The following is a 72,089-nucleotide window of genomic DNA, read 5'->3' as shown; positions in this document are numbered from 1 at the left end:
TAAAATAAAAAAAAGAATGTCAAGGATCAAAATCAATTCTTTTCAAATAAACTCCCCCTATTTAAATATAATTTTGCACTGATTTCATCCTTGAAATGTGTTTTCAAGTGATTAAAGCTTGACTTGATTCTTCTTATATACTTTCTTTTACTTTGTCATTTATTTTTACTTTCTTATGCTCTATACTCTATTTGCTCCCTATCCGGTGGAGTTGGAAGGGGCACGAGGTACTGCCACTAGCCTCCCTCTTGTGCCGTCTTTAATATGCCCTACACCGAATAGTTGGGTCAAATAGTGCCGAGTACTACCACTAGCCTCTCCATTGGCACCATCCCTATGATGAGCAATATAGAAAGGTTAAAATATTTACTTTAAACTCTCCCTCTATTTAAGTGTAATTCATTACGGATTTTATCCTTCCAAAAGAATGCTCATACAAGTCTTACAAATGTGCTGAATATATTGCGCTTGTTTTACTTTTTCTTAAGATTGGAGTATTTACCTTTATTTAGATTTTATTTCTCTTGAATAATATCCATTATCTTTTCTTTATCTCTCTTTCTTTTTGTTATTCTCAAGTAATTTACTTGAAAGAGCAGAATAAAGAAATAATCAAATGTATCATATAGAGGTATATCATGCAAACACATTTTCATTATGCTCAAGAATTCATAGCTACTCACAAGTCATTTTAAATCAAAATTTTAAGCATAAACTTGTGTAGTTCATGGTTATGACATAGGTAAAGATATATTTTAGTTTGGGCAAACCATGAAATAATTTCTAAAAGCACAAGTCAATCAATACAAATATAGACATGATATCAAGAAATTAATAATTAAAGACTTTAATCATGCCATAGTAAGATTTAAGTTAATGACTTTGCTCAGCTAATTTATGAGAGAGGTATCTAAAATTATCGAATCATTCTGCATTCTTCAAGTCAAATACCTACTAGATTTCTTATGTGTAATCTTTTGGCTGAAGAAAGTCCTCTCTCTTGTTTGCATGTGAATGTTTATTGTACCTTTTATGGAGGTGTCCTTCAAGTTGAAATCTCTCATTTTCTTGCTTAAGGATCCTGCAAACTCCTTTTCTTTCTTGAAAGAAAGTCATTAGTTTCTTCAAGATACAAAATATTCATCTACCCTATCTTTAACTAGATAACTCAATACACGATATGACACTAGTTGAATATTGAGTCACTTTACTCAAGAGATTGCCTAAGTATAAGCAAGCACATATCACTTGAACTAAAGAGATAGTTTCATTAACCAAGATGGTTCAAGGACAAGCATGTGAGGCAATAGGAAGATTTATCAAGGTCAAATCAATTTCTTATTTTCAAAATCAATTTAGTTTAGATTTTATTTGCTTAAGATAATTATCAATAAGACACGCTAGCTAAGTTTTAATCAACTTATCTTAAACAGTTGTTTCTATCAAAGTTCAGATTATGATTTATTTGTTATCAATAAATTATGATTCATTAGAGTTAGATTGAAATCTTGCACATAATGAGCATACAATCTGGTCTACTAGCTGTATGATAAAATAAGTATTCTATCATGCTTCAATACAGCTTTAAAAACAATAGATCTACCTTGCTCATCCTTTTCAAATTCTACAAGATGAGGTCATAGAATACCTTCTTCATGCCAATCTTCTATAAGAGTTTTCTTGTGGACTAACTTTGGTCAATGAAGATCCTCTTTCTTGTTTCTCTTAATTTGGAGTTTGAGAGAAGATGTTAATTCATTCATCATACATTTTTCAAACTCACCTTGCATGAGCTTAGTAAAATCTTCATATAAATCCTCGTTTGTAGAACCAAAAGTGATATCATCAATGTATACTTTGAGCAAATAAGATATCACAAATTCTTCTTTTTGATGCATAGATTTATCACTATTACTTTCTATCAAAAAGTTACTCAAGCTTTTATATTATGTATATTGGTGCTTGTTCCAAATCACATATTGCTCTGTCATATTTGTAATGAGTGTTTTCTACACATTCATTTGACAGAATATAAGGCTCATGAAGCAAGCAAATGATAATGGTGATCTTTACTTCTAATCATGCAAGAATTTCATCAAGATCTAATTCATCTTTTCTTGATTGAATCTTTTAGTAGTCACCAATTTTTCTTCATTAAGTGCATTTCTGAAAGCTCAATTTGGTTCTAATTATTAACAAGTTTTCAGATTTTATCGACAAGATTTCGAATTCTCTTTCTTTTAAAAATGATTTAGTTTAACTTGACCAATTCTAATCTTGTTCATTCTTCTTAAGGTATTTTAGTTTTAGATTGTTATATGTAAGAAAAAAAAGATTAACATATACATATATAATCTGATTTTAGTGACTTGATGAAAGATCATTAGTCTCATAAAATGAATTGATATTTCTACAACTAGGATCTTTTCATTGAATATTCTATATGCATTGCTTGATGAATGATTCCCAAAGATAGAAGTATCTTTATCAGATTTGGCATTATTTTCATAAGAACATATCAAGCATAACATGTACGACTGAAAAATATGAAAGATATGCAATAGTTCATTTTCTATTTTTTAGAAGATCAAATGGAGTTTTCATCAAAAATAGACCTAATAGAAACTATATATATGACAAGCAATGATGATAGCTTTTAATAAAAAAAAATTAAGTAGATGACTATCATACAGCATTGCCTTTTTCATTTCTTCAAGGATTCTATTAATCCTATTTTACTTATGGTGTTCTTGGTGCAGAAACAATTGTATTCAATATTATTTTCTATGCACAACTTAATACAAAATTGGTTTTCAAAAACTATGCCATGATACTTCGTTATTTTCATAGTTTGCAAACCTTTTTCATGTGAACCCTTTTTGTAAGTTTGTGCCAATGTAGAAAATATTTTAATTTGAGTGCCAAGAACAAAGCCAATGTAAGCTTTTGAAAACTTAGTGTTGGAAACAACATCTTTAGATTTAGAGATTGGTTTTTGTTTGTTTCCTTAGTTAATATGCATAGCAAACTTTGACCTTGCAGAAGATAATCTAAGTAAACCAATGACAAGATCTTTTGAGATTAAGTATATACTAGCATGAGTTGATTTTATATCCCAAGGATGGTTTCTTTAATCTTGGTATTCATAGTGCATATATTCAAAGGCATACCAAGTGCACATTTTCATATCTATGATCGATAAACAATAATGCCATGGATAAAAACTCTCAATCAAGCATATAGAGAATTCATAGAGTTATTCTTAGCAACTTATCCAATAGTGAGTAAATCATACTATAAAATGAAGTGATTTGATTATATTTCCAAAAGTATTTTTCATATCACAAAATTGATCAATACTTGCAATTCATATTTTAATCAAATACTAAAGCAAAAATAATGATGAGATGCAAGGGTTACTGATTTCATTATTATTATTTTTAATCACTTTTCATAAGTATATTTTAAGTTTCAATTTTTTTGACGTGTGTCTAGAACACCCATTTGTATGAAAGTTCTATTTGTTCCATGGGTATCTTGGCACACCTACATCTATATCCTCATATTTTCATTTTGGGTACCCAAGCTTGCTTGGGTCCTTGAGAGTTAGGACACATGGTTCCTTTTGGAACCCAAATTTGTTTAATTGTAATAACTTTACCACTTGATTTAATTATGTTAGAACGATAGGTAAAGTTGTTATGTCCATTCTTTTCATGTTTGAAATAAGTTATCTTATTTAATAGTTTGCTTGATGCATTGATAACCTTTTTCTCTAGAGATTTATTGTTAAGTAAAGGAGTCAAGCCAAGTTTTGGTTTATCATAAGCAACATATTGGCTTTCAAACATCATTTTTAATCGTTCTGAACTTACAGTAAATTTGTTAATAAAAGATTTTAATTGATTAATTTCTTTACTTAAGTTTTGATTTGTTTTGATTAAGCTATGATTTTTTTGAATCAATTCTTCTGAAATTAACCCTAAGCTTTTATATTCAGAATTTAGTTTGTCATGTATTTCAGCAATAGAATTTCTTTCTTTTGAAATTTCCAAATTAAGCTTTTTAAGATTTTTATTTTTCATAGCTAATTCTTTACATTCACCATACATATCATGAAAAGCATTTAAAAGTTCATCATAAGAAAATTCTTCTTGAAAATCATTTGATGTAAAAGTAGATTCAGATTTTACCTTATCTTCTTGTGCCATAAAGCAAAAGTTAGTCACCTCTTGTAGTTCTTTGGAGCTAAAATTATCGTTGTTGCTCCTAGCTTTCATTTTCTTGCTTGACTCTTCCTTGGTCAAAACTTTCTTCCTTTTTATCTCTTTCTTTCTTTCTTCTTGCTTCCTCTTCTTCTTTGTCTTTAGGAAGCTTTTGAATCTTTCGGTGTTTGGGAATGGATCCTTGTTTCCATTACCGAACTCTTTGTTTTTTGAACTGATCTGCCTTTCAGACTGTTCTTCTCTAGGAGTCGACTCGTACAAATTGGGAGTCGACTCGGCTAATGTAGAAGATTCTGCAATCTCATTGTTAGTACGCAATTGAGGCACATGTGAGCTAATCTGAGATTTATCATAAATAATTGTTAAAGTATCCCAGATTTCTTTAGCAGATAAGCATACAGAAATTTTATGAAATATAGATTCATGGATAGCACAATATAGAAAGTTCATGGCGTTAGCATTCAATTGTGCTAACTCTTTTTCATTGCAATCCAATGGTGCAACCTCAACATCAGAAGGGGCAGTGGTCGACAAAGAATCGTCGAATGGGGCCCCCGTGGATTTGTTTTACTAAATATTGTCTATGCCTACATTTTGAGAGAGTGTGTGAGGTCCATCTATAATGATATTCCATATTCTATAGTTTTGTGATTGAACAAAAATTTTCATTCTAGCTTTCTATTGAATATAATATGTTCCATCAAACAGTGGAGGTCTGTTTATGGAAAGTCCCTCGGCAAATAATATGTTATGTGGGGTTGTCATAATCTTTGGCTCTAGTCGGTTAAGACTATAATTAATAGAAGAGCACCTGCTCTGATACCACTTATTGCCCAGTAGATACAACCCAAGAGGGGGGTGAATTGGGTGTTTTAAAAACTTTTTGTCTGATTAAAAGAAAACACACAAGTGTATGTGCAACAGTGAAACTAAAGTTGTAACCACAGTCAATCGCAAACACAAAAGTTTATAGTGGTTCGGAGCTTCCACTGCTCCTACAACCACTCCCCAAACATCTTTGGGAATTTCCACTATAATCAGCGATTACAGTCCGGTAGTTTTGCGAGTGCACTACCCAACTCGTTGTTTTACCCCGGGCTAACAACGAACCCTACAATCCGGTAGTTTTTCGAGTGAACTACCCAACTCGTTGCTTTATCTCGGGCTAACAACGAACCCTACAATCCGGTAGTTTTTCGAGTGAACTACCCAACTCGTTATTTTATCCCGGGCTAACAACGAACCCTACAATCCGGTAGTTTTTCGAGTGAACTACCCAACTCGTTGTTTTATCCCGGGCTAACAACGAACCCTACAATCCCCCAATTTAACCTAGGCTTGGGACGCCTATACCTTGTTCCAAGTCCCTTGACTGGAACAAGCACAATAATCAAATATTTTACAAAGATTTGAAAGCTCTTAAGAAAGCAAATATAGCAATGAGAAACAATAAAATCGGAAGAACCCTTTTTGCCGTTGGAAGCGTGGATGATGGTGGTTCTTCCGATGTGGATCACGTTGGCTTGAATGCGAGCTTTGATTGCCAAGTGGGAGTGAGTAGATGAGCACGAAATCAGATGAAGAAGGCTTGAATGCACTTGATTTCTCCTCTTTAAAGCACCAACTCCCTTGAACCTCTTTTTCTTTCTTCTCTCTTGAATGATCTTGTATTGGGTTTTTGAGAAGTTGTTGGAAAGCACTTAAGAGCTCCCTTTTATAGCCCAAAAAGCAAATATAGCCGTTAGAGATAAAGTTAAAGAGATTTGAAATTCAAACCAAACCTGCAAAAGTTGTCAGTCGCGTCCCAGGCGCTCCGGAGACGTCTCCGCTTCATCGCGAGACGTCTCGGCTGTAAGATTTTACTTTTGACGATGTTTGGGATCGACTCGGCGCTTTACGGGGGCGACTCCGATGATGAACGGTTTGAATCCTTGTTTTTCTATTTTTCTGAGAGGGTCGCCTCGGCGCTTTACGGGGACGTCTCGGCTTGTTTGCGCTTTTTGCATGGGGACGACTCCACTGCCTTGGGGACGACTCCGCCGTTATATCTCCGAAAAATATGTCTTCTGGAATTTTCTGAGAGAGTCGACTCCACTCTTTCAGGGGACATCTCCGCTGCCTTATCACTGAAAAAGACATCCTCTGGAATACCCTGAGAGAGCCGACTCCGCTACCTCGGGGACGACTCGGGAAGTCTGCTTTTTACTTGCGGGGACGACTCCGCATCCTGTGGAGACGGCTCGCGCGCATCTCTTGAAATCAGCCTTTCTGCCGCCACTGAGAGAGTCGACTCCGCTACTGAGAGAGTCGACTCCGACCCTGCGAGACGCCTCGCCAGGTGCCGGGGACGTCTCCCGACGTGCCAGTTCTTCCTGTTTGTGCCAGAGACGTCTCTGGGACAAACCGGAGATGTCTCGGCTGTCCCTGATCTGTTTTCTTCAACTCAAAAAATTCTTCAATAAATTCATAAAAATTATGGGAACTTGCCTAAACATTTCTTAACAATATTGTTAATTAATCACCTGAAATTCTCAAATAAATTGTTAAGATAAATGGAATTATACTCTAGTGTTTTGTATTCATCAAAATCCATTAGGGGGTCAACAACAATGCTATTATCTTTAGGATTTGCGATTATGCATACTAAGGCTTCAAATGTGACTTTAAGATCTTTATCACAAAATTGACTTATGCTAAGTAAGTTGTGTTTCAGACCATTAACTAATAAAATATTTTCAATAAAAGTGGATGGAGTAATATAAATTTTATCCTTTCCAATGATAAGTCCTTTTTCATTGTCTCCATAGGTTACCACTCCACCCTCCTTAGATTCCAAAGTGACAAATTGTTCTATGTCACCGGTCATGTATCTTGAACAGCCGCTATCTAGATACCATCGTCTATCTGTTAGATGTATGCCCTAGAAGCCAATTTGGCTGACACATTGTTAATTCTAGGACATAATTTTGTACTTGACTATTTATTATTGAATAAATAAAAGGCATCTTTTTTATTCATATTGTTTATGTATCTATGAATCGTCCAAGAATTAATAAGATGATGATGCATATTTTTAAGAGTTAAGAATTTGAGCCATGCATCATTGATGATTAAATTCTGATTGCTCCTGATCAATGGATCATCACGAGGACGGTGATCGATCCGATGAGATCAGTGCATACATTGCTTTCCTTATGGATGGACGAGACTTGAGTCCACGATGTGGCGACACTAAAGTAATAGTGCAGATGCTTGTTAAGAACAAGGGTACTGAGCGTGACCAAGATAAAAAGTCACTTGGATATCTATCCACTCGTCAGTGACTTGCTTGATGTTGCAGTAGTGTGACTGGTCCTTTGACCTGTGGTGCTTCGGCTACTCACAGTGAGGTTATTGTAGTTTGACTGCACGTATACATGGTCTCTAGACATACGGGTCCATGCAGTGTAGATTGGCTGCAATAGGTTCACTGTAGGAGTAGGGTATGCACCTATATGGAATCTATCGACCTTGGTAGATAAGGAGAGATCCTATGTGATTTATAAGACTGAGTTCGTAAGACCTCGGCCGGGGCAGTATGCACAGTGGAGAAAAAGTTTTCCACTCTCGAACTTAAGTCGAATAAATCTTGACATATGACAGACGATGGGGTTTGACGAGTTGTCCATGACCTCCGTCCTGTAGGGATCCACGATAATAAGACTGTATCATACGATAACTGCACCTAGAGGTTCATCATTCCATTCTGCTGGATGGCCACTACATGCTGCTAGGTGTCACTGGTGGATGGTGAGACTCACGGAAAATATCTCGATGATCGATAAACCCTAATGAGTTGAGTTGGAATCATTCCAATCCATTGAAAGAAGTTTTCAATGATATTATGATAGAGATCGCAATATATCTCACTACCAGTCAAATAGAACCTATGGGGTCACACACACTAGAGGTATTGACTGATCCAATGGTTGAAATGTGATTATGAATCACGAGTAATCAATTTGATTGATGATCAGTTGAAGAAGAAACAATGGGAATTAATTAATTGGACTTAAACACGAATCCTACTTGGAGTAGGATTTCGGAAGTCCTAATTGGATTAGGACTGAAAATCCTACTTGGAGTAGGACTGGGAATCCTACTTGGAGTAGGACTGGGAGTCCTACTTAGAATAGGATTCCTACAATCCTAATTGAATTAGGATTTTGAATTCAATTTGGATTCCTACTTAGAATAGGATTCCTAGAAGTCCTAATTGGATTAGGACTTTGGATTCAAATTAGAGTCCTAATTGGACTAGGACTAAAATTGAATAAATCCTAATTGGATTAGGATTTCTTAAGTCCTTATTAATTATTAATCTAATGAATCAACAAGACTCCTAATTGGATTAGGATTGAAGAGTTCAATTGAGTCATAATTGATTTGAGTTCTAATTGGATTAGGACTTACCTAGATTAAACCCAAATGGTTCATGATTTGGTTAAAGCCTAATGTGATTATGACTAAACCAAATAGGAGCCTCCCAATCCTCCTTAGAGGAGGACTAGGGCAACACATGAAGAGGGGCTCATGCCCCTCCTCCTCTTCCTTGCATGGTGCGGCACAACAAGAGGGGCCGACGCCCCTCTTGGAAATAAATCAAAGGGCTCCTAACTTGTAGGAGCCCTACATGCTTTAAAAGGGGAAGAAGGGGGCGGCACCTAGGGCATTGGAAGCCCTCTCCTCCTCAGCCGTACGCCCCCTCTCTTCCTCTTCTTGGTTCAGCCGCAAGCAAGGGAAGCAAAAGAAAAGGTGTTGGTGGCCTCTTCATCCTCCCTTCCTCCTTCCAACACAGGAAAAAGAAAGAAGGCTGCAGGGGCTTTGTTCCTTTACTTTTCTTCATCCTTCTTCTTCCTCCTCCCAAGCACAATCAAGGGTTGATTCAAAGGGAGGACATCAGCCATTAAAAGAAGTCTCTGCAAGGAAGCTAGCACCCCGGGGAGACAAGGAAGCTTTGATCGAATCTCTACTTCATGTGGATACCCGTAGAGGCCGGACGCATGAATGGCTTCAAGCGAACCTTCATCCTAAATCACGAACTTCAGTTTGCGGTGATCATCTACCTATACAAGGTGAAGATCTTATCTTCATAATTAGTTTAAAAGTTTTTAATTCTAATCTATCTACGAATGGTTATTGAACAACGTTCATAGGATGAACGATTGATCCCGCTTATGCCTCTTCCGCTGCATCTGAAATTTTTTTAAATTTTCTGCGGCATGGGCAGGTTCCCAACAGTGGTATCAGAGCCTAGGCTTCGTAGATTAAGGTTATAATTAATTATTAATAGGCATGATAGATCTGAAATTTAAAAGGATATGTATGCTGAAATTTTCTGCATGCAGAATTTTTCAGGGTTGCTGATTTTTGTATGCTGATTTTTATGTGATAAATTGATGATTCTAATTACCTTGTTAATGCGATTACAAAGTTTAGAATCATGTTTAGCATTATCAGCAACCCATGTTATACGATAATCAATTAGATTTCAGATCTAAAAATTATAATTGTTGCATGTGGTGATGGTCATTGGATTCAAACCCTTTTGGTATCAATTGTAAAGACTTGCGATGTGATCTGCAATATCATGTAATTTTTCAGATGCTTGCATGCATCTTATTTGATATTTTGAGAGGCCTGCGTGCCTCCTAAAAGGGGATGTAATTTATTATTAAATATCTGGTTGTATTTTTGTGATGTGATGTACGTCAACGATCAAGTCAAAGAAAGTACATGAGATGAACGACGAAAGTGAGCGGTTGATGGCGATTGGATCAAGAGTTGATCAAGGATTGAATCAAGAAGGCTCAGGACCAATTCAAGAGTTGAAGACCAACTGATCGATTGATGTGCATGTGCTTGTAATATGACCTAATTAGAATCCATGATCATCACCTATTTAAGGTTTAGTTTTATTTATTGCTGCCATTATAACTGCCTGTGATGTGCTATTTGCATGTGATGCGAATGTGAGCGGGGTAGATAGGTTTACATGTGATGCGAACTAATAGACCAATCCATATGAGACCTAAACTAAAACCTCCTTAATCAAGTCGAGAGTGAACCAACATGAGCGAGTCATATTAGATTAATTGATCTAATTGGTGTCTAGGAAAGCATGAAAGGTGGTTACTTAATTAGGACCTTACTCTCTGAGTAAGGGGAGCCTTCCACCTGTTTACCTGGCCAATTGTTCGATTACCTCTTATGAAGAGCTCAAGTTGTAAACACTAAGACCTGATTAACCGATATTAAGTCCATAGGTCTTCCACCGTAGTAGAGCTGCTAAGGTCTTTCTGATGTTGATTTATCTCGGCTGGACACAGTGGGCAAGTTGCATCGGGGGACTAGACCTCTCTATAGACATGAGATGTTGTAGAATAAAGATGGGGTTGGGCACCAATAACTGTTAGGTGAGGACCCAATGACAACTTTATTTCTACGGTTATACGGTGGGTCTGACTTAACTAAGTGTTACGGGGGAACTTAGCCACCATGCCCCACGTGACCGGCACGTGCGCCCAGGAAGACTACGGCTGCCCCTTGATCCAGCAATCCGACCTCGGGTCGGATATCTTCGGCTCCGCAGCCCGACCCCGAGTCGGCTGCCCCTTGATCCAGCAATCCGACCTCGGGTCGGATATCTTCGGCTCCGCAGTCCGACCCCGAGTCGGTTGCCCCTTGATCCAGCAATCCGACCTCGGGTCGGCAATCTCTTGACAACAACAGACTGTTCCCCTGAGGCACGCCGCGGCCCCCTGCTCCACTACTCCCTGCAACGGCCGAATCCGGCGCTGCCCCACGAACCCCTGTAACAGCCGTACAAAGCGGAGCTCCACTACGCCCTGCCATGGCCGTACCTAGCGCTGCCCCACGACGCCCTGTAACGGCCACGTCAGTGGCAACCCCATCGTGCCACACGATGACCAATCCCCAGAAAAACCCCCCAGCCTGATATATATGGGGCTGGGGGGGGAAGGGGGAGGGTAAGCAAGATTTTCCAGAGTATTATCTTACCTGCTACCTCTTCTTCTCCTTCGATCTCTCCTAACTTGATCGTCGGAGGGCCCCCACTACCCCGGTGGTGGTGCGAGGCTTGCTTGCAGGTCACCCGGCGGAAGGCGGAGCGCAACCGAAGTAATTCCAAGGGAACCCCATTCACACCGCTGTGCCAATCGTTCTCGGTTTGGACCCCCAGCAACAGTTGGCGCTAGAAGGAGGGCCGGATCTCAGAGCGATCGTAATGGCACGGCGAGGTGGTCGTGGAGCTTCCAATGCTTCCGGTCGCGGGGCCTCTCGCGCCTCTGGCCGGGAGGCCGCTGCATCTCCAACACACTCTCAGCAACACTCCACCGCCCCACCGCCCATTCAGACGGTCGAAGCCGCCTAGTTCGACCAGCTAGCCCAGCAGGTTCGCACCCTCGCAGAGGCGGTGCAGAATCTGCAGGGTGTGATATCCCGGGCGCCGCAGCGGGCTCAGGAGCCGCTGCTGCCTGAGCGTTCGCCTGTCCTCCTCAACCCGCGCTCCTTCCTCTCTCATGGGGAGGAGCGCCGGCGCGAGGAGGATTCTCGAGCATGCTCCATTCTGCCGGGACCTTCCCACCGGAGCTGCGCGGGGTACGAGAGGCGGGCCCGGGCGCGTTCCCAGACCCCCCAGTCCTCGAGGAACCCGCGCTCCAGTCGATCCCCCTCTCGCCGCTCCTTGTCTCCCACCCACCGGTCGCGCTCCCTGGACCGGCGGGTGGACGATCTCCACCGACAACTCCAGGTCCTGAAGGGCCATTCCAAAGATCCCTTCGCCGACTTAGAGATCTCCTCCCAGCCGGCGCTCGCCTCGAGGATCCTGCGGACCCCGAATCCACCGGGGTTCAAAATGCCGGCGATCGAGCCCTATGATGGGGCGGCGGACCCGCAGGATCACGTCGAGAGTTTCAGGACCCTTATGCTCCTCCACGGAGCATCAGATCCCCTTCTCTGCAAGGCTTTCCCGGCAACCCTCCGTGGCCCGGCGAGGGCGTGGTTCGCCGGGCTGGAGGCTGACTCAATCCGGTCCTTCGACCAGTTCACTCGCCTCTTCATCACTCATTTCGCCGTCAGTAGCCGGCGGCGACTGGTCTCCGACTCCCTCTTTGATGTCCGGCAAAACGAGGGAGAAAGCCTGCGGGATTATCTTACCCGCTTCAACAGGGCTACGCTGGAGGTCCGGAACCTGAGTCAGGAGGTAGCTCTTTCAGCCCTGAAGCGTGGCTTCCGGAAGGGCAGACTCACCTTCTCCCTGGACAAACGCCTGCCGCGGAGCTTCCCAGAGCTGTTGTCCCGGGCGAACCAGTATGCGGACGCCGAGGAGGCGGCCGCCCACCGGAGCAAGGAGGCCGCCGAGATCCCTCAAAAGCTTGGAAAGAAAAGGCGGAAAGAGGCACGCCAGAGGAGGAGCCCGACGCCTCAGCGTCGGCGCAGAAGCCCGTCGCCGGCGAAGAACCACGGCGCCCCACGCCCTCGTTCTCCGCCCCGACGTTTTCACCGGTACACCCCTCTCCTGACTCCCCGGGCCCAGATCCTTATGGAGATCAAGGGGCGGGAGGACCTCCCGGCCCCGAGACAGATGCGGAGGATCCCTGGGAAGAGGCCCTCCCGGGCGTACTGTGAGTACCACCGAGACCACGGCCACGACACGGAGGACTGCTTCCAGCTTCGGGACGAGATCGAGGCTCTCATCCGCCGGGGGCGTCTCGGTCGATATGTGAGCGACCGACGTCCCCCCGCAGACCCGCGTCCGGCCGACCCGGCCCCACCGGAGCCTCGGGAGCAGAATCGACCCGTTGCGGGCGTAATCCACACTATCACTGGGGGCTGCCCCCGGCCCGTGAGGAACGCAGGGGGCCCGACGGAAGCGTCAGGGGCGGCCGTCGCAAAGAGACAGAGGGTCGGCAATGTAATCACCTTTTGTGATGAGGATGTAAAGGGGGTTCAGACCCCCCACGATGACGCCATGGTGATCTCCCTCACTATGGCAAACTATGATGTAAGGCGTGTTCTTGTGGATAGTGGAAGCTCAGCTGATATCTTGTTCTACGAGGCCTTCCAAAAGATGGGCTTGTCTAGACAATTGTTGCACAAAATATCCACCCCCCTCATAGGATTCACCAGTGACGCTGTCCCGGCGGAAGGTGTCGTTGAGCTGCCTGTGACTGCGGGCGTCGCACCCGCAGAAGTCACGGTGCGACTCGGGTTCTTGGTCGTCCGTGTTCCCTCGGCCTACAACGCTATCCTCGGACGACCCGGACTGAACGCCCTTCGCGCGGTGGTCTCTACGTACCACTTGCTCATGCGGTTCCCCACGGCGGTCGGGATCGGGGAGGTCCGAGGCGACCAACCGACCGCACGGCAATGTTTCCTAGCGACCCTCAAAGGGAAGAAGCCCGCAGAAGCCCTAAGCGTCGAGTCCCTTGATGCCAGAGACGAGGTGGCCTTGCGGCAGGGGGAGCCGGCCGAGGGTGTGGTCGAAGTTCCCCTCGAGGAAGGCCGCCGGGACCGGGTGGTCCGGGTCGGCGCCAATCTCGACCCGGGAGCTCGGGCCCGGTTGGTGAAATTCCTCCGAGCCAATGCCGATGTATTTGCCTGGTCGGCGGCCGATGTACCTGGGATCGACCCGGAGGTCATTTCTCACGCCCTCAACGTCGACCCGACCCACCGGCCAGTGAAGCAGAAGAAGAGACACTGTGCCCCGGATCGGATCCGGGTGGTCGACCAGGAGGTAGACAAACTCTTGGAGGCAGGATTCATAAGGGAGGTGAGTTACCCCGCGTGGCTGGCAAATGTTGTACTTGTCCGGAAGGCGAGCGGGAAGTGGAGGATGTGCGTCGACTATACCGACCTGAACAAGGCGTGCCTTAAGGATAGCTTCCCGCTTCCGCGGATAGACCAACTGGTCGACGCGACTTCCGGATATCAGCTGCTGTCTTTCATGGACGCCTTCTCCGGTTACAACCAGATAATGATGGCCCCACAGGACGAGGAGAAAACTGCCTTTATAACGGACCGGGGGCTGTACTGCTACAAGGTAATGCCCTTCGGTCTGAAGAACGCTGGCGCCACTTACCAGCGCCTCGTCAACAAAATCTTCAAAGAGCAAATCGGCCGGAACATGAAGGTGTACGTGGACGATATGCTGGTGAAGAGTCGCCAGGCAGACCAGCACATCGTGGATCTGGAGGAGACTTTCACCACCTTACAAAAGTTTCGCATGAAGCTGAACCCAGCGAAGTGCGCTTTTGGCGCTTCGGCCGGGAGGTTCCTTGGTTTCATTGTCAACCAGCGGGGTATCGAAGCCAACCCGGACAAAATCAAGGCCATCCAAGGTATGTCCCCTCCGACCAAAGTAAAGAAAGTTCAGGAGCTCGCTGGAAGGGTCGCCGCGCTCGGACGATTTGTGGCAAAATCGCCCGAACGCTGCCAACCATTCTTCAAGGTGTTAAAACGCCCAAAAGACTTCCTCTGGACGGCCGAATGTCAAGCAGCATTCGACCAGCTCAAGGAATACTTGGCGTCTCCTCCCCTACTGTCCAAGCCGCAAGAAGGGGAGATGCTCTACCTCTATCTGGCGGTCTCCCCAACCGCGGTCAGTGCGGTGCTGGTTCGGGAAGAGGCAAAGCTCCAGAAGCCTGTGTACTACATCAGCCGGGTCCTACGGGACGCCGAGACGCGGTATACGAAGGCTGAAAAGATCGCCTTCGCGCTGCTGACCGCGACCAGGAGGCTCCGCCCCTATTTCCAGGCCCATTCTGTCACCCTCTTAACTGATCAACCGTTACGACAGATCCTCAGCAACCCCGAAAATGCGGGACGGCTGGTGAAGTGGGCAGTAGAACTCGGTGAGTTCGACATCCGCTACCAGCCTCGACCCGCCATCAAGGCCCAGGTGCTCGCGGACTTCCTCGCTGAGTGCACGGTGTAGGAGGCGGAACCTAGACCGCCGGAAACGCCCAGCCTCGACCTCCCGACCTGGACGCTTCACATCGATGGGTCGTCGAACCCCGAGGGTGGAGGGGCCGGGCTGGTCCTTACCAGTCCTGATGGAGTGATAGCCGAGTATGCCTTGAGGTTTGGATTTTCAGTTACCAACAACGAGGCGGAATACGAGGCCCTAGTCGCGGGACTCAAACTCACAGGAGAGCTCGGCATCCGGCGTTTGAAGGTCTTCACCGACTCCCAGCTGGTGGTCGGGCGGGTCCGTGGGGAGTTCGAGGCCCGGAGCCCGACCATGCAGAACTACGTCCGGAAGGTGCAAGCACTCATTCCCGACCTCGGCAGTGTCGACATCCAGCAGGTCCCCAGAAGCGAAAATGCCAGGGCCGACAGGTTGTCCCGCTTGGTGGGCGCAGAGGCGCACAACTTGTCGAGGGCAATCTACCTGGAGACCCTGGATGCCCCGAGCATCGGCGAGGCTGGAGCGGTGATGGCGATTGATCCGGAGCCGTCTTGGATGGACCCGCTCGTCGCCTACCTCGCCGAAGGGATCCTCCCTGAAGACGAAGATCAAGCTCGGCGACTTGTCAGGAAGTCCGCCCACTACGTACTCTATGAAGGGAGGCTGTATCGGACCTCGTTTACCGCCCCCCTCTTAAGGTGCCTCCGCCCCTCGGAGGTGGCCTACGTCCTCGGCGAAGTCCATGAGGGCGTCTGCGGATCGCACTCGGGGGCTAGGTCCTTGGCGCACAAAATCATGAGGCAAGGCTATTATTGGCCTACCTTGTTGGAGGACTCAAAGGATCACGTACGGAAATACGACGCCTGCCAGCGCCACGCCAACGTCCAGAGAGTCCCTTCTGTCCCTTTGGCACCAATCACCGCACCCTGGCCCTTCGCACAGTGGGGAATGGATATCCTCGGACCATTTCCCGTCGCTTCCGCCCAGCGGAAATTCTTGATTGTTGCAATCGACTACTTCACCAAGTGGGTGGAGGCAGAGCCGCTGGCCACTATCACGGAGGCGCAAGTCCGGAAGTTCGTGAAGAAAAACATCATTGTCCGATTTGGGGTACCCCGGGTCCTCATCTCGGATAATGGTCCACAGTTCGACAACAAGCATTTCCGTGACTTCTGCGAGGAATTCGGGATCGAGCATCGGTTCACATCTGTGTCGCATCCCCAAACCAACGGTGAGGCCGAGGTGACAAACCGGACAATCCCCCAAGGAATTAAGGCGCGAATCGGTCGGACGGGGCAAGCTTGGGTCGAAGAACTCGAGAACGTCCTTTGGGCGTATCGGACCACGCATCGGACCCCTACCGGGGAGACGCCTTTCAGCCTAACCTATGGCACGGAAGCGGTTGTCCCCGTGGAGCTCGGACTCCCCTCGCCCCGGGTGGCTACGCACCGACCCGAGGCCAATTCGGAGCAACTCCGAGGAAACTTGGACCTCTTGGAAGAAGCGAGGGAAATGGCACAGGTTCAGATGGCGATGTATCAGCGGAGGGTGGCCCGATATTATAACTCCAAGGTCCGACCAAAACTTTTCAGAATCGGAGATCTGGTGCTAAGGCGAGCCAAAGCATCTCAACCCGCGGAAGGTGGGAAGCTGGCGCCAAATTGGGAAGGCCCGTATAGGGTTCGCTGGGTAAACCGACCTGGCTCCTACCAGTTGGAGGCCCTAGATGGTCGAGAAATTCCAAGGAGCTGGAATTCCGCTAACCTACGGGTGTATTACCAGTAGAAAGACAAAGCCAGAAAGACAGTTCAAAAAATGTATAGTCCTTTTCATCTCAATAATTCCTGGTTACAATGGCGTGTTCGTGTGATTACAAAGAATTCCCAGAGGGGAATTGGGGAGTAAAGAAAGTAAGGAAGAGGTGGGGACTCCGTTAAGCTGAAGATCTGGGATCCCGAACCCTCCATCCGAAGCAGCTGCAATTCCACCGGGCGTGGGTGCTTCCCCCCGGAGGCGCCATCGATGCCTCACGCAAAAGACGAAGAGCCGGCGCGGACGAAGAAGAAGTTCGCACTGCTTCTAGAGGAACGCCACCTCCAAGGGATATTTCGGTCCTCCCCAGAAGAAGGGGAGGAAAGGAATACAAGGGAGAATAGCGCGAGGAGGCGCGATCCCGGATGAAGCGTCTAGCGCAGAGCTCAATCGGGAGGTGGGACTGAAAAGAGGGGGGATGTGATCCCGGATGAAACGCCTAGAGCGGAGTTCCGCCGGGGAGAATCTCCTTGTTGATCCCAGATGAAACGGCTAGTTGGCGGAAGTCGCGAGGGGCGCGCCTCCCGTTCCTCCGGCAGGGGTTTTCTAGCCACGCACCGGAGAGGAGGTCCACGATCCATGGCAACCTGAACAGCTCCGGCTTGGCAGGCTCCACCGCACCTGCACTTATATTTATAGCCAAACTGTGGCCCCCCGGTCGTTCCGATGCGGGTGGCTCCAATAAATGCGGGCGCATCGAATCCGGAGCCGTTTCGGCTCTCGAGGCGTATCCTCCCACGACCTCCTAAGCGTCGTTCTCCTTAATTGCATTCTTCATGCAGGACACTCCGGGCGGCGTGTATCCCACGGCCCACGTATCTCCGCACGCGCCCAGGCCGCATCCGCCTCGAAGAACGCGCGTATCGCGGCCGCTTAACTGGCACTCCTCGCAAGCAGCAACTGGCCGATCCGATTTCTCAGGTAACGCCTCAATTAGCATTTAATAGCCTTCTGGTGTTCCCCAGGCGACGCTTCGAGAGGAGGAGAAATACGATCGCAGCTGGCCACGGAGAAACTCCGTCGAGCGGCAAGTGATAGGCGCGCGACCAACGAGTGGAATTCCCCGAGGCTCGGCCCTCGGATGCCAGGCTAACCCGATGATCATCCCGGGAACAGACTAGCCTGAAGCCCCGACCGGTCGCCTCGGCTTGCGCCAGCCTTGGCCGACCAACAAGCGGAATTCCCCGAGGCTCGGCCCTCGGATGCCAGGCTAACCCGATAATCATCCCGGAAACAGACTAGCCTGAAGCCCTGACCGGTCGCCTCGGCTTGCGCCAGCCTTGGCCGACCAACGAGCGGAATTCTCCGAGGCTCGGCCCTCGGATGCCAGGCTAACCCGATGATCATCCCGGGAACAGACTAGCCTGAAGCCCCGACCGGTCGCCTCGGCTTGCGCCAGCCTTGGCCGACCAACGAGCGGAATTCCCCGAGGCTCGGCCCTCGGATGCCAGGCTAACCCGATGATCATCCCGGGAACAGACTAGCCTGAAGCCCCGACCGGTCGCCTCGGCTTGCGCCAGCCTTGGCCGACCAACGAGTGGAATTCTCCGAGGCTCGGCCCTCGGATGCCAGGCTAACCCGATGATCATCCCGGGAGCAGACTAGCCTGAAGCCCCGACCGGTCGCCTCGGCTTGCGCCAGCCTTGGCCGACCAACGAGCGGAATTCTCCGAGGCTCGGCCCTCGGATGCCAGGCTAACCCGATGATCATCCCGGGAGCAGACTAGCCTGAAGCCCCGACCGGTCACCTCGGCTTGCGCCAGCCTTGGCCGACCAACGAGCGGAATTCCCCGAGGCTCGGCCCTCGGATGCCAGGCTAACCCGATGATCATCCCGGGAGCAGACTAGCCTGAAGCCCCGACCAGTCGCCTCAGCTTGCGCCAGCCTTGGCCGACCAACGAGCGAAATTCCCCGAGGCTCAGTCCTCGGATGCCAGGCTAACCCGATGATCATCCCGGGAGCAAACTAGCCTGAAGCCCCGACCGGTCGCCTCGGCTTGCACCAGCCTTGGCCGACCAACGAGCGGAATTCCCCGAGGCTCAGTCCTCGGATGCCAGGCTAATCCGATGATCATCCCGGAAGCAGACTAGCCTGAAGCCCCGACCGGTCGCCTCGGCTTGCGCTAGCCTTGGCCGACCAACGAGCGGAATTCTCCGAGGCTCAGTCCTCGGATGCCAGGCTAACCCGATGATCATCCCGGGAGCAGACTAGCCTGAAGCCCCGACCGGTCGCCTCGGCTTGCGCCAGCCTTGGCCGACCAATGAGCGGAATTTTCTGAGGCCTAACCCTCGGATGCCTGGCCTAGCGCCGGAAGAATTTCCTGAGGCCTAACCCTCGGATGCCTGGCCTAGCGCCGGAAGAATTTCCTGAGGCCTGACCCTCGGATGCCTGGCCTAGCGCCGGAAGAATTTCCTGAGGCCTGACCCTCGGATGCCTGGCCTAGCGCCGGAAGAATTTCCTGAGGCCTGACCCTCGGATGCCTGGCCTAGCGCCGGAAGAATTTCCTGAGGCCTAACCCTCGGATGCCTGGCCTAGTGCCGGAGGAACTTCAAGAGTCAGGAGTCGGCGAGACGCTACCAAGAGTTAAAAAGAGGAAGGACGAAAGTGAAATGGAGAAACACTTTGTTTGCATTAACTTTCGTTGCATCAGGGCCGAGACCCATACAACATAGCAAAACGCCAACATACAAAGAAAAGAACAAAGAAAAAGTACAGAGGGTCAGCTTGGAGGAACCCCTGGATCGGGAACGGCGAGCACGTCCGCGAAGGGTAGGGAGACGGTTGGAGAACCGGCAGGCAATGGCATCGGAGGGGAGTCGAGGAGAGAGACCCCACTCAGGTCAATTCCAGGGTATTTAGCGGACACCCTTGCCAGGCCTTCATCGAAGCCTAAGGCAAAGGAGTCGGACCCCGCATCCGACATGTCACGGATGAACTCGGCGGACTGACGATAGGCCTGTACCGCCTGACGCCCGATTTCTGCGCTCTTCTCGGCCAGCGCCGCCTCCGCTCGCTCCGTAATCTGAGCTTTCGCTTCCATGACCTTCGCCACAATCCGGTCGTCCGCCTCGGAGGAGACCCTCAGCAGATCGGCCCGAGCCTCCGTGTGCTTCGCCTCGGCAGCGACGCGAGCAGCCTCAGCCTCCTCCAGGCGCGAATGAAGCTCCTGGTTGCTCGCACGAGTCCCCTCCAAGGCCGACTCCAATTCGGCCATCTTGGCTTCAAGAGATCGGGTTCGGTTGCGGGCGTTGTCGGCCGACTGCTGGGCCTTCTTCCACCTTTTTCGGAAATCGGCAGCCTTCCGGGACTGCTTTTCGGCTCGCTCCTCCGCCTTCCTGATCTCGCTTTCGAGACCCGAGGCAACCTTGAGTCGCTCCTGAGCCTCCAACAGTTGCCTCTCGAGGGCGGCGAAGCCGAGTGCCCGCTCTTCGGCCACCTGGAGCCTCGTCTCGAGGTCCCTGGTCGTTCTCCCCGCCGCAGCCTGGCCTCCCTCCTCTACAGCTTTCAGTCGGCTCTCGGCCTTCGCCAGGAGCCTCGCCTGTTCCTCGTGGCTCTCCTCCAGACGGATCATGTACTGGGCGAGCTAAGAGACAGGAAAAATGTGAGCGTCAGACGGGGATCAATAGAGCCTATAAATGACGAAAGCGTCCAAAAGAACACTCACCGACATGAGACAGACGCAGCTGGCAGCTCCGACTTCAGGGATCCTCATCTGCCGGACCTGCCTACGGTCACCCTCCAGCAGCACCGTCTCGATGAGGTTTCGGGCGCCGGCGAAAGTGAAGGCCGACCCCGACTTCGCCCCGGAGCCGGACGGTGGTTCTGCCTCCTTACCCTTACCCATTGCTTGAGGGAGAGTCATGCCGACCGTGCTCGGGGCGGGGGCCGCGCCAGAAATCGACAGGGTTCCGCTCGGCCGGGGCCTCGGCGCGCCCCTCCTTCTCGTATCATCCGAGGCCGACCGAGTCGAAGGCCGGGCTGGGGACCGACCACGGGCGCGCCCGGATGACACCTCCGGAAAAGCGGTAGTCTCATCACCGGAGGGCTGATACGGCGTCAACTGTCGGTCCGAGCCCGCGGCGTCCCCTTGATCGGTGGGCCCGGACCCGTCTGTCGGCGTCGGAGTCGCCTGCTGGCGGGGCTTCTTCGCCGGTGGGACCCCGCTCGGAGGAGTCCGTTTCTTCCTCCGGACCGCTTCCAGTAGGGACGCCCTACTAACAGCCATTGCCCTGTCCGACTGCATGACGTCGTCGATTTCTGCAAAAAGAACGAGATGGTTAGAAACTGATGGAAAGAAGAAACGAAAGAGGAGAAAAGAGCTAAAAAAGAAGGAGTGATGGCGGGCTCACGGTCGGCGGGGACCGAGCTCAGACCGACGTTCACCAAGGCATCCTCGGAAATAAGGCGAGCCACCGGGGGGAGCCGGCCCTCGGCAACCAACCCCCTCAAAACGGCGACGCCATCGGACTCCTCCCTTGACAACCTCGATAGGCCGATCGGGAACTTTATCGGCGTCTCCCAGGTTGTCCCGATTCCCCAAGAGGGATCTACGTCGATGAAAAAGAAACGCTCCTTCCAGCCATGAATGGAGGAAGGAGCCTCCTTGACGAGGCCGCACCCTCGCCGCGCCGCAAAGCACCACCACCCTCTGTCCCGGGGGTGGCCGTTCAGGCCGTAGCATTCCCAAAAGACATTCAGGGTGGCGGGAACCTCGTGCATGCGGCAGAGAACCTGGAAGGCCGTCAGGGTACGCCATGAGTTCGGCACCAGTTGCGTCGGCGCCACTCTTAAACCTCGAAGCACCTGCACGACTAAGTCCGAGGGAGGAAAGCGGAACCCAGCCCGAAGGATGTCCTCATTGATGGCGACCTTCCCTGGAGGAGGATGGGACATCCTCTCCTCAGGCCCCGGGAGCATAACGTTGCAGGCTTCGGAAAGGTGGTACCGGGCCACGAACCTATCTAGGTCTTCGGGGACCAGCTCCGACTGAATGCGGTCCGCTCTTACTTCGTCCATCCCTAACGGCCAGAGAATCTACGGTCAGGACGGGGTCAAGAGGGGAGAAGGGACCGGAACGACTGGGGTACACTAATACGAAAGGAGAAAGTACGGAGAGCCCTAAATTGAGGAATGGGGCAACTCACCGGAAGGGAAGGAAGAACGGCTCCGAGAGCGTCAAAAGAGGAGCGAACGAACAGTCCGACAGCAACGGCAGCAGCACAAGGAAGAAACTCGAGGATGCCTGCGGAGAGAAAAGCGGACGGGGAGGGCCCCCGGTTAAATAGGCGGAAAGGCGGGTGACGCCTCGGTGACGCCAGAGGACGCCTGGCTGCCGAAGGATCGTTCGCGCCCCAAAGGCGAATCGACGCCGTTAAGGAAGGATGTCCGCCGAAATCCGCAGACTGCCAGATCAGCGACAACCGCCATATGCCATAAAGAAGGCGGGGAGCTCGGAGCGCGCGCGCCTTTCCGAGGGATGGCGGCAATCTCGAAGCATCACTCCCTTCACCCGTTCCCCTCCTGGTTCCAGGCTCGGAAGTGGGGGGCTACTGTTACGGGGGAACTTAGCCACCATGCCCCACGTGACCGGCACGCGCGCCCAGGAAGACTACGGCTGCCCCTTGATCCAGCAATCCGACCTCGGGTCGGATATCTTCGGCTCCGCAGCCCGACCCCGAGTCGGCTGCCCCTTGATCCAGCAATCCGACCTCGGGTCGGATATCTTCGGCTCCGCAGTCCGACCCCGAGTCGGTTGCCCCTTGATCCAGCAATCCGACCTCGGGTCGGCAATCTCTTGACAACAACAGACTGTTCCCCTGAGGCACGCCGCGGCCCCCTGCTCCACTACTCCCTGCAACTGCCGAATCCGGCGCTGCCCCACGATCCCCTGTAACAGTCGTACAAAGCGGAGCTCCACTATGCCCTGCCATGGCCGTACCCAGCGCTGCCCCACGACGCCCTGTAACGGCCACGTCAGTGGCAACCCCATCGTGCCACACGATGACCAATCCCCAGAAAAACCCCCCAGCCTGATATATATGGGGCTGGGGGGGGAAGGGGGAGGGTAAGCAAGATTTTCCAGAGTATTATCTTACCTGCTACCTCTTCTTCTCCTTCGATCTCCCCTAACTTGATCGTCGGAGGGCCCCCACTACCCCGGTGGTGGTGCGAGGCTTGCTTGCAGGTCACCCGGCGGAAGGCGGAGCGCAACCGAAGTAATTCCAAGGGAACTCCATTCACACCGCTGTGCCAATCGTTCTCGGTTTGGACCTCCAGCAACACTAAGGAATGGGACCAATAACTGTTAGGTGAGGTCTTCATGACTTAGAGACCAAGTAGCATTGCAACATGCTTGAGAAGCATTGTACTAGAGTTGTACACTCATCTATTTATGTGTCACGAATAACTGTTAGGTGAGGTGGCATGTAAATCGGTGGGACCGCAGTACCCACTAGAAATTCTAGTCGTGTAGGTTTTCCATTTTCAGGGGAGTGTGAGAAATTCGAGAAAATAGTGGGAGGTACATTTGTTCTAAAAGATCCTAGAACAGATTAGGATCAAGTACAAAAGTCTAACTAAAATCTTTACTCTCTGCAGATCATAATGTCAGCTTCAAACCCTTTGACCCGTATTCTTGAGACCAACCGATTGACCGGTACCAATTACAGAGACTGGCTTAGAAATCTCAAAATTATTCTAAGTTGTGAGAAAATAGGCTATGTGCTCGATAATGATATCCCCACATTACCAGCATGTCCGACCGCTGATCAGCGTACGACGCATGAAAAGGGGACAGACGATAACATTAGGATCAAGTGCTACATCATGGCATCCATGTCCAATGAACTCCAATGCCAGCATGAGAATATGAAGACTGCTAGGGACATACTAGCACACCTGCAAGAGTTGTATGGTGAGCAAAGTCGCACAGCTCGTTTTGAAGTGTCCAAGAGGCTCTTCAAAGCAAAGATGCGCGAGGGGTAGTCTGTCCATGATCACGGTCTGATTATGATTAAGGACCTGGAGGAGCTTGAGAAGCTCGGTATGAACATGCACAAGGAATTGCAAGTAGATCTGATCCTTCAATCCCTTCCTGATTTATTTGGACAGTTTATAGTAAACTACCACATGAATAAGATTGAATGCACTAAGACTGAACTGTTAAACATGTTGGTAACTGCTGAGGGAGCCTTGAAAAGTTCAAGGGGCAATGTCCTTGCTGCTGAGTTGACTTCTAGTTTCAAGAGAAAGTCTACTTGGAAGAAAAAGAAACCTGCAAAGAAGCAGAAGAAAGACAAGAAGCCAAAGAAGGAAGTTCAAAAAAAAAAGGCGAATGACAAAGAAAAATATTTCCACTGCAATGTCAACGGCCACTAGAAGAGGAACTGTCCTTCACATCTCGAGAGCCTGAAGAACAAGAAGGCTGACACACCTTCAGAAGGTATAGACTTGCTCGTAATTGAAACTAACCTAACGGTTTCTTCTACTTCTAGTTGGGTTATAGATTCTGGTTCTAGTGTCACTTGTGCACTACTATGCAGGATCTAAAGGAAAGTAGAAGGCTGGCGGAAGGTGCGGTAACCCTTAGGATTGGCAACGGGGCAAAAGTTGTTGCTGTGGCTGTGGGCACCTACCCTCTGCGACTATCGTCTGGTTTTAGTTTATTACTTAGAGATTGTTATTATGTACCTGTCGCTAGCAGAAATTTGATTTCTGTTTCATGTCTAGCACAGGAAGGTCATGTTTTTACATTTGACAAAGACTGTTGTTCTATTTATTTCAGAAATAAAATAGTCGCACATGGTTTTATGATTGACAGTCTCTATCATTTGCATATGGATGTATCTATAAATGTGTCTGAGCAAGAAGTGAGTGCCAAAGGATCCAAGAGATCCAGGGATGAGATAAACCAGAAGTATTTGTGGCACCTCAGGCTTGGCCATATTGGAGAGGACAGAATGAACAAAATGGATAAAGATGGACTTCTCGCCTCATTGACTTCCGAGTCATATCCAGTTTGCGAGTCCTGTCTTCAAGAAAAAATGGCTAGATTGCCCGTTGTAGGACATGGGGAGAGGATCATTGAAATACTTACCCTGGTACATACAGATGTATGTGGCCCATTCGATGTGCTAGCTAGGGGATATTATTCGTACTTTATTACCTTTACCGATGATTATTCACGGTATGGATATGTGTATCTTATGAGACACAAATCTGAATCTTTTGAAAAGTTCAAAGAGTTCAGAAATGAAGTAGAAAAACAAACTGAAAAATCCCTTAAGGCTCTTCGATCAGATCGAGGAGGAGAATACCTTAGTGGAGAATTCCGGAACTATCTCAAAGAGAATGGCATAGTCTCACAATGGACTCGTCCGGGTATACCTCAACTCAATGGGGTGTCAGAGAGGAGAAATCAGACTCTATTGGATATGGTCCGATCCATGATGAGTTTCACTGATTTACCTATATTTCTTTGGAAAGATGCCTTACTTACCGCAGTATATCTACTGAATAGAGTTCCCTCTAAATCCGTTCCTACCACACCGTATGAGATATTGCATGGTAAAAAATCAAGTGTTGGTCATCTCAAGATTTGGGGATGTCTGGCCCACGTCAAACGACTATAGGTGGACAAGCTAGAGGCTAGGACCATAAGTGCTCGTTTTATAGGATATCCTAAAGAGTCATTAGGATACAATTTTTACGTCTCAGAGGATCACAATATTTTTATGAGCTGACATGCCATCTTCTTGGAAAAACAGTTTATCCTTGATAGAAGCAGTGGGAGAAAAATTGAGCTTGAAGAGAAAGTCTCAGAAAAGCAACGAGTCATGGATCCTATAGAACCCATTCATACAGAGCCAGTACACGTTGTTCCTTCACCTCGCAGATCTAGTAGGGTCTCCCATCCTCCTGATAGATATTTAGGTATGCTTGAAGAGGATACTAAGAAAATGTTCCTCATGGGAGATAGGGAACACATAGAGGATCTCAAAACCTACAATGAGGCGATATCAGATATCGATTCCGAGTAATAGTTGGAAGCTATGAAGTCAGAGTTAGACTCCATGCATTCCAACCAAGTTTGGACTTTAGTGGATCCACCAGAAGGTATTGTACCTATTGGATGCAAATGGATCAACAAAAGGAAGATAGATTCGGATGGAAAGGTAGAAACCTATAAGGCAAGGCTGGTGGCGAAAGGGTATAGTCAGCGCGAAGGCATTGACTATCAGGAGACCTTTTCATCTGTAGCCATGCTAAAATCCATCCGTACACTGCTTGCCATTGCAGCATTTTATGATTATGAAATTTGGCAGATGGATGTAAAAACTGCTTTTCTGAATGGATATCTTGATGAAGATATCTATATGGAACAGCCATTGGGTTTTACTTCCAATGATGGAGATCACAAGGTCTGCAAGCTGCAAAGGTCCATTTATGGACTAAAGCAAGCATCTCGGAGTTGGAACACTCGTTTCAATGATGCAATCAAAATGTTTGATTTCATCAAGAACGAAGAGGAACCGTGTGTTTACAAGAAGGTTAGTAGGAGTGCTGTTGTATTTCTTGTATTGTACGTGGACGACATTCTCTTGATAGGAAATGATATTTCCATGCTAACCTCGGTCAAGGTCTGGTTGTCAAAAGAATTCTCCATGAAAGACCTTGGGCAAGCATCCTATATTTTGGGGATAAAGGTCTATAGAGATAGATTTAAAAGGATGCTTGGCCTATTACAGAAGATGTACATAGAGGAAGTGCTGAAAAGGTTCAGCATGGAAAACTCTAAAAGGGGTCTCTTGCCCCTAAGGCATGGAATTCATCTCTCCAAGAAGATGTGCCCCAACACATCTGAAGAGATTCAACGCATGAGCAAGATCCCTTATGCATCGGCAATAGGGAGCCTCATGTATGCCATGCTGTGTACACGACCTGATATAGCCCTTGCTGTGAGTGTCACAAGCAGATATCAGTCGAATCCAGGTGAAGACTATTGGACAGCTGTGAAGAATATTCTTAAGTACTTGAGAAGAACTAAAGATTTATTCTTGGTCTTTGGAGGAACATTAGAGTTAAAGGTAGAAGGGTACATAGATTCAGACTTCATGACTGATATCGATGATAGAAAGTCTACATCTGAATATGTGTTCTTGTGCAATGGTGGTACGGTGAATTGGAAAAGTTCTAAACAACCGATCATTGCTGATTCTACTATGGAAGCTGAATACATCGCCGCCTCTGAAGCTGCTAAAAAAAGGCTTTTGGTTCAAGAAATTCATTGCAGAATTGGACGTGATGACATCAGATGCCATAACACTCTACTGCGATAATAATGGCGCCATAGCTCTTGCTAAGGAGCCAAGGTCTCATCAGAAGTCCAAGCATATAGAGCGGCGCTTCCACCTCATACGCGACTATGTTGAGAAGAAGTATGTCGAGGTGCAGAGAGTAGACTCCGCGGACAACATGGCAGACCTATTCACTAAGCAGCTGAGTCAGCAAAAAACTGAAGCCCACCTTGAGAAGATGGGACTTAGACATATGACTAATTGGCTTTAGTGCAAGTGGGAGATTGTTAGATGTATGCCCTAGAAGCCAATCTGGCTGACACATTGTTAATTCTAGGACATAATTTTGTACTTGACTATTTATTATTGAATAAATAAAAGGCATCTTTTTTATTCATATTGTTTATATGTCTATGAATCATCCAAGAATTAATAAGATGATAATGCATATTCTTAAGAGTTAAGAATTTGAGCCATACATCATTGGTGATTAAATTCTGAATGCTCCTGATCAATAGATCATCACGAGGATGGTGATCGATCCAATGAGATCAGTGCACACATTGCTTTCCTTATGGATGGACGAGACTCGAGTCCACGGTGTGGCGACACTGAAGTAATAGTGCAGGTGCTTGTTAAGAACAAGGGTACTGAGCATGACCAAGACAAGAAGTCACTTGGATATCTATCTACTCGTCAGTGACTTGCTTGATGTTGCAGTAGTGTGACTGGTCCTTTGACCTGCGGTGCTTTGGCTACTCACAGTAAGGTTATTGTAGTTTGACTGCACGTATACATGGTCTTTAGACATACGGGTCCATGCAGTGTAGCTATGTTGGGTCCTTTAGGGTTAGTACTTGATGTTCCTTTTGAAACCCAAATTTTTTTGGATTTTAGCTTACTCTTTTCCCTCAATTTGTTATAGTTGAACTTTCTGAAATTATATTCATATGCTTTGTGTCCTACTTTATTGCAGCAATGACAAGTTATATTTTCATTTTTGGCTTTCACAAATATATTCTTTAAGTATTTTTGCTTCCTATTTATTTTATATCCTAATCTTGCTTTATCATATACAGCTTTTTGACTATAAAGAATTATATTTAATTTAGTTGAGCTAAGTGTAAACTTGTCCACTAACGATTTGTATTTTTCTGCTTCTTTTAGCTTGAAATTTTTAATAATTAGACTTTTAGTTTCATTAGTGAACTTCCTACTTAATGTTTTATAGTCATTAGATAGTTTCAACTTTTCTTTGATAAAAAATTGATTTTCATCTTTTAGAACTTTATTTTTATTGATTAGCTTCTTGTGTTCTTTCATAAGTTCTAAAAATGCATCATGTAATTCTTTTACTGTAAAATCACATTCAAGTTCAGAATCTACCTCATCGTCATTTGCCATATAGCAAATTTGGGCCGTCTCTTGTTGATCTTCCTCTTCCAAACTCGACTCCTCACTTTCACTCCATTCAGCCATGAGCTTCCTCTTTTTAAGCTTTCTTGCCATCCATTTCAATTTCGGGCAGTCTATCTTGAAATGCCCGGGCTTGTTACATTCATAGTAAATTGGCATTTCTTTTTCTTTTTCCTTGTCCTTTCCCTTTTCCTTGCTCGAGCTACCTTTGAGGAAGGGCTTCCTTTTAAGAAATTTCTTCTTCCCTTACATAAATTTTCTGAATTTTCTTGCGAGCATAGCCATTTCTTTTTCATCATATTCCTCCTCATCATCAGACTCCTCTAATTCAATTTTCTGTTTTGGAGTCGTAGACTTCAAGGCAATGGTCTTCTTTTTCTTGACATCCTCTTTTGAATTTTGCTTCATGGTCAACTCATGGATCATGAGTGATCCTAGAAGTTCTTCCAATTGTAGTGTATTGAGGTCCTTTTCTTCTTGAATTGCAGTTACTTTAGCCTCCCAAACTCTTGGTAGTGACCTGAGAATTTTTCGCACTAGTTTAGAGTTAGTATAAGACTTTCCTAAACTCTTTAGTCCATTTAAGATTTCTGTAAATCGAGTGAACATTTCAGTTATGGACACTGTTGATTCCATTTTAAACAATTCAACCTATGCACTAATATATTTATTTTTGACTCTTTAACCTGATTAGTTTCTTCATGTGTGACCTCTAGTTTATCCCAAATTTCTTTCACGGAGATGCATGTAGATATTCTATTAAATTCATTTGCATCTAGAGAGCAGTAAAGTACATTAATTGCTTTAGCATTTAATTGTGCTAGTCTTCTATCACTATCATTCCAATCCATTTCTAGCTTAGGAATGATTATGCCCTCTATACTATTGTGGGTGTGTGTGGTCCTCTAGTTATGATATTCCACAAGTTATAATCTAGAGCTTGAATAAATATCCTCATCCTAGCTTTCCAATATGTGTAATTAGTGCCATTAAATAGAGAAGGTCTGTTTGTAGATTGCCTCTCGCTTATAGAACATCCTACTTGGGTTGTCATGATCTTTGACTCTTGATTGTGAGATCAACAAATACTATGAGAGCGCCTTGCTCTGATACCACTTGTTGCCCAAGGTGACAAGCCAAGAGAGGGGTTGAATTGATTTTTCTAAATTTTTCAATCTTTTAATTAAATCAATTGATGAGTGAGTGGTTTAGTTAATATTAATTAAGTGCGTGTAGTGAAGTTAGAACAATACACAATACAAACACACAAGAAGTATAGTGGTTCGGTGCTCTCCTAAGCGCCTACGTCCACTCTTCAAGCGTTCTCTTGGAAATTCACTATAATTCCGCGAATTACAGTTGGATTGTTTTCCGGGCTCACAATCCAAAAATCTTTGCACTTTGGTTTTCCGGGATCACCAAAAATCTATGTTGGTTTTGTGGACTCACCAACAAACCTTCACCGTTGGTTTTACGGGCTCACCAACAAATCTTACGAAGTAATAAAGAAGAAAGAGTTTGAAACTCCTAGAAGAGCAAATATAACAATTTTACACTAATAGAAGAGAGGAGAAAAATAGTTATCGCTTTGAGGATCCTCTCCTCTTCTTTGCTAAGGTTGCTTCACTTCACAATAGGTTGGTGGAGCTGTTGAATGCACACTCAGATTGCTCAACCACTTCCTTTTCGAGACTTGAATGAAGAACCTTAATGAAGAACACTTGGACTTGCTTTCTCTTGAATATGCTATTGATTTTTTGGCAAAAGATGCTTTCTCTAATGAATAGTGTCACTTTAAATACTTTCCCACCTCTATTGGTCACTCCCCATTGGTTAGATTTGAAAAACTAGTCGTTGCTAGCCGTTGGAAAGTCAAAAAGTACTTCTACAGAACTAGCCGTTATGCCCTTGTCCGTGCTGGGGTCGACCCAAACTTTTCTCGGGTCGACTCAACTTACTATTCATTGGACTTAGGGTCGACCCGACTCACACTGGGGTTGACTCAAACTTCACTGGGGTCGACTCCTGCTATAGTGGGGTCGGCCTTCTTAGGAACCACAGAACCTTGCATTTTTGGTTGTTTTCACTGGGGTCGATTCAACCTTTCTTGGGGTCGACCCAAGCTACAGTGGGGTCGACTCAAGCTCCAGAGACGTGATTTTTGAGCATAAATCCTTAGGGTCGACTCATGTATAGTTGAGGTCGGCTCCATTGGGGTCGACTCAAGTGTTCCTAGGGTCGGCTTCATCTGGGGTTGGCTCAAGAAAACTTGGGGTCGACCCTCTCAGTAAATTTCAGAGAGTTATTTTCTTGAGGCTTGAAACTGGGGTCGGCTCAAGGTTCTTTGGGGTCGGCTCCTCTCCTTGGGTCGACTCAAAGATACATGGGGTCGACTCCACTTACTGTTCATCTGTGCCATTCTTGCAGGGGTATGCCAGATGATTCCATGGTGTGCCAGGGTCGACTCCACTTAGCTTGGGGTCGACTCAATCCACACTTTCCTGCATCTTAAGGTTAGACTAATTCATTTAATCAATGAAATATATTCAAAGCAATTTTGAGCGTATGCCACGATAGAGCTACATACCCTTAACATTGAAAATCACTGTTTTGCCCTTAAGAGTATATTTCACTTGAAACTTTGCTGAATTAGAATTAAGAGTTCTCTATCCCTTTTCTACTACAAATTTTATCTCGTTGTTAATCATTAGAAGACGTCTTGATCTCATTCTCTTAATATATCATGAATGTATCGAGGGTGTCATATTCATTAGTGATGTATTACGTTAAACTATATTATTAATTTGATATTCCCTCAATGGTTGTGTTAATCATCGAAATAATACTATCATCCTCAAACTTTTAAAAGTGCAAGAAAAGAAAATTTCGTGGACGATTTTTTTTAGGGGGGATATGAGACCCTAGACTAGGCCAGGTCCACTTGACCGGCCCAACCACCTAACTAGGGCCTCACATGCATCACACGTGAGGGCACCAGAAAGAAGACTCCAGCTAGAGTCTTGTACTCCTCGATCACAATGAATCGGGAGTTTATCGTGATCCGGAGATTGACCGAATAAGGCATGGGATTAGTTATTTAAGATTCCTTTCCATTTGTCCATCGAATTTTCCCAAGATTAAGCCATCAATTTCGAGCCCTTCCTTCGACCTTCTCCCTCGCCTTGTCGCCAGAAGGAGTCGCCGGAACCCTCACCGGACCGAGATAAGCACTCCTCTTTCTTCTTCCTTTCTCTCTTCTTTTGTTGTAGGACGATTGGCCTCGAATTGGATGGCGAATCACCGAAAAACTGCTCGAAATAGGAAAAACCTCTTTCTGTTTTCCCTCGTCGTCGGCCCTTGCTTGCCGCCGTCGACCATCGAGGTTGGTCGAGCCGCTTTCCGTCGCCTTCAGGGCTAGCCACCATGGCCACCCTTGGATCCCATCAAGGAGAAAGGAAGAGATGGACTCCCCTATTTTGAAGAAGAAGAGAGTCTCTCTCTTCTTTCTCTCTCCTCTCTCTTCTCTCTCTCCTATTATCTCTCTCTTGCTGGACTTTCTCTCTCTATAGGATTTTCTCTCTCTATACGACTTTTTTTCTCTACTCTCTCTAAGGTAGTTGGATCCATTAGGGACTCTTCACAGTGATTTTGAATTGACTTTGATAAAGGGTCCTGATCCATAGTTGTTGGACGGCGAGTCGGTCTCCACCCTGGCCTCTACCAAATACTGTTAGATTTGATCATCTCTAATTTTTGTTGAACCATCTGTGCCCTAGTTCGAACATGACTCGATGAAATAACCTTCATTGGACCGACCTAGATGTCGGGCACTCCTGCTTGGTCAGCCCTATGAGGATATTGAAATTTAGAATTTTTATTTTTAATATTATGATGAAATTCTAATGAAAAGTGTAATTTTGGAATCTTAGGCTCTGAGAAGAATTTTCAAAATTAATTGGATCTATTAGTTGGATTGCATTTGCAAGATAAGTAATATAATCTTTTTTTAGATTTATTGGTAAATTATAAATATATTTTTTTAAGTCGAATTATTCTTTATTTATGAATTTGATGCATAGTGTTATATACTTTTTCTTAGAATATTGTATGATTCTTGATTTAACGTATTGGTCTTGATTTGGATTTTGTTTGATTGATTTTGATATTACATCTTTTGATTTGGAATGCTGAACATGTTTTGAGAAAAAGAGTTTTGAATTAAAATAGATTTAGACTTACAGCTGGATTATCTTGAGGACCCCGCTAATGGGGGCTAATACGTTAGTATATAATTTATCCTGAAGGTTGTGCCCAAGATGATTAGTAACATACCGCCAGTAGACCAGTGCTCCTGAAGGACTTTGTTGCATGTTGATGTATAGCTCACCGCAAGAAGTTGTCAATGTTATGACCTTGTTGCAGAAAAGATGTAGTCATAGTTCTTGGCGGTCGTGTTGAATTTGATGATTTGAAAGAAATTAATTTATGAACGATATTTGGATTTTTAGAGAATTGAATTTAGCATAAGTAATGTTTTACTTTTTCTAAATTTATCAATAATTATAAAATTATTATATTCATAAATTTTGAGAGATATTATTCATGATGCATGAATTTGATCGATAAATATTATTACGAAAAATATTATTTTAAAATATTATGATGATATACAATCTTATTATGGATATAATTGATTGATTTTGACACCGCATAATTTTAGAACTGAAATAAAAATTCTACAACTATTTGAATTTCGACCTAGCTATGTTAACGACTCCGCCAATTGGGGCTAATATATTAGCATATGATTTGTCCCGATGTTTGTATCCAAGATGATTAGTGACATACTGCTAGCAGATCAGAGGTCCTAAATGACTTTACTGCAATATGAGAGAATGACTAGAAGAATTGTGGCACAAGTTATCTTAGATTAGAGTTTATTTAAACTAATATTTTATCTTAGACTAATGTTAGAATTATGAGACATTGTAGTTTAGTTAGTTAAAAAAATAAAGTTTTCATATTATTAGTTAAATTATTCCACTGCATATTTATGATATCATGTTAAGATACCTTGCCTGCTTGTTGGAAGAGTTTTTATGAATATGTGGTAGTTGTTGTGACTCCCGGTTCATAATCGTAGGTCAGGGGCATGACACTAGGAGTCCATAATCTACCTATAGAGTTACAGTATGACTCATTCGGGGGTGGCATGGTTGCTGAAATTTGGGGATGATAGGAGCTGATCCCTCTCCTTTTTTTTCCTCTGTCTTCTTCTATCAATGGCGGCTAGGGTTCATGTGGATGGAGAAAGGAGGAAGAAGGGAGATGGAAGATGGCTAATTTTGGGTGCTATTGGGTTCAATAGATGATGGCTGAATTTGGGATTGTGTTTGCTTGGACTAGGGCTGATGGAATTGGGTTACAACCCAAGGTTGGATTAGGTTGGACGTGGGGAGTTGAATGGCGTGAAGGGAAGAGGAGTCCTAAAGGGTTTAGGACTCTTGGTGGCTTTGGCATGAGCAAAGGAAGGGGTTAGGGGCGTGGGAATGAAGGGATAAGGAAAAATAAATGTGGATGGATGAGAGAGTCTCACTCTCAATCCAATCCAACGGTTGACGTGAAAGGAAGATGGCGTCTCACCAAACTTCCTTCAGTTCTTCTTGGCATTGCACCAAGGGAAGAAGAATCTCTCTTCTCACGTGAAAGATAACAAATTTCTCAAAGGAATCTAATCTCTGGATTTTATTCTTCAACTTTTGCTTTATATAGAGTAAGAGGTTGAAAAAATAAGGACCTATACAATCAGAATTTTAGGACTTCAACTAAATATGGACTTTTTTAAATCAAATCAATCAACTGACGAAATCAACAAATGAAATCCACCGACAAAATCAACTGATAAAATCAACTAACAAAATCAACTTACAACATCAACTGATGAAATCTACTAAACCAACTAAGACTCCTAAATAACTAGGACTTTTTAAAGACACATGGACTAAGAGTCCATATTAGCTAGAACTCTCACAAACGACACATGGACTCAATAAACAAAACTTCAAATAATCTAGAACTCCTCATAGTGTATGGAAGAGAGTCCAAATCAACTAGGACTCTTCTCCAACCGCCACATGGACCAAATAGACAACTCCTAATTGCTCAAAGACTCCACAACGCCATGGGCTCAATATGATTTTATGGCGTTGGGATCTAAACTCCAATTGACTCAACATGACCAAACTAGAGGACTCAATCTCCATATGACTCAACACGCATAAACAAACAAAAAGGCCTCAATGTAATTGGGTGTTGAAAGACTCGAATTTAATGTAACTAGGTGCTGAAAATTTTGGACCCACTGTAATTCAATGCTGAAATTTTGTGGATCCAATGTAATTTGGGGCTCACTCAAGGAGAGGACTCAATCCCATGCACACTTCAGGCTTGGGCTCATGCTCCTGCATCACAGTAGAAGGCCAATTCTAATTTCTAACATGAAGGACTTGTATGGGAACAAAACAAAGTTTTGAGAAGTCCAAGATTCCCTCCATACAATCTCTTGCTGGGAAGAGACTTAGAATTAATTGAGAAATGTGTCTCAGATTAAAATGACAACAGGTACAGAACAAGCAGAAGCAAACCGGAGTTTTTTTTTCTTTAATTAATGTTCGAGGGTCCTAAGAGCGATGATAAACCTACCAATTAACCATGGCAATGAATTAATCAATGTACTGGAGAACCAAAAGATACGTGCATTGTGTGCTCCTAGCGAAACAAAGTAGCATTAAAAAAAAGAGTTCCTGTGATTCGTTGTGTCGAAACAAAATTATGGTATAGAATTCTCAAATTCATCAATTTCATCAAAAAGATTTACAAGTTCTGGCATATATCCACATTCTAAACTTGATCGCAGGGTAAGGGCTGAACCAAAAAGGCTACCCGACATCGCAACCGCACCATCTGATTGAGGAGGAAAACTCTTGCTTCCAGGCCACGTGGATCCGAATCCACAAACCGGTTCGCCGCGAATCATCTACATTTTGATGCTTCTTCATCCATGGAGAATCCATGGAACAGAGAGCTACAGAGCGTTCCTAGCATAAGCCAACAGAGCCGAGCTTGTATACCTCCCAGTTTCAAGTCCTTGCTTGCCATAGATAGGCCGGTCTTTGCGGCCGCCAGTATCTAAAGCTCTGTCCATCCATGCAATGCAATGCCAGCCAACTCCGATCGACCATTCGAGCTCCCTCCAATTGATCACCCATTTGATTCCAATCAAGCTGAGCCACAGGAGGCATTGAACAGAAAAGCAATCTGCGATGGATCATGCTCTCATCACTGGATCGTCCCCGTGAGCTTGCACTTGGACATGAACAGGGTTGCCGTGTAATTGAGACTACATAGCTTCAACAGCTCGGCCGACCGCTGCTTTAGCTCCGGACTGCAGCCACTCTGTATTACAAGCAACAACTTTGCAGCCAAGCCCGCCTCCACCGCTCGCGACGCACATTCATCGGGAGCGAGCTTACAGACCGCCCATAAGATGGACAACGCATGCTGAGTACAGGACTCGGACACCCTCATCAACAGCCTCACGGCATTGGGAATAGCCTGAGGGCAATCCTTCAACGCCACCCGCCCTTCCGGGATCGCCGAGAGATCATTCAGGATCTGGAGAGCCAATTCCAGACACTCGAGACTGGAATCCGGCAAGAGTTCGACGAGCTGCGCAACGGCACCGACCCTGACGATGAGGCTTCGAACCTGCCGCTGGTGGGAGCAGATGGTCTTGAGCAAACTTAGGCCGGCCCAGGTGCCACTGGGATGGTGTTTCTTATCCTTCACCAGCCTCATCAACCCCACCAGAAGACTCAAACTTGACACGATCTCCGGCCGGAAATCCTTCTCCCCCATCAGCATCTCTATGAGTCTCGTGCAATTGATCCTGGTCTCGGTCGTCCCCTCGTTGAGCATGTCGACGACCAGCGAGACCTTCGCCGGCTGCATCAGATTCGCCTTCGCCTCAGAGTTCAGAGAAAGATTGACGAGGATGCCGATCGCCTCCGAGCCGACAGCGTGGGAAGTGAAGGGACCTAGAAGGGACGTCAGAAGGGCGATGCTGCCGGAGTCGGCGACGGTCTTCTTGATGGAGGAGTGGTCGACGACCATCTTTTGGAGCTCTTTCAGAGCCTGAACTCTGGCATGGCCTTTAACCTTTCTGAGGGTGTCGAGGAGCTCGGCGGCGCGGCCCTGGACGTCCTCGGAGCGCTTCTTGAAGCGGAGGTGGCGCTGGGAGAACCAGGCGTGGATCAGCTGGTGGAGGGTGCGGTTGGGCGTGACGGCGTCGTCCCAGAGCTCTTGCATGGTGGTGGGGCAGGTGAGGTGGCCCATGGAGAGCCATTTGAGGATGTTGGTGCGCTCGTAGGTCTGGCCCGTGCACAGGGTCACCGGATCCAGCATGGCCTCGAGAGAGATGGGGCAGATGAACACCGAGGGGACATCCTCCACCGGCTCCAGCTCCTCGATCATCTTCTTCAAGTCCACCTTCTCGCCGCCGGCGGCGCAGCCTGGGCCGCCCCAGCCCCCGCCTCCGCCTCCGCCGCCGCCCAAGATGCCATCTTTCACGGCCGTCTCCAGATCCAGGATCCGCCCGCCTCCCTCCAGCCTCCAGGACAGCGGTTGCTGGTACTGCGGCATTGTCTGAAGCCCAAGATTCGATTTTTACTGGAAGGAGAGGGGAAACAAGGGAGGAGGAATAAGAAGGAGAATGGAAAGGTGGTGGGAGGGGGGAGAGGACTAGTGAGAGGAAAAGAGAGAGAATGGGAGGAGGAAAGCGAAATGCGAGCTGGGGGCTCCCATTCTCTCTACTTTTGGCGCAGGAGGTGTGGTGGAGGTGGTCGCGCCAGTCAAAAGGTGGGAGGCCATCATCATCACCGGCATCATGGACTTATAATCTTCGGCCTTGCTCTGAAATCCAAACCGGTCCACCGGAAAGCCACCAGCTTGGCCTCACTGGAGCTGAGAAAAGGCGAAATCATCAGCAAGCAAGGACCTTTGAGGCCCGGATCAGAAGAAAAAGAAGAAAGAGCGAGGCAGGAAATCCGAACCTCCAAAGAAAAAGAGCGTGGGAGCTCCGAAGAGCACCGGAAGGGAGTCCAACGGAGGCCAGGAGAAATCTAGGAGATACGGATGAATCACAGAGAGAGACTGAGATCCAAGTCTCACTCCACCTTGTAGGGGTCGAGCTGGAGAATGAGGAGAGGGAGAGAGAGAGCATATACTCCAAAACAGCGAGGACAGAGATAGAGAGCACTCGGTTATTTCTTTTTCTCTGTCTCACCCTCAAGGGTAGCAGAATAGCATTATTAGGAAGAGGTAGGGTCTCTCTCTCTCTCTCTCTCTCTCTCTCTCTCTCTTGCCTTTCTGCTTGGAATATCCTCCAAATAGAGGAAAACGAGTGTTTGTCTTGGGGACTGAGAGGAAGGTTGTGGACGGCCTTGACCGAGTGCGAGTGTTTTTGGCGGAAGACCGAGTGGGTGATGAGATGTAAGGTAACAGCCGTTATGTATCATGACGCCGTTATACCTATTTTGGGTCCTCCTGCCCCAAAATATGATGGTAAAAACTAAATAATCATTTGTGTGCTGTACTCGGCATCATTCAGATTCATTCTGCATTTTCCCTATCACCCTAAATAAAAATTTTTAATTTTAATCTCCATGCTAGAATTTATAAATAGTTATTATTGGTAATGAATTTTGTAAAATATTATCAATTTATCATTTGAATGGATAACCATATATATATATATATATATATATATATATATATATATATATATATATATATATATATATATATATATCAACTGCTTATTTAATTTTTGTTGCTATGTACACATCCTTTTTCAAAAAAAAAAGAATGATGGTTATGTTACTGTTACGGGGGAAATAAGCCGCCATGCCCCACGTGACCGGCACGCGCGCCCAGGAAGACTATGACTGCCCTTTGATCCAGCAATCCGACCCCGAGTCGGACATCCTCGGCCCCGCAGCCCGACCCCGAGTCGGCTGCCCTTTTGATCCAGCAATCCGACCCCGAGTCGGACATCCTCGGCTCCGCAGCCCGACCCCGAGTCGGCTGCCCCTTGATCCAGCAATCCGACCCTGAGTCGGATATCCTCGGCTCCGCAGCCCGACCCCGAGTCGGCTGCCCCTTGATCCAGCAATCCGACCCCGAGTCGGATATCCTCGGCTCCGCAGCCCGACCCCGAGTCGGCTGCCCCTTGATCCAGCGCTCCGACCCCGAGTCGGAGATCTCTTGATAACGACAGGCTATTCCCCAGAGGCACGCCGCGGCCTCCTGCTCCACTACTCCCTGCAACGGCTGTATCCGATGCTGCTCCACGATCTCCTGCATCAGCCGTACAAAGCGGAGCCCCACTATGCCCTGACGTGGCTGTACCCGGTGCTGCTCCACGACGCCCTGTAACGGCCATGTCAGTGGCCACACCATCGTGCCCCACGATAACGAACCCCCCTGAGAGACCCCCCAGCCAGGTATATATGCGGCTGGGGGGAGAAAGGGGGGAGGTGAGCAATATCTCCCAGAGCACTCTCTTACTTGCGATTATCACCTCTCCTCCTCCTCCAATCTCCTCTGACTTGACCGTCGGAGGGCCATCACCACCCTGGTGGTGGTGCAAGGCTTGTTTGCAGGTTTCTTGGCGGAAGGTGGAGCGCAACCAACACCAACCAAAACAACTCAGACGGAACCCCGTTCACACCGCAGTGCCAATCGTTCACGGTTTGGACCACCAGCAACAGTTGGCGCTAGAGGAAGGGAACCGAATCTTAGAACGATCGTAATGGCACGGCAAGGTGGTCGTGGAGCTTCCAATGCTTCCGGTCGCGGAGCCTCTCGCGCCTCCGGCCGGGAGGCTGCTGCGTCCCCAACGCACTCTCAGCAGCACTCCACCGCCCCTTCTCCCATTCAGACGGTCGAAGCTGCCCAGTTCGACCAGCTAGCCCAGCAGGTTCGCACCCTCGCGGAGGCAGTGCAGAATCTGCAGGGCGTGATCTCTCGGGTGCCGCAACGGGCTCAGGAGCCGCTGCCCCCCGAGCACTCGCCTCTTCCTCACAACCCGCGCTCCTTCCTCTCCCATGGAGAGGAGCGCCGGCGCGAGGAGGATTCTCGAGTGCGGTCCATTCTGCCAGGACCTTCTCATCGGAGCTGTGCGGGGTACGAGAGGCGGACCCGGGCGCGTTCTCAGACACCCCAGTCCTCGAGGGGCCCGCACTCCAGTCGGTCCCCCTCGCGCCGCTCCTTGTCCCCCACCCACCGGTCGCGCTCCCTGGACCGGCGGGTGGACGATCTCCACAGACAACTCCAGGTCCTGAAGGGTCACTCCAAAGATCCCTTCGCTGACTTGGAGATCTCCTCCCAGCCGGCGCTTGCCTCGAGGATCCTGCGGACCCCGAACCCGCCGGGGTTCAAAATGCCGGCGATCGAACCCTACGACGGGGCGGCGGACCCGCGGGACCACGTGGAGAGTTTCAGGACTCTTATGCTCCTCCATGGAGCATCGGATCCGCTCCTCTACAAGGCCTTCCCGGCGACCCTCCGTGGCCCGGCAAGGGCATGGTTCGCCGGCCTGGAGGCTAACTCCATCCAGTCCTTCGACCAGTTCACCCGCTTCTTCATCAGCCATTTCGCCGTCAGTAGCAGGCGGCGACTGGTCTCCGACTCCCTCTTTGATGTCCGGCAAAACGAGGGAGAAAGCCTGCGGGATTATCTCACCCGCTTCAACAAGGCTACACTGGAGGTCCGGAACCTGAGCCAGGAAGTGGCTCTCTCAGCCCTGAAGCGTGGCTTCCGGAAGGGCAGACTCACCTTCTCCCTGGACAAACGCCTGCCGCGGAGTTTCCCGGAGCTGTTATCTCGGGCAAACCAGTATGCAGACGCCGAGGAGGCAGCCTCCCACCGGAACAAGGAGGCCGCCGAGGCCCCTCTAAAGCCCGGGAAGAAAAGGCGAAAAGAGGCACCCCAGAGGAGGAGCCCGACGCCTCAACGCCGGCGCAGAAGCCCGTCACCAGCAAGGAACCACGGCGCCACACGCCCTCGTTCTCCGCACCGACGCTTCAACCGGTATACCCCACTCCTGGCCCCCCGGGCCCAGATCCTCATGGAGGTCAAGGGGCGGGAGGACCTCCCGGTCCCGAGGCAGATGAAGAAGATCCCTGGGAGGAGGCCTTCTCGGGCGTACTGTGAGTACCACCGAGACCACGGCCACGATACCGAAGACTGCTTCCAGCTTCGGGACGAGATCGAGGCTCTCATTCGCCGAGGGCGTCTCGGTCGATATGTAAACGACCGACGTCCCCCGGCAGACCCGCGTCCGGCCGACCCGGCCCCTCAGGAGCCTCGGGAGCAGAATCGACCCGTTGCGGGAGTGATCCACACCATCACTGGGGGCTGCTCTCGGCCCGTGAGGAACGCAGGGGGCTCGGCGGAAGCATCAGGAGTGGCCGTCGCGAAGAGGCACCGGGTCGGAAATGTAATCACTTTTTGTGATGAAGATGTAAAGGGGGTTCAGACTCCCCACGATGACGCCATGGTGATCTCTCTCACTATGGCGAACTATGATGTAAGGCGTGTTCTTGTGGATAGTGGAAGCTCAGCTGATATTTTGTATTATGAGGCCTTCCAAAAGATGAGCTTGTCCCGACAATTGTTGCACAAAACATCCACCCCCCTCATAGGATTCACTGGAGACGCTATCTCGGCCGAAGGTGTCATTGAGCTGCCTGTGACTGCGGGCGTTGCACCCGCAGAAGCCACGGTGCGACTCGGGTTCTTGGTCGTCCGTGTCCCCTCGGCCTACAACGCTATCCTCGGATGACCCGGACTGAACGCCCTTCGCGCGGTGGTTTCTACCTACCATTTGCTCATGCGGTTCCCCACGGCGGCCGGGATTGGAGAGATCCGAGGTGACCAACCAACCGCACGGCAGTGTTTCCTAGCAACTCTCAAAGGGAAGAAGCCCATGGAGGCCCTAAGCGTCGAGTCCCTTGACGCCAGAGACGAAGTGGCCTTGCGGCACGGGGAGCCGGCCGAGGGCGTAATCGAAGTTCCCCTCGAAGAAGGCCGCCCGGACCGCACGGTCCGGGTCGGAGCCAACCTCGACTTGGAAGCTCGGCTCCGGTTAGTGGAATTCCTCCGAGCCAATGCTGATGTGTTTGCCTGGTCGGCGGCCGATGTACCTGGGATCGACCCGGAGGTCATTTCTCACGCCCTCAACGTCGACCCGACCCACCGACCAGTAAAGCAAAAGAAGAGACACTGTGCCCCGGATCGGATCCGGGTGGTCGACCAGGAGGTAGACAAACTCTTGGAGGCAGGTTTCATAAGGGAAGTGAGCTACCCCGAGTGGCTGGCAAACGTCGTACTTGTCCGGAAGGCGAGCGGGAAGTGGAGGATGTGCGTCGACTACACCGACCTGAACAAGGCGTGCCCCAAGGATAGCTTTCCGCTCCCGCGAATAGACCAACTGGTCGACGCGACTTCCGGATATCAGCTGCTGTCTTTCATGGACGCCTTCTCCGGCTACAACCAAATAATGATGGCTCCACAGGACGAGGAGAAAACGGCCTTCATAACAGACAGGGGGCTGTACTGTTACAAGGTAATGCCCTTCGGTCTGAAGAACGCTGGCGCTACTTACCAGCGCCTCGTCAATAAAATCTTCAAGGAGCAGATCGGCCGGAACATGGAGGTGTACGTGGACGATATGCTGGTAAAGAGCCGCCATGCGGATCAGCACATTGCGGATCTGGAGGAGACCTTCGCCACCTTGCGGAAGTTTCGTATGAAGCTAAACCCAGCGAAGTGCGCCTTTGGTGCTTCGGCCGGGAGGTTCCTCGGCTTCATTGTCAACCAGCGGGGGATCGAGGCCAACCCGGACAAAATCAAGGCCATCCAAGATATGTCCCCTCCGACCAAAGTGAAGGAGGTTCAGGAGCTCGCTGGGAGGGTCGCCGCGCTCGGACGATTTGTGGCAAAATCGGCCGAACGCTGCCAACCGTTCTTCAAGGTGTTGAAGCGCCCGAAAGACTTCCTCTGGACGGCTGAATGTCAAGTGGCGTTCGACCAGCTCAAGGAGTACATGGCGTCTCCTCCCCTGCTGTCCAAGCCGCAAGAGGGGGAGATGCTCTACCTTTACCTGGCGGTCTCCCCAACCGCAGTCAGCGCAGTACTGGTTCGGGAAGAGGCAAAACTTCAGAAGCCCGTGTACTACACCAGCCGAGTCCTCCGGGATGCCGAGACGCGGTACACGAAGGCTGAAAAGATCGCCTTCGCGCTGCTGACTGCGGCCAGGAGGCTTCGCCCCTATTTCCAGGCTCATTCTGTCACCCTTTTGACCGATCAACCACTGCGGCAGATCCTCAGCAATCCTGAGAATGCGGGACGGCTGGTGAAGTGGGCAGTAGAACTTGGTGAGTTCGACATCCGCTACCAGCCCCGGCCCGCCATCAAGGCCCAGGTGCTCGCGGACTTTCTCGCTGAGTGCACTGTGCAGGAGGCGGAACCTAGGCCGCCGGAAACACCCAGCCTCGACCTCCCGATCTGGACGCTCCACATTGACGGGTCGTCGAACCCTGAAGGTGGAGGGGCTGGGCTGGTCCTTACCAATCCCGATGGAGTGATAGCCGAGTATGCCTTGAGGTTCGGATTTCCAGTGACCAACAATGAGGCGGAGTACAAGGCCCTAGTCACGGGACTCAAACTCGCCAAGGAGCTCGGCATCCGGCGTCTGAAGGTCTTCACCGACTCCCAGCTGGTAGTCGGGCAGGTTCGAGGAGAGTTCGAGGCACGGAGCCCGACCATGCAGAGCTACGTCCGGAAGGTGCAAGCACTCATTCCCGACCTCGGCAGTATTGACATTCAGCAGGTCCCAAGGAGCGAAAATGCTAGGGCCGACAGGTTGTCCCGCTTGGTGGGCGCTGAGGCACACAACCTGTCAAGGGCGATATACCTGGAGACCCTAGATGCCCCGAGTATCGGCGAGGCTGAAGCGGTGATGGCAATTGATCCGGAACCATCTTGGATGGACCCGCTTGTAGCTTACCTCGCCGAAGGGATCCTCCCCGAAGATGAAGATCAAGCTCGGCGACTTGTTATGAAGTCCGCCCACTACGTACTCTACGAAGGGAGGCTGTATCGGACCTCGTTCACCGCCCCCCTCTTAAGGTGCCTCCGCCCTTCGGAAGCGGCTTACGCCCTCGGCGAAGTCCACGAAGGCATCTGCGGATCGCACCTGGGGGCTAGGTCCCTGGCACATAAGATCATGAGGCAAGGCTACTATTGGCCGACCTTATTGGAAGACTCAAAGGATCACGTACGGAAATGCGACGCCTGCCAGCGCCACGCCAACATCCAGAGAGTCCCCTCTGTTCCCTTGGCGCCAATCACCGTCCCCTGGCCCTTTGCACAGTGGGGAATGGATATCCTCGGACCATTCCCCATCGCTTCGGCCCAGCGGAAATTTTTGATTGTCGCCATCGACTACTTCACCAAGTGGGTGGAGGCAGAGCCACTGGCCACCATCACGGAGGCGCAAGTCCGGAAGTTCGTAAAGAAGAACATCATTGTCCGATTTGGGGTACCTCGGGTCCTCATCTCGGATAACGGTCGACAGTTTGATAACAAGCATTTCCGAGACTTCTGCGAGGAGTTCGGGATCGAACATCGGTTCACGTCCGTGTCGCATCCCCAAACCAACGGCGAGGCCGAGGTCACAAATCGGACAATCCTCCAAGGTATCAAAGCGCGGATCGGACGGACGGGGCAAGCTTGGGTCGAGGAACTCGAGAATGTCCTTTGGGCGTATCGGACCACGCATCGGACTCCTACCGGGGAGACGCCTTTCAGCCTAACCTATGGCACGGAAGCCGTTGTCCCCGTAGAGCTCGGACTTCCCTCACCTCGGGTAGCCGCACACCGACCCGAGGCCAACTCGGAGCAACTCCAAGGGAACCTGGATCTCTTGGAAGAAGTAAGGAAAATGGCGCAGGTTCGGATGGCAATGTATCAGCGGAGGGTGGCCCGATATTACAACTCCAAAGTCCGACCGAAGCTTTTCAGAATTGAAGATCTGGTGCTGAGGCGAGCTAAGGCATCTCAACCTACGGAAGGTGGGAAGCTAGCGCCGAATTGGAAAGGCCCGTATAAAGTTCGTTGGGTAAACCGACCTGGCTCCTACCAGTTGGAAGCCCTAGATGGCCGAGAAATTCCAAGGGGCTGGAATTCCGCTAACCTGCGGATGTATTACCAGTAGAACAACAAGGCCAGAAAGACAATTTGAAAAGGTGCAACACTTTTCATTTCAATAATTTCTAGTTACAATGGCGTGCTCGTGTGATTACAAGGAATTCCCAGAGGGGAATTAGGGAGTAAAGAAAGCAAAGAAGAGGTGGAGAATCCGTGGAGCTGAGGACCGAGGATCCCAAACCCTCAACCCAAAGCAGCTGCAATCCCACCGAAAGTGGGTGCTTCTAACCGGAGGCGCCATCCAGCACCTCACCAAAAAAAAAAAACGAGGAGCCGCCGCAGAAGAAGCTCCCGCTGCCCCCAGGGGAACGCCGCCTCCAAAGGATATTCCCATCCTCCCCAGTGGTAGGAAAGAGAAGGAATACGAGGGGGAAGAGCATATGGAGGCGCGGTCCCGGACTGAGCGTCTGGTGCAGAGCTCGATCGGGAGGCTGAACTTCAAGGAGGGGAGATGTGATCCCGGATGAAACGCCTAGAGCGGAGTTCCGCCGGGAAGACCCTCCTTGTTGATCCCAGATGAAACGGCTAGTTGGCTGAAGTCGCAAGGGGAGCGTCCCCCCTTTCCTTCAACAGGAGTCTCTCAGTCATATGCCAAGGAGGAGGTCCGCGATCCATGGCAACCTGAACAGCTCCGGCTTGGCAAACTCCATCGTACCTGCACCTGTATTTATAGCCAAACTGCGGCCCCCTGGTCGTTCCGATGCGGGTGGCTCCAATAAATGCAGACGCATTGAAACCGGAGCCGTTCCGGCTCCCGAGGCGTATCTCCCCGCGATTTTCTAAGCGTCATTCTCCTTAAACCGCATTCTTTGTGCAGGACAACCCGGGTGTCATGTACCCCTAGGTCCACATATCTCCGCTCGCGCCCAGGCCGTATCCTCCTCGAAGAACCCGCGTATCGCGGCCGCTCAACTAACACTCCTCGCAAGCAGCAGCTGGCGATCCGATTTCCCAGGTAACGCATTAATTAGCGTTTAATGCCCTTCTCGTGTTCCCCCAGGCAACGCTTAGAGAAAAGGAGAAACATGATCGCGGCTGGCCACGGAGAAACCCCGTCGGGCAGCGAGCGACAAGCGCACGACCAGCGAGCGGAATTTCCCGAGGCTCGGCCCTCGGATGCCTGGCTAGCCCGATGATCATCCCGGGAGCAGACTAGCCGGAAGCCCCGACCGGTCGCCTCGGCTTGCGCCAGCCTTGGCCGACCAACGAGTGGAATGTCCCGAGGCTCGGCCCTCGGATGCCTGGCTAGCCCGATGATCATCCCGGGAGCAGACTAGCCGGAAGCCCCGACCGGTCGCCTCGGCTTGCGCCAGCCTTGGCCGACCAACGAGTGGAATGTCCCGAGGCTCGGCCCTCGGATGCCTGGCTAGCCCGATGATCATCCCGGGAGCAGACTAGCCGGAAGCCCCGACCGGTCGCCTCGGCTTGCGCCAGCCTTGGCCGACCAACGAGCGGAATTTCCTGAGGCTTGACAACCCTCGGATGCCTGGCTAGCCCGATGATCATCCCGGGAGCAGACTAGCCGGAAGCCCCGACCGGTCGCCTCGGCTTGCGCCAGCCTTGGCCGACCAACGAGCGGAATGACCCGAGGCTCGGCCCTCGGATGCCAGGCTAACCCGATGATCATCCCGGGAGCAGACTAGCCTGAAGCCCCGACCGGTCGCCTCGGCTTGCGCCAGCCTTGGCCGACCAACGAGCGGAATTTCCTGAGGCTTGACGGCCCTCGGATGCCTGGCTAACCCGATGATCATCCCGGGAGCAGACTAGCCGGAAGCCCCGACTGGTCGCCTCGGCTTGCGCCAGCCTTGGCCGGCCAACGAGTGGAAGGTCCCGAGGCTCGGCCCTCGGATGCCTGGCTAGCCCGATGATCATCCCGGGAGCAGACTAGCCGGAAGCCCCGACCGGCCGCCTCGGCTTGCGCCAGCCTTGGCCGACCAACGAGCGGAATTTTCTGAGGCTTGACAACCCTCGGATGCCTGGCTAGCCCGATGATCATCCCGGGAGCAGACTAGCCGGAAGCCCCGACCGGTCGCCTCGGCTTGCGCCAGCCTTGGCCGACCAACGAGCGGAATGACCCGAGGCTCGGCCCTCGGATGCCAGGCTAACCCGATGATCATCCCGGGAGCAGACTAGCCTGAAGCCCCGACCGGTCGCCTCGGCTTGCGCCAGCCTTGGCCGACCAACGAGCGGAATTTCCTGAGGCTTGACGGCCCTCGGATGCCTGGCTAACCCGATGATCATCCCGGGAGCAGACTAGCCGGAAGCCCCGACTGGTCGCCTCGGCTTGCGCCAGCCTTGGCCGGCCAACGAGTGGAAGGTCCCGAGGCTCGGCCCTCGGATGCCAGGCTAACCCGATGACCATCCCGGGAGCAGACTAGCCTGAAGCCCCGACCAGTTGCCTCGGCATGCGCCAGCCTTGGTCGACCAACGAGTGAAATTTCCTGAGGCCTAACCCTCGGATGCCTGGCTTAGCGCCGGAAGAATTTCCGGAGGCCTAACCCTCGGATGCCTGGCTTAGCGCCGGAAGAATTTCCTGAGGCCTAACCCTCGGATGCCTGGCTTGGCGCCGGAAGAATTTCCTGAGGCCTAACCCTCGGATGCCTGGCTTAGCGCCGGAAGAATTTCCCGAGGCCTAACCCTCGGATGCCTGGCTTAGCGCCGGAAGAATTTCCGGAGGCCTAACCCTCGGATACCTGGCTTAGCGCCGGAAGAATTTTCTGAGGCCTAACCCTCGGATGCCTGGCTTGGCGCCGGAAGAATTTCCTGAGGCCTAACCCTCGGATGCCTGGCTTAGCGCCGGAAGAATTTCCCGAGGCCTAACCCTCGGATGCCTGGCTTGGCGCCGGAAGAATTTCCTGAGGCCTAACCCTCGGATGCCTGGCTTAGCGCCGGAAGAATTTCCCGAGGCCTAACCCTCGGATGCCTGGCTTAGCGCCGGAAGAATTTCCCGAGGCCTAACCCTCGGATGCCTGGCTTAGCGCCGGAAGAATTTCTTGAGGCCCAACCCTCGGATGCCTGGCTTAGCGCCGGAAGAGTTTCCTGAGGCCTAACCCTCGGATGCCTGGCTTAGCGCCGGAAGAATTTCCTGAGGCCTAACCCTCGGATGCCTGGCTTAGCGCCGGAAGAGTTTTCTGGGGCCTAACCCTCGGATGCCTGGCTTAGCGCCGGAAGAATTTCCCGAGGCCTAACCCTCGGATGCCTGGCTTAGCGCCGGAAGAATTTCCCGAGGCCCAACCCTCGGATGCCTGGCTTAGCGCCGGAAGAGTTTCCTGAGGCCTAACCCTCGGATGCCTGGCCTAGCGCCGGAAGAATTTCGGGAGCCAGGAGTCAGCAAGACGCTACCGAGAGTTAAAAGAAAAAGAAGGACGAAGGCGAGATGAAGAAACATTCAACTTGCATTAATTTTCATTGTTTCAGGGCCGAGGCCCATACAATTTGGCAAAACCCCGGTATACAAAAAAAAAAGAGAGAAGACAACGAAAGGTACAAGAGGTCAGCTTGGAGGAACTCCCGGGTCGGGAACGTCGGGCTCGTCCGCAGGAGGTAGGGAAGCAGCAGGAGAACCAGCAGGCAATGGCGCCGGAGAGGAGTCGAGAAGGGAAATCTCGCTCAGGTCAACTTCGGGGTACTTAGCCGACACCCTTGCCAGGCCCTCCTCGAAGCCTAAGATAAAGGCTTCGGCCCCCGCGTCCGACGCGTCACGGACAAACTCGTCGGACTGACGATAGGTCTGTACTGCCTCCGACATATCATGAGCGAACTCGGCGGACTGGCGATAAGCCTCTACCGCCTGACGTCCGATTTCCGCACTCCTCTCGGCCAGCGCCGCCTCTGCCCGCTCCATAATCTGGGCTTTCGCCTCCAAGACCTTCGCCACAATCCGGCCTTCCGCCTCGGTGGAGACCCTCAGCAGCTCAGCCCGAGCCTCCTTGTGCTTCGCTTCGGCAGCAATGCGAGCAGCCTCAGCCTCCGTCAGGCGCGAATGAAGCTCCTGATCGCTCGCACGGGACTTCTCCAAGGCCGACTCCAATTCGCCCAGCTTAGCTTCAAGAGACCGGATTCGGTTGCGGGCGTTGTCGGCTGACCGCTGGGCCTTCTCCCACCTCTCCCGGTAGTCGGCAGCCTTCCGGGACTGCTTCTCGGCCCGCTCATCCGCCTTCTTGACCTCGCCCTCGAGACCCGAGGCAACCTTGAGCTGCTCCTGAGCCTCCAACAGTTGCTTCTCGAGGGCAGCAAAGCCGAGTGCCCGCTCTTCGGCCTCCCGGAGCCTCGCCTCGAAGTCCCCGGTCGTCCTGCCTGCCACAGCCTGGCCTCCCTTTTCCACTGCTTTCAGCCGGTCCTCGGCCTTCGCCAGAAGCCCCGCCTGTTCCTTGTAGCACTCCTCCAGACGGATCATGTACTGGGCGAGCTAAGAAATAGGAAAAATAAGGGAGTCAGGCGGAGAACAACAGAGCCAATAAATGGTGAAAAGCGGCCAGAAGAACACTCACCGACATGAGACAGACACAGCTGGCAGCCCCAACGTCAGAGACCTCCAACTCCCGGACCCGCCGACGGTCCTTCTCCAGCAGCACTGTTTCGATGAGATTTCGGGCGCCATCGGTAGTGAAGGCAGACCCCGATTTCTCCCCAGAGCCGGACGGTGGTTCTGCAGCCTTACCCCTATCCATCGCCTGGGGAAGAGTCCGGCCGATCGCGCTCGGGGCGGGGGTCACCCCAGGAATTGATAGGGTCCCGCTCGGTCGGGGCCTCGGCGCGTCCCTCCTCGAGTCATCAGGAGCCGACCGAGTCGAAGGCCGGGTCGGGGACCGATCACGCCCGACCCGTCCGTCTCGGGCAGGCTCGGATGATACCTCCGGAGTAGCGGCAATCTTACCACTGGAGGGCTGATACAGCGTCAGCTGCCGGTCCGTGCCCACGACGTCTCCCTGATCGGTGGGCCCGGACTCGTCGGTCGGCGTCGGAGGCACCTCCTTACGGGACTTCTTCGCCGGTGGGGCCCCGCTCGGAAGAGCTCGTTTCCTCCTCTGGGCTGCTTCCAGCAGGGACGCCCTACCAACAGCCTTTGTCTTCACCGACCGCATGACGTCGTCGATCTCTGCAAAAAGGACGGGATAGTCGGAGACGGAGAAACCAAAGGAAAGAACGGGACGAAAGAAGGGAAAAAGTCAAGAAAGAATCGGTGGCGGACTCACGGTCGGTGGGGACCGAGCTCAGACCGACATTCACCAAAGTATCCTCGGAAATAAGGCGGGCCACCGGGGGGAGCTGGCCCTCGGCAACCAACCCCTTCAAGGCGGCCAAGCCATCGGACTCCTCCCTTGACAGTCTCGATAGGCCGATCGGAGACTTCATCGGGGTCTCCCAGGTCGCCCTGATTTCCCAAGAGGGATCTGCATCAACAAAAAAGAAGCGCTCCTTCCATTTGTGAATGGAGGTAGGAGCCTCCTTGACAAGGCCGCATCCTCGCCGCGCTGCGAAGCACCACCACCCTTTGTCCTGGGGGTGGCCGCTCAGGCTGTAGAACTCCCAAAAAATATTCAGGGTGGCGGGGATCTCGTGCATACGGCAGAGAACCTGGAAGACCGTCAGGGCCCGCCACGAGTTCGGCACCAGTTGCGTCGGTGCCACTCTTAAACCCCGTAGCACCTGCATGACCAAGTCCGAAGGGGGAAAGCGGAACCCGGCCTGGAGAATGCCCTCATTGATGGCGATCTTCCCTGGAGGAGGATGGGACATCCTCTCCTCAGGCCCCGGGAGCGTGGCGTTGCAGGCCTCGGGAAGGTGGTACCGAGCCACGAGTCTGTCTAAGTCTGTGGCGACCAGCTCCGACTTAATTTGGTCTGCTCTCACTTCGCCCATTCCTAATGGCCAATAAACCTACGGTCAGGACGGGGACAGGAAGGGGGGAAAGACCGGAGCGACTGGAGTACACTAGTATAAGAGGGGAAAGTATGGAGAGCCCTAAGTAGAAGAATGGGGAAAACTCACCGGAAAAGAGGTAAGAACGGCTCCGAGAGCGCCAAAGGAGAAACAAGTGAACAGTCCGACGGCAGCAACAGCTGCGCAAAGGGGAAACTTGAAAATATCTGTAAAGAAGAAGACGGACGGGGAAAGGCCCCCGATTAAATAGGCGGAAAGGCAAGTGACGCCTCGATGACGCCAGAGGACGCCTGGCTGCCGAAGGGTCGCTCGCGCCCCAAAGGCGAATCGACACCATTAAGGAAGGATGTCCGCCGAAATCCTCAGACTGCCAGGTCGGCAATAACCGCCATACGCCATAAAAAGGGCGGGGAGCTCGAAGCGCGCGCGCCTCTCCGAGGAACGGCGGCAATCCCGAAACATCACTCCCTTCACCTGTTCCCCTTCTGGTTCCAGGCTCGGAAGTGGGGGGCTACTGTTACGGGGGAAATAAGCCGCCATGCCCCACGTGACCGGCACGCGCGCCCAGGAAGACTATGGCTGCCCTTTGATCCAGCAATCCGACCCCGAGTCGGACATCCTCGGCCCCGCAGCCCGACCCCGAGTCGGCTGCCCTTTTGATCCAGCAATCCGACCCCGAGTCGGACATCCTCGGCTCCGCAGCCCGACCCCGAGTCGGCTGCCCCTTGATCCAGCAATCCGACCCCGAGTCGGATATCCTCGGCTCCGCAGCCCGACCCCGAGTCGGCTGCCCCTTGATCCAGCAATCCGACCCCGAGTCGGATATCCTCGGCTCCGCAGCCCGACCCCGAGTCGGCTGCCCCTTGATCCAGCGCTCCGACCCCGAGTCGGAGATCTCTTGATAACGACAGGCTATTCCCCAGAGGCACGCCGCGGCCTCCTGCTCCACTACTCCCTGCAACGGCTGTATCCGATGCTGCTCCACGATCTCCTGCATCAGCCGTACAAAGCGGAGCCCCACTATGCCCTGACGTGGCCGTACCCGGTGCTGCTCCACGACGCCCTGTAACGGCCATGTCAGTGGCCACACCATCGTGCCCCACGATAACGAACCCCCCTGAGAGACCCCCCAGCCAGGTATATATGCGGCTGGGGGGAGAAAGGGGGGAGGTGAGCAATATCTCCCAGAGCACTCTCTTACTTGCGATTATCACCTCTCCTCCTCCTCCAATCTCCTCTGACTTGACCGTCGGAGGGCCATCACCACCCTGGTGGTGGTGCAAGGCTTGTTTGCAGGTTTCTTGGCGGAAGGTGGAGCGCAACCAACACCAACCAAAACAACTCAGACGGAACCCCGTTCACACCGCAGTGCCAATCGTTCACGGTTTGGACCACCAGCAACAGTTACAATAACTAATAGCCCTCTAAGAACCAAACAGAGTGTTTCACTTAGTTAGCCCACAAGCATAATTTACAACAAACTAATATTTTTATCGTTGTGGATAAAATCTGGCCTGAGGGCGACCACGCCGGAAGAAAGCCGAGGTGACGCCGGCCGGTGGTGGAGAAAGAGGGCTGCCTCCGGTGGTCCGGAGTACCTCCGAGAAGACGCCGACCAGAAAGGAGAAAAATGGCCACTCCCTGCACTCCGGAGTACTTGCACAAAGTCTTGGCCGGGAATTCCAGCGAAAGCCCTCTAATGGCTAAGTTAGCCGGACTTTTTTTGTGGAGTGGAGAGCTTTCTGAGTGCCTTTTCATGACCTCTTGTAGCTCAAAATAGCTTATAATGGCTTGTAGAAGCTTGCAAAGCTTACCGAGGGCCTTTCCTACTCTCTTTTTATAGGGTGAGGGTGAGGGCCATTACCTGAAATATCCGGCAGCTGGCCAATAGTTGGAGATATTGTCGGGTTACTCCCGCACGCGTTGCGACAATCGCAGCGGAAAGATACGCACAGGGTCGTTCATCTCATGAACGTCCTAGAGAACGTAGATTTCAAAAAAATTCTAAGTTCTCTAACTCAAAAAACTATGAAATCTTAACGGGAGATTAAAATTAAAGACTTGATTAATTTTCAGATCTATTATTCAGAATTGTAAAGATCATTTCTTTACCTTTGAGTGGGTAGATCTTCACCGCTATCTGATGATCACTGTATTTGGTTCGCTTGAAGCCGCACAAGCGTCCGGCCTCTACAGGTATCCATATGAGGTCGTGTGGAGTAATTGATAATATCCCAATTTGATTTTGATGAGACCAAAGCATTTGAGTATATTTTAAGTTATACTAATGAATTCAATCCAGTATATCAAGCAAAATTTGTAAGAATCCTCTTTTGAGTGCATGTGGAAATCAGCTTAAGTCAAAGGCTGAAACTCGAGTCGACTCCAAGTGTTTCAGACGTTCTGGCACAGGCTCGAGTCGACTCTGGCACACTGCGAGTCGACTCCGACTGAGAACAGACAGCAGGACAGAAAGATGAATCTCAGACCCTGTCACCGAGTCGACTTCTGAAGAATTCGAGTCGACTCCGATGATTGCCGAGTCGACCCCCGATAGTTCCGAGTCGACTCCAAGGAGTAACAGACAGAGAGACAGAGAAGTGGTTTCTGGATCCTGTTACCGAGTTGAATCCAGAAGAGTCGAGTCGACTCCAACGGTTGGCGAGTCGACTCCTAAACAAGCAAGAGCCGACTCTCAGAGGAATGCAAGACTAAAAGACAGTGAACCAACTTCGGGCTCTGAGAGCCGAGTCGACTCCAAGACGATCCGAGTCGACTCCGACGCAGTTCAACTCCAAAGACAGAAGATCAGTTTTTGGGCTCTGAGAGCCGAGTCAACTCCAAGACGATCCGAGTCGACTCCAAGGCAGTTCAACTCCAAAGACAGAAGACCAGTTTATCGGTCTCTGAGAGCCGAGTCGACTCCAAGAGAATCCGAGTCGACTCGAGGGAGTAAACCTGGAAGAAAGATCTCTAGAATCCTGAGAACGAGTCGTCTCCAAAGGGCCGAGTCATCTCCGGATACTGGCGAGTCGACTCCAAGTTTGGCCGAGTCGATTCCAGGACGGGACAGCACTTTAATTCAAATCCTGAACAGTGGGCGAGTCGTCTCCAGTAAAGCATGAGTCGACTCCCGCAGCAGCCGAGTCGACTCCAGATCGAGCGAGTCGACTCCGATCCCAACGGACACTTTGTCAGGAGTTGCAGATTGTGCAGAACGGCTCTAAAGTTGTGTCTAACGGCTAGTTTTCAAAGGGGACTGTTTAAATAGCCAGAGTAAACAGTAATAGACAACAAGAGAGAGATTCCATTCAAAGCAAAAGTGATTTCCACCTACCAAAGCCTCTCAAGAGTAAATACAAGAGAAAGAAGGAAGAAGTGCATTCAACTCCATCCTACGAACTCTTCCCTCGCATTCAAGGCTCTCCATCTGACAGCAAATCTTCAGCACACTCCAAGAGGAGTCTCAGAGTTCGAGAAGCCCCTTCTTCCCTTTCCAAAAATTGTTTGAGGGCTTCTAACTCTATTCTATTCATATTTGTCATATTTGCTTTTTAAGAAGCTATCCTTGTACTCTTTCCAAACTGTTTCTCTTACATGATTCAATCAGGGGATTGAATCAAGGGTGTTAAGGTTAGTTGGTGAGCCGAGGGTAAAACCAACGGTGTAAGGGTTCGATTGTGATCCCGAAAAAACAATTGGGTGGTTTTAGTTGGTGAGCCTGGGAAAACCAACCGAGTTCGTTGTGATCTCGTAAAACAACAAGTTGGGTTGTGAACTTGTAAAACAACCGGCTGTAATCCGAGGGATTATAGTGAACTCCCAAGTGAAGCTTGGGGAGTGGACGTAGGAGCAAGGGTTAGCTCCGAACCACTATAAATTTTTTTGTGTTTGTGATTGGTTCATTGTCTCTTCCATCTCCTTCATTCACTGCATATAGTAAACTAATTAATCCACTTGCAATAAGGTTTAATTAGTTACTCATTAAGTTTTTATCTGTAATAATTACTTAAAACCCAATTCACCCCTCCTCTTGGGTTGTCACCTTGGGCAACAAGTGGTATCAGAGCCGGAACTCTTACATTAAAAGAGTAAAAGATCAAAATGACAACCCCATTTAGATCTTCTCTTATTGAGGGGCAATCGACCCATAGACCTCCATTTTTCAATGGAACCGACTACACCTATTGGAAGGCTAGGATGAGGATATTTATCCAAGCTCAAGATTATGAGATTTGGAGCACCATAGTTAATGGACCATACATTCCTTCTATTTTTGTAGATGGTATTACTATTCCCAAACTTGAAAAAGATTGGGATGACAATGATATAAGGAAGGCACAACTAAATGCCAAAGCAATGAATGTGCTTTATTGTGCCTTAGACCGCAATGAATTCAATAGAGTCTCTACTTGCAATTCTGCAAAAGAGATATGGGACAGACTTGAAGTGACCCACGAAGGCACGAATCAAGTCAAGCAATTTAAAATAAACATGCTTGTTCATAAGTATGAACTATTTAAAATGGATTCTAATGAAACTATCACTTGCATGTTTACTAGATTTACTGATATCGTCAATGGTCTAAAAAGCCTTGGCAAAAGTTATGCTAATAGTGACCTTGTCAGGAAAATACTTCGATCTTTGCCAAGGTCATGGGAAGCCAAGGTAACGGCAATCCAAGTAGCCAAGGACTTGAACAAGCTGCCACTTGAGGAGCTTCTTGGATCCCTTATGACGCATGAGCTCACGATGAAACAACACAGCGAAGAAGAATCCACTCATAAGAAAAAGGTAATAGCCCTCAAATCTACTTCTTCTAACAAAGATCTATCTTGCAGTAGCAGCAGCGAAGAAGAAGATAATGAGGGAGATGATGATGAGGCTCTTCTCATGCGAAAGTTCAGAAAATTCATCAACCGGAAGAAGTCCTTTCATCAGAGGAGAGGTCCCTCAAGTTCCTACTACAAGGATAAAGGTAAGGAAAGAAAAAATGAAGGAATCGGATGCTATGAATGCAAGAAGCCGGGATATTTCAAAGTTGATTGTCCCTTGCTGAAGAAGGCCAGCAAATTTAAGAAAAAGAAAGTCCTCGTCTCCACTTTGACGGACTCCGATTCATCATCATCATCATCGGATGAGGAACAAGAGAAAAAAGCCAACTTTTGTTTTATGGCGAATGAAAATGAGGTAACATCTGAAACGAATTTAGATTTTACCTTTGATGAATTGTATAATGCTTTTAATGAACTAATGGATGAATATAAGACAATAAATCTTAAGAATAAAGAGCTAAAACTAACTAATCAATCTCACTCCCATAAATACGATAAATTAATTAAGGATAAGGATTTTACCATTAAAGAAAATTTGGAACTTAAAACAAACAACCAAATGTTAATTCAAAAAACTAATACCTTACTTAAAGATAACGAAAAACTAACCAAGAAAATTTCAGAACTTAAAAACGGTAAACAAACTATAAAAGATAATCTCACAAAAGACTTAAACATACTGAAAACAGAAAAACAAAAGCTAATAAAAGAACTTGAAAAATACAAACCTATTGTTGAAAAGTTTACATATAGCTCTGAAAAATTGGAAATGATACTTAATAATCAACGAGCTGTGTTTAATAGAGCTGGTTTAGGGTATAAACCTAAGAATAAGCAAAAGCTCCTTAAAAATTTCTTTGTGAAAGCAGGGGAAAGTAAAACTAAGAATATAACCTATTTTTGCTGTGGAAGAATAGGGCATAAAGCTAATGTGTGTGACCATAGGAAAGGAAAAGCTAAAAGGAAAATTAAAAAGGTTTGGGTTCCAAAAGGAACCAACATTACTAACCATGAAGGATCCAAGAAAACTTGGGTACCTAAAATTGTATGATTTCCTTGTGTAGGAGTGTCTTGCAGCCAAAGTCGACAAAAACTGTTGGTACTTGGATAGTGGCTGCTCAAGATACATGACGGGTGACAAGGAGCAATTCTTCATCCTAGAGCCTAAAAAGGGAGGTGCTATGACATTTGGAGACAACAACCAAGGTCACATCGTTGGTATAGGTAAAGTACAAATCACCTCTTCAACCTTTGTTGATAATGTACGATTTGTAGATGGTCTTAAGCATAATTTACTTAGCATAAGTCAATTATGTGATAGAGGGTTTGATGTTCTGTTTAAGCCAACTCTTTGCATCATAACCAACTCAAGTGACAATAGCTTAGTATTCAAAGGAATAAGACGTGGTAATGTGTACGTAGTAGATCTTGAAGATCTTGACAAAAATAATCCTTGTTTAGTAGCTAGTGATACTAAGCTTAATGATGCAAGTTGGTTATGGCACCGTAAGTTAGGTCATGCAAGTATAGATACAATCACAAGACTAGTTAAAAGAGATTCCGTAATAGGTTTGCCAAAACTAAAATTTGAGAAAAATAAAATTTGTGAAGCTTGTCAATATGGCAAACAATCTAGGAGCTCTTTTAAATCCATAAATTGTGTCACTACTACTAGACCCCTTGAACTACTACACATGGATCTATTTGGACCAACTAGAACCACAAGCCTTGGTGGAAATAAGTATGGCCTTGTCATTGTAGATGATTTTTCTAGATACACATGGGTCATGTTCTTAGCTCATAAAGATGAAGTATTTTCAGTATTTAAGAAATTTCATAAGAAAGTTACTAATTCAAGAAATGCTTCAGTTATAGCTATTAGGAGTGATCATGGAACGGAATTTGAAAATCATCTATTTGATGAATTTTGCAGTAAAAAGAAAATAACTCATAATTTCTCTGCACCTAGGACACCACAACAAAATGGAGTTGTAGAAAGAAAAAATAGAACCCTAGAGGAAATGGCTAGAACCATGTTGTGTGAAAGTAACCTCCCTAAGTATTTTTGGGAAGAAGCCATTAATACATCATGTCATATATTAAATAGAGTCTTATTAAGACCAATTATAAAGAAAACACCCTATGAACTTTGGAGAGATAGAAAGCCCAAAGTAAACTATTTTCATGTTTTTGGATGTAGGTGTTTCATTCATAATAATGGCAAAGATAACTTAAGTAAATTTGATTCTAAATCAGATGAAGGTATCTTTTTGGGATATTCCACATTAAGTAAAACTTATAGAGTCTTTAACAAAAGAACCCTTGTTATTGAAGAGTCTATACATGTTGTTTTTGATGATTCTAATGATATCTCTTCTAGCAAGAAAGTAGCTCTTGATGATGATGCAGAAATTTTTGAAGAAAGGATAGATGAGATGACACTACAAGAGGATGAACCAAAACAAATTGGAGAAGCTTCAACAAGCCAAGAGGTAATTGTTGATCATGGGCTGACTAAGGCTTGGAGGTATGCTCATGGTCATCCTAAGGAATTAATTTTAGATGATCCATCTCAACCTGTTAGAACTAGAATCTCTTAGGAACTTAAATAATCATCTAACATTTGTCTCACACTTTGAACCTAAAAACATAGAAGAAGCTGAAAATGATACAAATTGGATAAATGCGATGCAAGAAGAGCTAAACCAATTTACTAGAAATAAAGTATGGAATCTAGTTGAACGACCCACTGAATACTCAATAATAGGAACTAAATAGATATATAAAAATAAACTTGATGAAAATGGAATCATGATTAGGAACAAGTCTAGGCTAGTAGCAAAGGGATATAATCAAGAAGAAGGTATAGACTTTGATGAAACTTTTGCTCCTGTAGCTAGACTTGAAGCAATTAGATTGTTACTAGCATTTGCATGCTCTAAAGACCTCAAACTATTTCAAATGGATGTAAAAAGTGCCTTTTTGAATGGGTATATTAATGAGGAGGTGTATGTAGAACAACCTCCTGGTTTTGAAAATCATCAATACCCCAATCATGTTTATAAACTAAACAAAGCACTTTATGGTCTGAAACAAGCTCCTAGAGCATGGTATGAAAGACTTAGCAAATTTCTATTAGACCATGAATTCTCTAGAGGGAACGTTGATACAATACTGTTTTTAAAGAAGAAAAATAAAGATATGTTAGTAGTTCAGATTTATGTAGATGATATAATTTTCGGTGCTACTAACAATCGCCTCTGCGAAGAATTTGCTGACTTAATGCAAAGTGAATTCGAAATGAGCATGATGGGAGAGCTGAACTATTTCCTCGGGCTCCAAATCAAACAATCTAAAGAAGGCATCTTCATCTGTCAAGCAAAATACATCAAGGAGATGCTTAAGAAGTTTTGATATGGAAGGAAACAAGTCAATCAGCACACTCATGAGTTCATCATGCAAACTAGACAAAGATGAATCAGGTAAATCAGTAGATCAAAAGATGTATAGAGGTATGATAGGATCTTTATTATATCTCACTGCAAGTAGACCTGATATCATGTTTAGTGTATGCATGTGTGCTAAATATCAATCTAATCCTAAGGAATCACACTTAATTGCTGTTAAGAGAATCTTTAAATACCTAATAGGAACAAAAAATATAGGTTTATGGTACTCTAAAGAATCAAACATAAACTTAATAGGGTACACTGATTCAGACTTCGCTGGTTGTAAACTTGATAGAAAAAGCACCAGCGGGTCATGTCAATTCTTAGGAGAAAACTTAATCTCTTGGTTTAGCAAGAAATAAAACTCGGTTGCACTATCTACGGCTGAAGCCGAATATGTAGCTGCTGGGAGTTGTTGTGCTCAAATCTTGTGGATTAAACAACAACTTGAAGATTATGGCATTAAACAAGATAAAATTCCTATTAACTGTGATAATACAAGTGCCATTAATCTAACTAAAAATCCAATTCAACATTCAAGAACTAAACACATTGAGATAAGACATCACTTCATAAGAGATCATGTTCTGAATGGTGATGTGACACTTCAATTTGTTTGTACTGATGATCAACTTACTGATATCTTCACAAAACTTTTGAGTGAAGATCGATTTTGTATGCTTAGAAGAGGGTTAGGAGTGATTGATCCATTTTAGTGATACTCTCCTCTATGTCGCTGATTTTGATGATTAGTTTATGTTGGACATAGGACCCTCTTATCTATGATCATCAAACCAGTTCTTAAAGTTGAGATAGCTTCATAACTCTCTCCTTTGGCACGGAAATAAAAAGATTTTTGGTTATGTGCCAGAATTCGAGTCGACTCGAACAGATTTTGGAGTCGGCTCGTGGGGGAGTCGACTTGCGCATATTTGGGAGTCGACTCGAGGTCGAGTCGACTCGCAACTTACTGGAGTCGATTCGAGGTCGGAAATCCGACTCTTAACCCTAAGCGAAATGTTTTTCTCTTCACTTCTATTTTCAGCCGCCACTATTCAAAAACCCTAGAGCCGTCTCCGACCCATTTCAGGTCATCTCCGTCGAGTTTTTTCGCCCATTTTTCATGTCCTTCCCTGTGTTTAGGTCAAAAATGCCTAGGAAAATCGTAGTCCCAAGCCGGAAGAGACCTCTCTCCACGAGCGGCGCCGAGCGACGGTCAAAGGCTCGGAACGAACCCGCGAGGCCACCACCTCCGGTTCCTTCCCCGCCTAGGCCGGTTCCCTCGCGTCCGTGCGCCGGGAAGGTTGTCTCTACCGGGAGGCAAGTCAACTTTGACTTCCTCTCCCGGGAAGGGTTCAACCTAGGGCATCACCATAGGACCCAGGGCTTAGAGTTCTTCTGCTCACTTGACCTCCCTACCTATCCAGGGTTAGTTAGGGAATTCTACGCTACTGTCGCACGGGTTAGCGGCGGTATCCAGGGAACTGTAGTAGGTTTTCCTATTTTCATTTCGGAGGACTTCATTGCTCGAGTCCTCCATCTTTCCAGTGAGGGGATTGTTCCCACACACCCCTCCGATAGGACAGAGGCCCTTACGGCCATCTTAGGGAGTCCACCTCTATCCCCCATAGAGGAGGTGTTCGCAAATCAGCTTTCGGCTGAAATGCGGCTTCTCCTAAGTATCATTTCTAGGACTCTCTTCCCAAAGACTGGTAGGTTTGACATCATTTCAGAGAGAGACCTAGCCTTGATGTTCTACCTCCTCCAAGACACTCCCATCAACTTTCCTAAACTCATCTACAAATACCTTTGTGAACCCCTAGACAAACCTAGGTTGAGTCTCCCTTACGGTATACTATTCATCCTCATTTTTAGAAAGTTAGAGGTCCCTATCCCTAAGGGGGAACCCTCTCGCTCACTGCGTTTTACAGATCGCATGGGTGAGGGGACCTTTCATCGGATGGGATTCCACAAGGTCGGGGGAGTCTGGGTTCGGAAATTATCCACATCCACACCATCTGACCCTACCACTCATCACTCTCCTAGCTCTGACCATGACCAGGAGCACTGCACAGATCTTCCCACTTCTGGTCCTACCTATACTGAGCCCTCCACCTCCACTGCCCCACCTTCTCAGCAGCAACCCCTAGAGGTTAGGATATCTTCTGAGCAGCTTCGGGAGTTGCGGCAGGAGATAGTGAGGGAGCTGAGGGATGACCTGCTGAGGGAGCTTCGAGGTCCTCAGACTGCTCCCTCCACCGAGCTAGTTCCCTCCCTGGCAGCAGTGGCCGAGATGACTGCGCACCTGAGGGAAGAGATATCCAATGTGCGAAGCCTGGTTCAAGCTCAATATTGGAACATGAGTGACGTCAAGGACGACACGAAGAAGATGCGAGACGGCATCCGACAGGAGCTAGGCAGCCAGAGCCAGGGTGCGGAGCGACTAGCACATACATTGATCTCCAGGCTGGACACCCTCCAGGAGAGTGTGACCGAGCTTACCAAGGTTCAGTCGAGGGCCACTTCAGAGATCATAGTTCAGCTAGGGAACGTTCAAGAGGCGCTCAGCTTGGTCTTGAAACACACGCGACTAGGACCAGGAGCCTCATCCTCAAAGAAACCCTAGTGTAGCTTTGTTTTCTATCTTATGATGTATTTGTTTCTATACTTGTATTTTTTTTTACAATTGTACTCAAATTAGCATCAATACAATGAGTAGACACTTTCTTACAAAACTGTGCAATACTTTTCTATGTTCTGCGCTTCTTTTTGCTATGATGACAAAAAGGGGGAGAAAATATGATGAATTGAATATAAAGGGAATCACAAAAAAAAGAAAATTCTTAAAGCAAAATGTAATTTGTTCTAAGTGGATTCGATACCTCGAGGCTCATTATCTCTCTGTTGGGCTCCTCAAGGAGTAATCTTCAGAATCTATTCAAAGGATATTCGGAGATTAGTTGAATCATACTCAAGAACAAATTGTCTGATTTTCCTCTGAAAGTAAGAATTTAAGCTAAAAAGATTCAAGACTTTAAAAGAAAATTCAATACGTCTAAGCAAAACTGAATGCATATGTTGAGGGGGAGAATATGAAATCTTAAGAAAGCAAATTCATTAAACACATATAAGCCAAACAATTGATTGCATGATATGAAGGCTTATATAATTCCAAATGAAAGGGGGAGCTTTAATTTTAGGATTTACTGATTCATACCTTTCAATTCTGGATAAATTAAAATAACTAGACATTTGAGTTCATTTCAAAATTTTATTCTGAATCATCTTTTTAGATGGGTATTGCTCTCTTAAAATACTCAATGTTTTGTCATCATCAAAAAGGGGGAGATTGTGGAGTGATTGATAATACCCCAATTTGATTTTGATGAGACCAAAGCATTTGAGTATATTTTATATTATACTAATGAATTCAATCCAGTATATCAGGCAAAATTTGTAAGAATCCTCTTTTGAGTGCATGTGGAAATCAGCTTAAGTCAAAGGCTGAAACTCGAGTCGACTCCGGACGATTTCGAGTCGACTCCAAGTGTTTCAGACGTTCTGGCACAGGCTCGAGTCGACTCCGGCACACTGCGAGTCGACTCCGACGGAGAACAGACAGCAGGACAGAAAGATGAATCTCAGACCCTGTCACCGAGTCGACTCCTGAAGAATTCGAGTCGACTCCGATGATTGCCGAGTCGACCCCCGATAGTTCCGAGTCGACTCCAAGGAGTAACAGACAGAGAGACAGAGAAGTGGTTTCTGGATCCTATTACCGAGTCGACTCTAGAAGAGTCGAGTCGACTCCAACGGTTGGCGAGTCGACTCCTAAACAAGCAAGAGCCGACTCTCAGAGGAATGCAAGACTAAAAGACAGTGAACCAACTTCGGGCTCTGAGAGCCGAGTCGACTCCAAGACGATCCGAGTCAACTCCGAGGCAGTTCAACTCCAAAGACAGAAGATCAGTTTTTGGGCTCTGAGAGCCGAGTCGACTCCAAGACGATCCGAGTAGACTCCGAGGCAGTTCAACTCCAAAGACAGAAGATCAATTTTTCGGTCTCTGAGAGCCGATGTCGACTCCAAGAGAATCCGAGTCGACTCGAGGGAGTAAACCTGGAAGAATGATCTCTGGAATCCTGAGAACGAGTTGTCTCCAAAGGGCCGAGTCATCTCCGGATACTGGCGAGTCGACTCCAAGTTTGGCCGAGTCGACTCCAGGATGGGACAGCACTTTAATTCAAATCCTGAACAGTGGGCGAGTCGTCTCCAGTAAAGCATGAGTCGACTCCCGCAACAGCCGAGTCGACTCCAGATCGAGCGAGTCGACTCCGATCCCAATGGACACTTTGTTAGGAGTTGCAGATTGTGCAGAACGGCTCTAAAGTTGTGTCTAATGGCTAGTTTTCAAAAGGGACTGTTTAAATAGCCAGAGTAAACAGTAATAGACAACAAGAGAGAGATTTCATTCAAAGCAAAAGTGATTTCCACCTACCAAAGCCTCTCAAGAGTAAATACAAGAGAAAGAAGGAAGAAGTGCATTCAACTCCATCCTACGAACTCTTCCCTCGCATTCAAGGCTCTTCATCTGACAGCAAATCTTCAGCACACTCCAAGAGGAGTCTCAGAGTTCGAGAAGCCCCGTCTTCCCTTTCCAAAAACTGTTTGAGGGCTTCTAACTCTATTCTATTCATATTTGTCATATTTGCTTTTTAAGAAGCTATCCTTGTACTCTTTCCAAACTGTTTCTCTTACTTGATTCAATCAGGGGATTGAATCAAGGGTGTTAAGGTTAGTTGGTGAGCCGAGGGTAAAACCAACGGTGTAAGGGTTCGATTGTGATCCCGGAAAAACAATCGGATGGTTTTAGTCGGTGAGCCTGGAAAAACCGACCGAGTTCGTTGTGATCTCGTAAAACAACAAGTTGGGTTGTGAACTTGTAAAACAACCGGCTGTAATTCGAGGGATTATAGTGAACTCCCAAGTAAAACTTGGGGAGTGGACGTAGGAGCAAGGGTTAGCTCCAAACCACTATAAAATTTCTTGTGTTTGTGATTGGTTCATTGTCTCTTCCATCCCCTTCATTCACTGCATATAGTAAACTAATTAATCCACTTGCAATAAGTTTTAATTAGTTACTCATTAAGTTTTTATCTGTAATAATTACTTAAAACCCAATTCACCCCCCCTCTTGGGTTGTCACCTTGGGCAACAGGTAAACTGCTCCAAAAAATCTTGATCTCACCGGGGTGCTAGCTTCCTTGCATTGATCACCTTTGATGGCTGATTTCCTCTCTCTCTTTCAATCAACTCCTTTGATTGCTTTGAGAGGATGAAGAAGGAGGAGGAAGAGGAAGAAGACGTCGGCCTTCTTCTCCCTTTCCTTGCTCACACTTGGAAGGAGAAGGAGGAAGGGGTTGGACGGCTGAAAGAGAGGAGTCACCAATGCATCCAATGCTCTTTTATGCCCCATGCCACCCCTCCTTTTATAGACATCTCATACCTAACTAAACAAGGAATAATTTCAATGAGAAATCACTCCTTGATTCATCCCTCCAAATTCTACCACACCTCTTACTTAATTCTCTCACACCCCTTACTTAAAAGGATTTTGGAGAGAATCAAGGGCTCTCATTTTGCCGTGTGGCAATCCAGGAGAAGAGGAGAAAGAGGAGGGGCGGATGCCCCTCCATGTGGCGTGTGGAACCAAACTAGGAAAGGAGTCCTTTCCTTTGGGCGTGTGACAAGGAGGAGGGGCGGATGCCCCTCCTTCTTTCCTCATTTTGGCCCGCATGAAGGATGGGACAATTCCATCCATTCATGCTTTAATTTTCTAATCCAATTAGGAAACATGTGGTCCCTCTTGATCAATTGAATTCTAATTCAATTAGAACCCAATGTGTCCTCCAATTTGATTCATGTGAATCCTAATCCAATTAGGATCCAAGTTGGACTTCATGAATTAAGTTCCTTATCTAATAAGGAGTTCTAATTGATTAAGCCCAATTGAATCAATCAAATTGCAGTCCAATTGCAAATCCTTCTTCTTTAACTCACTAACTCTTAGTGGGTTAAACCAATTGTCAATCAAATTGACAATCAAGATCTATTGCGATTCTAAATCGCAATCCAACCATCGGAACAATCAAAACCTCTAATGTGTGTGACCACATAGGTTCTATTCTATCAGGTAGTGAGATATATTGTGATCTCCATCACAATATCATTAAAACTCTTTTCAATGGGTTGAAATAATTTCAACTCTTCTCTTCAAGGTTCACTGATCATCAAGTGAATGCCTTCGAGTCTCACAATCCACTAGTGACACCTAGCAGCATATAGTGGCAACCCAACAGAACAGAATGGATGAACCTCTAGGTGCAATTAGTGTATGATACAGTACCTCTATCGTGGATCCCGACACGACGAAGGTCATGGATAACTCGTCAAACCTCATCGTCTATCATATGTCAAAATTTCTTTGACTCAAGTTCGAGATTAGAAAACTCTTTTTTCAAAACTGCCCTAGCCAAGATCTTTCGAACTTAGTCTCATAAATCATATAAGATCACTCCTAATCTATGAAGATCGATAGATCCTATCTAGATGCAACCCTAATTCGATAGTGAACCTACTGCAGCCAATTTGCACCACAAGGATCCTTAGGGCCCATGTTTATATGCTCGTCAAACTATAGCAACCTCACCGTGATTAGCTGAGGCATCGCAGGTCTAAGTACTAGTCATACAACTGCAGCATCAAGTAAGTCACTGACGAGTAGATAGACATCCAAGTGACTTCTTGCTTTGGTCACGCTCAGTACCCTTGCTCTCTAACAAGCACTTGCACAATCACTCCAGTGTCCCCACACTATGGACTTAAGACTCGTCCATCAAGAAAAGTGATCTGTCCACTAATCTCATCAGATCGATCGATGTCCTTCATGATGATCCATCGATCAGAAGCAATTCAAGAATTAACTATCTAATGACACATGTCTTAAATTCTCAACTTTTGAGAATACGTGTTATCATCTTATTAATTTCTAGGACGATTCATGGACACATAACAATATGAATGAATAAAATGCCTAATTTTATTAATCAATAAAAAGGTCAAGTATAAATTTTATGTCTCAGATCAATTACAATGCATCTGCCAAATTTATTTCTAGGGCATACTTCTAACAATCTCCCACTTGCACTAAAGCCAATCAGATATATATCTAAGCCCCATCTTCTCAAGATGTGCTTATGTCTTCCGCTGACTCGGCTGTTTAGTGAATGAGTCTGCCATGTTGTCTGTGGAGTCTACTCTTTGTACCTCTACATACTTTTTTTCGAGGTAGTTGCGTATCAGATGATATCGCTGCTCTATGTGCTTGGACTTCTGGTGAGATCTTCGGCTCCTTAGCCAGTGCTATGGCACCATTGTTGTCACAATAGAGTGTGATGGCATCTGATGACATCACGCCTAACTCTTCAGTAAATTTTTTATACCAGAATGCTTTCTTTGTAGCTTCAGAGACGGCAATGTACTCAGCTTTCATGGTAGAATCTGCAATGATCGGTTGTTTGGAACTCTTCTAATTTACCAAGCCACCATTGCATAAGAATACATATCCTGATGTAGACTTTCTATCATCAATATCAGTCATAAATTCTGAATCTGTGTATCCTTCTACCTTTAATTCTAATCCTCCTCCAAAGACCAAGAACATATCCTTAGTTCTTCTTAAGTACTTAAGAATGTTCTTCACAGCTGTCCAATGCTCCTCACCTGGATTCGACTGATATCTGCTCGTGACACTCACAGCATGTGTTATATCAGGTCTGTACATAGCATGGCATACATGAGACTCCCTATAGCCGAAGCATAAGGGATCTTGCTCATGCGTTGAATCTCTTCAGATGTGTTGGGGTATATCTTCTTGGAGAGATGAATCCCATGCCTAAAGAGTAGTAATCCTCTTTTAGATTTTTCTATGCTAAACCTTTTTAGCACTTTCTCTATGTACATTTTCTGTAACAGGTCAAGCATCATTTTATATCTATCTCTATAGACCTTAATCCCCAAAATATAGGGTGCTTCCCTAAGATCTTTCATGGAGAATTCTTTAGACAAGCAAATCTTGATCGAAGTAAGCATGGAAATATCATTTCCAATTAGGAGGATATCATCCATGTACAATACGAGAAATACAACAGCCCTCCCACTAACTCTTTTATAAATACATGGTTCCTCTTCGTTCTTGATAAAATCAAACGATTTGATTACATCGCTAAAACGAGTATTCCAACTCTGAGACGCTTGCTTTAGTCCATAGATGGACCTTTACAGTTTGCAGACCTTGGGATCACCATCACTGGAAGTAAAATCCAAAGGCTGCTTCATATAGATATCTTTCTCAAGATATCCATTTAAGAATGCAGTTTTCACATCCATCTGCCATATCTCATAATCATGATATGCTGCGATGGCAAACAATGTTCGAATGGACTTCAGCATGGCTACAGGTGAAAAGATTTCCTGATAGTTAATGCCTTCGCGCTGACTATAGCCTTTCACCACTAACCTTACCTTATAAGTCTCTACCTTGCCATCCGAACTTAATTTTCTCTTATAGATCCATTTATATCCAATAGGTACTATACCTTCTGGTGGATCTACTAAGGTCCAAACTTGGTTGGAATGCATGGAGTCCATCTCTGACTTCATCGCTTCTAGCCATTTCTTGGAATCGATGTCTAACATCACCTCGTTGTAGGTATTGAGATCCTTACAATGATCCCTATTTTCCATGAGGAACACTTTCTCTACTTCCTCTGTAAGCATACCTAAGTACCTTTCAGGAGGATGAGAAATCCTACTAGATCTATGAGGTGGATGAGGTTCTACATGTGCTGGCTTACTATGAATAGGTTCTATAGGCACAGTGGCTCGTTGCTCTTCAGAGACTTTATCTTCAAGTTCAATTTTTCTCCCACTGCCTTTATTAAGGATAAACTATTTTTTCAGAAAGACAGCATGTCAGCTCACAAACACTTTGTGATCCTCTGGGACGTAAAAATTGTATCCTAATGACTATTTAGGATATCCTATAAAACGAGCACTAACTGTCCTAGCCTCTAACTTGTCCGCCTGTTGTCGCTTGACGTAGGCCGGACATCTCCAAATTTTGAGATAACCAAGACTTGGCTTCTTACCATGCCATATCTCATACGGTGTGGTAGGAACAGACTTAGAGGAAACTCTCTTCAATATATAAATCGCTGAATGTAGGGTATCTTCCCAAAGAAATAAGGATAAATCAATAAAGCTCATCATTGACCTGACCATATCTAATAGGGTTCAATTCTTCCTCTCTAACATCCTATTGAGCTGAAGTGTTCCAGGAGGGGTCCATTATGAAACTATACCATTTTCTTTGAGATAATAAGGTATTCTCGTCCTCGATCTGATCGAAGAATCTTAATGAGTTTTCCTGTTTATTTTTCTACTTCTATATGAACTCTTTTAATTTTCCAAAAGCTTCAGACTTGTATCTCATAAGATACACATACCCATACCGAGAGCAATCATCGGTAAATGTTATAAAGTAAGAATAACCTCCCCTAGCCTGCATATCGAATGGGCCGCACACATCAGTGTGTACTAGGGTAAGTATTTCAATGGACCTCTCCCCGTGTCCTACAAAGGATAATTTGGCCATTTTTTCTTGAAGGCAGGATTCACAAATTGGATATAACTCGAAAGTCAATGAGCCTAGAAGCCCATGTTTTTCCAATTTGTTTATTCTGTCTTCTCTTGTATGGCCATGCCTGAGGTGCCACAAATACTTTTGATTTATCTCATCTCTAGATCTTTTAGATCCTATGGTACTCACTGTTCGCTTAGATACATTCACAGATACATCCAAATGTAAGTGATAGAGACTGCCAATCATAAAACCACGTGCAACTATTTTATTTCTCAAATAAACATAACAGTAGTCTTTATTGAAATTGAATTCAAAATCTTTCTGTGCTAGGCAAGATACATAAATTAAATTTCTGCTAGCAGCAGGTACAAAATAACATTCTCTAAGTATCAAACTAAATTCAGACGGTAGTTGCCGAGGATAGGTGCCCACAACAACAGCAGCAACTCTTGCTCCATTGCCAATCCGGAGGTTATCGCACCTTCCATGAGCCTTCTATTTTTCTTTAGATCCTACATAGTAGTGCACAAGTGAGCACTAGAACCAGAATCTATAACCCAACTGAAAGTAGAAGAAACCGTTAGATTAGTTTCCATAATGAGCATATCAGACATACCTTCAGAAGACGTGTCTCCCTTCGTGCTCTTTATACTCCTCATGTAGATAGGACAGTTCCTCTTCTAATGGCCATCTTCATTGCAATGGAAACACTTTCCCTTGTCTTCGGCCTTTTTTTTTGAAACATCCTTTCTTGGCTTTTTCTCGGTCTTCTGCTTCTTCGCAGACTTCTTCTTCTTTCAGGTAGACTTTTTCTTGAAAGTAGAAGTCAACTCGGTAGCAAGAACTGTGCCCCTTGAACTCTTCAAGGATCCCTCAGTTGTTACCAACATGTTTAACAATTCAAGTTTGGTGCATTTAATCTTGTTTATGTGGTAGTTTACTATAAACTACCCATATGAAGAAGGAAGGGATTGCTGGATCAAATTAGTTTGTAATTCCTTGTGCATGTTCATACCGAGCTTCTCAAGCTCCTCCAAGTTCTTTATCATGGTCAGACCATGATCATGGACAGACTGCCCATCGCGTATCTTGGCCTTGAAAAGCCTCTTGGACACTTCAAACCGAGCAGTACGATTCTGTTCACCATACAACTCTTGCAAGTGATTCAATATATTCCTAGCAATTTTCATGTTCTCATGTTAGCATTGTAGTTCATTGGACATAGATGCCAAAATGTAGCACCTAACTTTATTGTCATTGTCCGTCCCCTTAGCATGCGTCTCATGCTGTTCAACAGTCGGACGAGCTGGTAACACCGGGGTGTCATGGTCCAGTACATATCCTAATTTCTCGCAACTTAAAATAATTTTCAAGTTGCAGAGCCGATCCTTATAATTGGATCCGATCAATCGGTTGTTCTCAAGGATGCGGGTCAAGGGATTAAAAGATGACATTTTTATCTGCAGAGAGTAAAGATTCTAGTTAGAATTTTATACTTGAATTTAAATTTCTATTTATTTTAGAAACTTCTAAAACAAACATTTTCTACTATTTTCTCGAAGCAGAGTACATTGCTGCATCGGATGCTGCTGTTGGGAACCCGCCCAAGCCGCAGAAAATTAAAAATTTCAGATGGCAGCAGAAGAGGCATAAGCGGGATCGACGTTCATCACATGAACGTTATTTAAAAACCGTTCGTAGATAGATTAGAATTAAAAACTTTTAAACTAATTATGAAGATCAGATCTTCACCTTGTGCGGGTAGATGATCCCTGCAAACTGAAGTTTGTGATTTAGAAAGAAGGCTCGCTTGAAGCCGCACACGCGTCTGGCCTCCACGGGTATCCACACGAAGTAAAAACCGATCCAAACACTCTAATCTCCCCGGGGTGCTAGCTCCCTTGCAGAGATATGTTTTGATGGCTGATCTCCTCCCTTTCTTTCAACTCTTGAATGTGCTTGGGAGGAGGAAAAAGAAGGAGGGATCTGGATGAAGAACCAAAAGGCTAGACCCAGCCTTTTCTTTTCCCTACGTTGGAAGAAGGAAGGGGAGGGGAGGAGGCCGCCAAGGCCTTCTTCTTTTTCTTCCTTACTTGCGGCTGAAAACCAAAGGAAAAGGGGAGAGGGAGGTGTACGGCCACGAGGAGGACTTCTATTATATGCCCTAGGTGTGAGACCCTGGAACTGGGCCCGGTCCACTTGACCGGCCCAGTCCCAAGTTTTGGCCTCACGTGCGGTGCACGTGAGGCAACGAGATGGAGGGATCCATCCCGAAGAAGAAGGAGCCCCTATTTTAGGGCTCCTTCTCCTTCTCCTTCTCCTTTGAGTCCACCGAGGGAGAGAGCCGCCGCACCCCAAGGAAGAAAGGGGGGAGGATTCTTCTTCGTGTTACTACCGAGAGAGGGAGAGAGAGAGAGAGAGAAAGAAGCCATGGCACGGGTGGCATTCTTCTTCCTTTGCTGCCGGAGAAGGAGAGAGGCGCCGGACGTCGGGGCGGAGGTGAGAATCCTTAGCCTTTCTCTCCTCTTCTTTCACTGCTTGGCCATGACGTGTGGTGGGTTGGAGCCGGCCGATCGCCGGATTTGGGTCCAAAACGGCTTGCTCTAGCCGTCGGCGTGTTCGCTGCCGCCAGTCGCCGGGGGTGGCCGAATTTGCTCCGCCACCTGCTGCCGCTACCAAGGCCGGCCACCGCGGCCGCCTTGGGTTCGACCGGGAGGAAAGAAAAGGGGGCGGCGGCAGGGGGGGTCATGGATCCCCTGTTTCGCCGAAGGAGAAGAAGGGAGTCGGGAGAGAAAAGAAGAAAGAAGAAAAAGAAAAGAAGGAAAAAGAAAAGAGTAAAGAAGAAGAAGAAAAAGAAAAAGAAAAAGAAAAAGAAAAGAAAAGAAAAGAAAAGAAAAGGAAAATAATTTAATAATAATAAAGAAAGAGAATGGTTTACGGGTATGAACCCAAACTCGGGGTGCTAGGCACTCCTGCGGGGCCAGCCATAGGAGGATATTAAAAATTTAAGTCTTTATATATATTTATTGTGATGAATTTTAAAAGATGAATACGATTTTTGAATATTAGGTTCTGAAAGGAATTTGTGGAATTAATTGGATTTGTCGTGGATCGCGTTCGCAAGGTAAGTGATGTAACCTCTTTACTAGATTTATCGGCAAATTAAATATCT

The 72,089-nt window shown here is 47.7% G+C and overlaps 1 protein-coding gene across 1 annotated transcript; it reads right to left on the bottom strand.

Annotated features, from left to right (window-relative positions):
* Positions 1-35,537: 35,537 nt before the first annotated feature.
* On the bottom strand, positions 35,538-38,062 carry LOC103698683 (U-box domain-containing protein 30-like). The gene is made up of 2 exons (XM_088711813.2): positions 37,828-38,062; positions 35,538-37,738 (listed from the first exon to the last, which is right to left on the bottom strand). Exon 2 carries the CDS (start codon positions 37,415-37,417, stop codon positions 36,056-36,058), a length of 1,362 nt encoding a protein of 453 aa, XP_088567939.1. The 5' UTR covers positions 37,418-37,738; positions 37,828-38,062; the 3' UTR covers positions 35,538-36,055.
* Between the last annotated feature and the right edge of the window lie 34,027 nt (positions 38,063-72,089).

The sequence above is a fragment of the Phoenix dactylifera genome, chromosome 15 (assembly GCF_051530095.1).
Source record: "Phoenix dactylifera cultivar Ajwa chromosome 15, Ajwa_hap1_PhDact_Kaust_v1.1, whole genome shotgun sequence".
Classification (NCBI taxonomy): domain Eukaryota; kingdom Viridiplantae; phylum Streptophyta; class Magnoliopsida; order Arecales; family Arecaceae; genus Phoenix; species Phoenix dactylifera.
The sequence above is the reverse complement of the archived record's forward strand: the minus strand, read 5'-3'. Positions and strand labels throughout refer to the sequence as shown.

Excerpts from the sequence above, each read along its gene's own strand:
- LOC103698683 (XM_088711813.2), bottom strand. The coding sequence starts at position 37,417 with ATGCCGCAGTACCAGCAACCGCTGTCCTGGAGGCTGGAGGGAGGCGGG.